This window comes from Aulonocara sp. 'chitande type north' Nkhata Bay, linkage group LG23, assembly GCF_057382095.1.
Source record: "Aulonocara sp. 'chitande type north' Nkhata Bay isolate Kocher_YH1m ecotype deep benthic linkage group LG23, A_spYH_male_GT1.1, whole genome shotgun sequence".
Classification (NCBI taxonomy): Eukaryota; Metazoa; Chordata; class Actinopteri; order Cichliformes; family Cichlidae; genus Aulonocara; species Aulonocara sp. 'chitande type north' Nkhata Bay.
The window spans coordinates 33,505,507-33,571,229 of record NC_141365.1 but is presented as its reverse complement, the minus strand read 5'-3'; the positions used below and the strand labels follow the sequence as shown (position 1 = coordinate 33,571,229).

Below are 65,723 nucleotides of genomic sequence, written 5' to 3'. Positions count from 1 at the left end.
TATTAATATATTAAATATAATTGGCACGCATTGAACAAATGCCTTTTCTTTAACAACACCTCTATTCTTGTGTACTGTATTCATGACATATATGTTTTCTGAGCAATACAATAGGCAACACGCAAATCATTTCATTTCCCCCCAGCTGTCAGATCACAGCAGGCAGCAATTACTGCTCATGGAAGGAAGGCGAGAGCAGGACAAGCAAAGAAACAAACAATCAGGGAAACTCGGTGGGAAAGAAGCAAGCAAAATCATTCTTTTTCAACAGTCTGATTTCTGAAAGCCTCTCAGTATATGACAGTGCCTATGGCATCCTGTAATGCTGTCAGTACGATCTGTTCTCATTATGGATGTCAGGGGATGTGTGAGGTGTCACTTACACATCATAAACACTTGGTTTTCATGAGGCAGGAACTTGCACTCATTAAAATGATTACATTTTGCAAAAAACTACAAACTGTAAATTATTATTTCAGTGTTACATCTCAGCATAAAGGTAACATTCGATTATATAAAAGGTTTTTTACTCACTTCTACTGCCAGTATCCTCACCAGTATGCACTTCAGTCCTTTAGCATCTCGTCTCTATTTTCACTTCCATCCCACAGTCACACCCTCTTTTATTCTTTCCTTTCACTGTTACACACCACAAGTGGGAAAGTCCAGAATATTTTTACTTGAAGTCCTGTGTTGTGTGCTTCAGCTTCAGCTATGTGAAGTGCATACTTCCTGGTATCACGCTTAAGCTGACAAAGCTCAAGGGTCAATTTGTCTATGTAGCTTAGGTTTCAGGTGGTGAGGTGAGGGAATGGAATGTCGGGGATCTAGCAACACAGGAAACAGTCCAGTGTTCATTTACAAGAATGAACTCAAGACTTTCTAATGAGGTCTTTATTATTTCTTGAAACGAGCATGTGAATACCTCAGCATGGCACTACCGAGCTAAATTTAGCACACGGTTTCTGATTAAAGGAACAAGAAGGTTTAGAAGCAGGGAATGAACACTTAATTATAATAGTGTGTTACCATTTTACTTTAACTTTCTACAAATTCGACCATAAGTTTCAATCAAAAGTGTCACACTAAAACTTATATGTTGTGAACTGTGCTTCAGTTGTGCACATCTGTAATCAACAAACTGCTGCTCACAGTAAAATGCAGCATTTTCTAGAAGTCAGATATCAGTAACTAGTAATATAATTAGTTCTGTCCAGCAAATGTAATGTCCAGCAAAAAACGAATATTATATTTTACAGTGGTTCTGAGACTATTTTACTTTTCTAACATGTGTTTTTATTTTTTTGACTACTTGGCTTCTTGTGTTCCTTCTTCCTGATGTTGCTACCACTACTTACCTGAGGATAAAAACAGGAGAAAGGAGCAGCAAAGTGTGAATAAGGACAATTTCCAAAAGCACAACGGCTGAGTTTTCTGCACTTCTATCCTGAGGCAATTAAAGCATTTTGTTCCTAGTCATCTCAAAGAGCTCACAAGTGCTGCTAGAAATAGACAAGATTTAAAACCAAGTGCATTTGACCTATGCAGCTTCTTCTCTGCCTCACGACAGGACCTGGACACGTTCCATCTGTCCATCCATCCATTTTTTTCCACTTATAAAATTCATGGACTCTACTTCACTAGAAAATCCTGAAGGAGAATGTCTGGCCTTCAATTCATACCCAGAAGCTCAATCACACTTGTGTTATGCAGTAGTAAGACAACCTCTGAATGGCTCAAAAAAGGAACTAAATTTAAGCGTTCAGAGTGGCCTAGTCAAATTCAGGGTCAGATCCATTTAAGGTACTTTGGCATGATCTTAAATAGGCTGATAATGCATGAAAACCCTCCAATGTGGTTGAATTAAAACAATTGTGGATAAAGGAATGGGCCAAAATTCCTCTACAGCAACGTGAAAGACTCATTGGCAGTCATTACAAATACTTGGGTGCAGTTTTCGTTGCTAAAGGTAGTACCAAACCAGCAATTACTTTTTCACATATGATTAGGTAGGTCTGGCTACCTGTTTTCTTTTTAATAAATAAAATGTCTATTTAAAAACTGGATTTTGCATTTACTCAGGTTGTGTGTGTGATCTCAAACATGTAAGTCTGAAAAACAAGCAAAAATTTAAAAAAGGAGAGAAATCAGGTAGTGGGAGGGGGGTACTTTTTCATAGCGTTGTAGTTCGGTACTTATAAATAGGTTGCTTGTCTTTGTTAATGATTCACTTCAAGCATTAATGATTGCAGCCGCCTTAACACATCTTCCCACCTCATGTAGTCATCAGCTACAGACCACACTGAAATATTGATTTAAACCTTGTGCAATTTCCTCTTCCTTTTGTGTCAGTCTTTATAATGTAAACATAAAAACATGCACGCTGTTATTTTTCAGTGTGAATATATTTCACTCATTGTCGGGGTAAGCTGCAAAAATACGCCTACAATTCTCACATTATGTTTGACTGCTGCTATCGCTAGAGCATGCAGTGTTGACCGCAGTCATGCTTAATATTTGTCCTGTGTTTAAAGGTTATTACGCTGAGTGTCAAGTCTACACCTGACATTACCTCAAAGCATAACACATCTGCATCTACAAATATATGTCTTTTTTCCCTTGGCTGCCCTGGACATGCTGATGTTCTCTGTAATGTCCCTCACGCACGCACTTAAAAGCAGTAAAAGAAGCTGAAGTTTACAAATGTTTATTTTACAAAAGGGAAGCTAGAAAAGTGAATAGAAATCACTCTAAATTGTGATTCCTATTCACTGTCGGGATGGCGCAGTCCAGAAGCAAGTGTTTTATTGTAGAGATAAAAATCATCTTAGTTCAGAAAAAAATGAATGTCAAAGATCAACTCGACGCACAGAAATCTGAGTAGAGAGGATTAGGAGGCCAGGGGGTAGCTCGCCTAAGGAGGAGAGGGTGACAGAAGGTGTTGATGGTGGGGATGTGTAAGAAAAAGAAACTGCTTCTGTCTACAGTTTAGGCATCTTTGCAGCATTGAGGCGCATAGAAACACAGGAGGATCCAGCAGCATAGCGCATCTCCCTCAGCATGCCGCTCCACTGCTTCTTGTCTTCCTCATACCTAACAAGAGCGAGAATTGGGTCATTTTCCCCAAACGAGCAAAGTAGCAATATAAAAAATAAAAGCCTGTAAATCTGGGTCCCTCAACTTAATAAGACTTACTGCCAGACATCAGTGACCTCTGTGGGAGTCACCTCCTTGTTCTCCATCTGAACCATAGCAAAGCCACCCACAGCGTAAAGCGAGCCACCATTGCTTACTAGGTTGACAGAGCTTCTCTCCTGAGGAAACTCTGTGAAGGGCTCCCACCTGAGGAGACACAACATTAGGAGAAGGTAGGAAATAAGTCTAAGCTATCCCTGTTGTTGTAGTTTGTACCGCAGTCATTTTTTCCAGTTTCAGTATTTCTCTTTTCTTTTGGCAGATAACTGAACTGTAGTTTATCAAAGCCAAATGAGTGCAACATTTTTTTTTAAACGAAAAAATTCTGTTGGTTATAAACAAGTAAATTAACCAGTCCTGTAACTTAAATGTATTTATATTTTGCACTTAATTGCAGAAATTTTAATGTCAGAGTTTAAACTAGCTAGCTTAAATACTGTTAATCTGAGCCAATAGGCTCCAGTTAGTTATAGCAACTACATCGCTAAAGCAAATCTAAATCAACCTGATAGAGGTTCCTGCTGCAAATAAATAAACCACACTAAGATAAATCTATGTTTTATTAGTATTGAGGCTCCTTTTAATCCTATCCAGATGCTGCACTAGCTAGGGCAGATAAATCGCACTGAGAAGCCAGCTAGCTAAAATTATTAGAGAAAGGTTTGACTCAATGAGCATGAAGAACCAGTGAGCGCTGTGATTGTTCTAACCATCTTGGGGGATGTGGGATGATTTTAAATGTGACATGTAATAAAACATCCTGTTCTACCACATCCCAAAGGTGCTCTACTGGCAAAGCTGGACTGGTCATCTGGCATTTTGGGCCAATGGATTGAAAGGCCGCTGCCGTGCAAGCACTGATGGGGGCCCATTGGTTCATTTTTATTACTGACACTGTATTGCCCAATTAAATCTCTTAAATGCGATCAGCCCCTCCCCTCCCCTCTCCTCCCTTCTCTATTCACTGGTGCAGCTTGTGGAAGAAGTTTAGTGTAGAAGAAGTGAGTAAAAGGTGGAGCTGAAAAGCTAAGAGAAAATAATAAAAAGAAACTTAAAAATAGATGCAGCAAAATGGGTCAAATTAACAACATATTTGTTGTTGGCGCTGCTGCACCGTGAACAGCAACTAGTAACCAGACCTCACAGTTACAGGAGGCTGCTGCTGAACCAGCTGTGTAGAAGTGAGTAAGAGATGGAGGAAGATGAAACTCACATGATAAGAAGATAGATGGAGGGACATACACTCAACAAAAATATAAATGCAACACCTTTGTTACTGCTCCCATTCCCCATGGGATGGACGTAGAGACCTAAAATTCATTCCAGATACACAATATAACCATCCCTCCCAAACAGTGGTCACAAATCAGTCCAAATGTGTGGTAGTGGGCACATCTGCTATATTGAGATAATCCATCCCACCTCACAGGTGTGCCACATCAGGATGCTGATCTGACATCATGAGTAGTGCACAGGTGTACCTCAGACTGCCCACAACAAAAGGCCACCCTGGAATGTGCAGTTTTGTCTCACAGCAAAATGCCACAGATGCCACAAGCAATGAGGGAGCGTGCAATTGGCATGCTGACAGCAGGAATGTCAACCAGATCTGTCGCCCGTGCATTGAATGTTCATTTCTCAACCATAAGCCGTCTCCACAGGCGTTTCAGAGAATATGGCAGCACATCCAACCGGCCTCACAATCGCAGACCTCGTGTAACCACACCAGCCCAGGACCTCCACATCCAGCAGGTTCACCTCCAAGATCGTCTGAGACCAGCCACCCAGACAGCTGCTGGAACAATTGGTTTGCACAACCAAACAATTTCTGCACAAACTGTCAGAAACCGTCTCAGGGACGCTCAACTGGATGCCCGTCGTCCTCATCGGGGTCTTGACCTGACTCCAGCTCGTCGCCGTAACAGACTTGTGTGGGCAAATGCTCACATTCGATGGCGTCTGGCACGTTGGAGAGGTGTGCGCTTCACGGATGAATCATGGTTCACATTGTTCAGGGCAGACGGCAGCTGAGAATGTCCCAGTTCTTGCATGGCCAGCATACTCACCGGACATGTCACCCATTGAGCATGTTCGGGATGTGCTTGACCGGCGTATACGACAGCGTGTACCAGTTCCCACGAATATCCAACAACCTCGCACAGCCATTGAAGTGGAGTGGACCAACATTCCACAGGCCACAATTGACAATCTGATAGACTCCATGCGACGATGTGTTGCACTGCATGAGGCAAATGGTGGTCACACCAGATACTGACCGGTTCTGGGTCCCCAGACCTCCAATAGCGCAAAAAACTGCACATTCCAGGGTGGCCTTTTGTTGTGGGCAGTCTGAGGTACACCTGTGCACTACTCATAATGTCAGATCAGCATCCTGATGTGGCACACCTGTGAGGTGGGATGGATTATCTCAATATAGCAGATGTGCCCACTACCACACATTTGGACTGATTTGTGACCACTGTTTGGGAGGGATGGTTATATTGTGTATCTGGAATGAATTTTAGGTCTCTACGTCCATCCCATGGGGAATGGGAGCAGTAACAAAGGTGTTGCGTTTATATTTTTGTTGAGTGTAATTAGGAAAGGAGCAAATGGCTACTTTCATCATGAGCCACTGCTTATATCTAAAATGTAGCAACTAAGAAATAACCCAAAAACAACTGTACCTGATGAGAACCTGTTTCAATATCTATAATCAAACAAAAACATAAAAAATGCATAATATGTGTATGCCTGACAGATATACATATTCTTAAAAAAAATAATAATAAGAAGAAAATGATGGTTGGCCGCCTGGACCAAAAATGCCAGGGCTGATTTTTTTGTCCCAGTCCAGCCCTGTCCACTGGAGTAAGACCTTGGGACTGGTGACTTGAGCAGTCTGTCTATCTCTGACCTCTAACATGAACAAGAGGGCTGCTGCTTACTGGATACTTTTTCAGAACATTCCCGGGAAACCCTAGAGATGATAGTGTGGGAAAACTTCAGTAGAAAATTTCAGTCGTTTCTAAAACCCTTAGACCATGACTTGCTCCCTTAAATGACCCTTCTTACCCATTCCGATGCTCAGTTTGAGCTTGAGCAGACTTCCTTGACCAGGCCTACATGATGCACTGAGTTGCTGCCATGCGATTGGCTCATTAGATATATGCATTAACAAACTGCTGAATAGGTGTACCTAATAAAGTGACCAGTGAGTGTTCTCATTTAACAGGAAAGTTGCAAACATATTCATACTTGTTCGTTGCAAAGTCATAGGCTTCACACGAGGCAGTGAGGCCTTCCTCGTTGACTCCACCAACCACTATGATCTTGCCATTGTGGACAACTGCTCCAAACATGGCTCTGGGTGTCTTCATGGCGGCCTGCTCCCTCCACTCTGACTGTTTGTGGTTATACACAAACATCTTGTTAAGGGCTTTGCTGTGAAGATGAAGGAAAGATGTGGGACTTTCAGCATCAAAAGCTGTCAAACTTTTTTGTTCATTTTTGGTGTTGATTTGGTGATGTCACCTACACAAATAGATGCAATTAATGGGTGCTTTAAGCATCTATAATTAAAGCTCTAAAATTAAAATGATGATAATTTAAATCAATTGCTTTTAAATAAGGAAAGATACATGTTTGTTTACCGACAAAGAAATTTAATCTTAAAGCCAATGTTTAAATGATTGATTATAAAAATGTATCCTCATGTCTTCATTATTATTATTTTTTTTACTAATTGGACTAATGGACTCACAGTGAGAAAAAATCATGATTTCTCTATTTGAAAGGGCACAGCCTCTAAACACCAATCAACAGGAACACATTTGAAGAAAGAAAAGCTTCATGTGGATAAAGAGCAGAACAGGAGTGAGTAAATGGACTAAAAACAGTTCTACAAGAAAAGAAAAGAGAAATGACACAAAAAGCAAGTTAGTAAACGTAATCTATATAACAAACAAAGGTGTCCTGAGAAGGAGCGCTTAAAGACACAGGGACAAAATTAGTAAAGGTTCACAAACCTTTACTAATTGCAGTCAATGTTAGGTTGACATTCATTGTTACTTAATCCAAAGACTGAAAGTCTGAACAGTGATTCCATTTTCCTCATAATTAAACATTTGCTGTGTCCGTTTTGGAAACAGTTAAATGTTGTTAAATGGGCAAACGGAGCAGCTAGACCAAAAAGTATTCTTATGTGGTTACAAAACTAACCGATCTTTTTTTAAAGATCTGAATTTAAAGTTTAAAGTTGTAACTTAAAACTGTAACTTTAGTTACGACAAGCTGTTGGGTGTAGAGAAAAGTGCTGGAGTGAATGGGCTACTGTAGTATGCTGTAGAAAAGTGCCATTTACCCTTACCTCTTGCTCTTATTTTCCTCTTGGTTGAGACCTTCTGGTGATAGTCCCAGCTATATTAAGCCAGGTCGAGCACACCTGTTTACATTTGATAATTAGCAGCCTGTTTTACTGACAGCTGAACTCAAGAGCTGACTGCATGTCTTATTACAGTTTTAAAGCCTAAGGTTCATTTTGTTGTAAAAAGTGTGTCCCTTCCCAACTCTGGCTTCTATCGCAGGCATAGAGAGAGAGGAAAAATAGCATATGCTGGCTGTAACAAGAGATGCACAGGGCTGGTATTTTCCATGATTGCAGCATATATTAGATTACACACTCACATTTATTCAGCTATCTCTGTGGGGACACCCATCTCACATTCTTCACCCAACATTTCAATGGCTCCCCTCTGGGCGACGCCTCCACTGCATTTCCTGCAGGACTGAGAGGAGGAGAGCCACCTTTGTCCCCAAAGCCACTCTGCTTTTTAACTCCAGCCGGTAAGACCATTTCCCACACCGATAAACATAAACTACACTCTTCTTATACTACCGACACTTTATTAATTTTTAGTCACTTACAGTTATTTATTCACCTTTCAGTCACTTTAATTTCAAAACCGTATATATTGTATATTCTGTGTATTTATTATTTCACTCTTATTGCCCGTTCTTATTGTCCTTATCTTCAACGTTATGCTCCTCTGTTGTTTGTTAATTGCTCCTTGGGGATAAATAAAGTCTCCTGATTCTGATTCTCACAATAAACACCCTTGTCTTAAATATCACGACAGAATACAAAACCCATACTAATCTTTACCCTAAGACTATAGGATAATCAGTGAGTGTGGTGGAGGTGTGATCCCTGGCCCAGCTACAGGGGAGGGGTGGTGCCAGGGAGGTTGGAGGGACAGGTGGATGTCATTGATGTCAAGGATTTCCCTTTTTCAGTGATGTTGGAGACCAGAGGGGGAGGGGTGTGCAGCTGACTGGAAGTTGGCTGCCATGTGTGCCGAGCGGAAAAGTATTACTGTGTGCTTGATAAAAAGCTCAAACCGAATGGTGTGTTGGGTCGGAATTCTTTGCAGTGAGCATTCAGATTAAAGTTTCCACTCTAAAGTATAAGAACAAGAAACATACAAACATACAGAAGGTCCTTTTGTCTCGATCCTGGGTCTTATGACCCAGTGTTTTGAGTTTTAGTTCATTTTGATGTTTTAGTTTATGTAAGCCCTTCAGGTTCCTAAGTTCATTTGTTATCATGCTTAAGTGTTTCTAGTTCTTATTATTTCCCCCTCGTGTTTCCAACTATGGTAAATCTCCCCTGCTCTTCATGTGTTTCATGTCTGTGTCTTACATTGTGAAGTTTGGGTTGTCATGTCTACGTCTCATTATGTTTCCTGTTTTATTGTGAAGAGGTCTGGTGTTTCTGTGTTCATCGTGTTCAGTTTTACTCTTCCCCTGTGGCGTTGTTATGTTCATGTTGATCTACTGTGCCTTTCTGTTCCATGTTTCAGATCCCTATGTTCTGTCTCCCCCAGTCTGTTAAGTTCACATGTCTAGAGTTCCGTCAGTGTGTTTCCTGTTTTACTTTCACAGTCTGTTCTATGTTAATGTTTCTAGTTTTGCTTCCCTTGCCTCGTCCTGCTTAATTAATCTCAGCTGTGCTCTCCTCCTGTGGCTCATTCCCCCTCGTTAATCCCTCAGTGTATTTAAGCCCCATGTTTCTCTTTGTCAGTGTTGCGTCCTCCCTCATAGCGGTGTGATTTTTTCCCTGTGGCTCCTTGTGCTTTAGTTTTCCCAGTTTAGTTTATTTTGTATTGTTTTTCGTGTCCCACTCCACGCCAGCAATAAAGCTGTGTTTTTTGAGTTTACCTTTTGACTCTGTGAGTTTGCGTTTGGGTCCTACTCTTGCCTGCACACAGCCGTATTGTGACACCTTTACTCACTTGTCATCCGTCTTTCCTCCAATGCTATAGACCAGCCCTTTGTGGGAGACAACTGCATGGCCGTGGATCTTCAGGGGAAGCTTTTTGGTCTCGCTCCACCTCATCTTCCTGAAGAATGTGACAATTGTAAGCAACTGAACTCATTAAGTGTTATTCTCTTCCCTTGAATTCATTGCTTCTAATTTCTTTGGGATTTAAAAAAAAAAGTTATATATATGAGTAATGTCAATAACTTAAATGGCCCACAAATGAATGCAAGAATGAAAAAAAAAAAATAATAAAAATAAAAACAGCCAGAGCCGATCAACAACTTCAGATTTACCATAATTAATTAATTAAATTCAATACCAGAAAATCCTTAGTTAAAACAAAGAAATGCATTGGTTAATTATCACCTAAAAATGATCAAATGTGAGATGTTTAATGAGAAATGGGGGAAGTAGGGATCAAAACAAAGAAATAGCACTGACTCAGTATCATAGCACATCACACTATCCAATGATTCATTGGACTGGAGGTCTTTTCCAGCCACAGCAAACAGCAGGTTCTCGCTCTCTCCGATGTTAAAGAGACATCTTGGAGAAGGCATTGGGGGCAGCGCGATCCAGTCTGAGCTGAACGGATCCAACTGTGGAGGAGGAAAAAAAAACAAAACTATAACTCACAAGAGTGGAGAAAGCATACTTTTAGCACCCATTAGCTCTTTGTCTTTTTCACCTCATGAATCTGCTTGTTATGCTCCATGATATCCGCATATTGATTATGCTGTAAGATACAGCAGTTCAAGGCCTCTATCACATTCTTAATTGTGTATATTGCTTAGACCTGATGGATAATGTAATTCATCTTTTATTGGAAAGAGAATTCAGATAGAACTATGTTGCAGCCTTTTTGTTATCACATGGTAAAAAAATAACTTTCACTTATATTTTCCTTCTAGTTTATTTATAGTTTGAATAAGGAATTAAAACAAAATCCCACAAGATGGTTTAGGTTAACTGATACTACTGCTTCTTTTATCCACTACACTTGAAAACTAGTGCTAGACCAGCTATCATTTAACTTTTAAAAGTTTCACAACCACCATAACATCTAAAGCTAACTATGTAACACAATATAACCCAGTGATACTGAATCAGATTTATACTGTATTTCTGTACTGTTGATATAAACATTTAATATAAAAAAACGGACTTTTTCCCTGCCTTTAAGCTTCTTGCTTCTTGGAAAAAATGAGACTGTTTGCTGTTTTCAAAGTGTCTTAGTTTCAGGATGAGGAACACATTTTACTTCAAATAAGGAATATCCTCAGTTTCTGGTTCATGTGACATTTTTTCAAGTTTCTCTACCACTTAGTAATTAGCTAGCTTTGGTGCAATACCGTCTTTTTGAGTGATTTCACCCAGCAGCAGCCAGCGACCTCCTGCAACGACTCATGACCAGTCAGGAAATATACATTTTTCCTTACCAAATAGGAGATCGCCTACTACAGAGAAAAGATAATGTCAAATGAAAAGAAAACCTCCTCACCAAATATGCATAACATTGCAGAGGAACATCCTTGTTTTCCTCGTCGACAAAGAGTCCTCCAATGATGTATAGCTGGTTCTTCTTTGTCACCAGGCTAACGTGGTTACGTGGCACCTGCTCGGACATGGCTGCCAGGAAGCACTCGTTCTCACTGACGTCATATCCCACTGCTGCCGTGTCATTGATCATCAGGATGAAGTCACGAGCATACATGCCTTGTCTGCGATTATCATTCAGGAATCCAGGGAATGGACTGTCCTCCTCTTCACCTCCTTCCTTGCTGGCCCCCTCCTCTCCCTCATTCTTCTTGGGTTTCTCTGGCAGTTTGCCCTTGAAAGCATCCCTGATGACCTGAATCATCTTCTGAAGCTCTGGGTCAGCTTTGATAATCTCTTCAGTCTCCACTCTCTCTTTGAAGTATTTCTCAGGCAGGAGGCGGAATCGGATACAGTTGAAAGCATCCTTCAGGACCTTGAGGCGTTTCTCCCTGTCATGGCGGACCCAGGCCATGACGGCTTCGAAAACCAGTTCCTCTCTCTCAACATTCAACGAGTCTCCACCAATAATGGCAAACAGTTCATGGGCTGCGAGTTTTAGGAATTCCTCTTCCTTATAAAGGAGTTCAAAGCGGTCAGCAATGTAGTTGCGTGCTGCGATGGCCAGCCTGGGACAGCTGAGCACCAGGCCCATCCTAAAGATGGCCAAGCAGTTACCCAAGGACAGCTTCTTCTGAAGGTAGTTGACACACACTGTGAAGACAGAAGGGATCTGGAACCTGTTTGCCACAGCAATTATATCCTGAACGTTGTCATCGGTGAGATCAATTTCAGCTGAGTAGAGGTACTGAATAATCATGTCCAGGATGGAAGGGTTAACATCCTCAAGGACCACCTCTTTGGTGTTCTCCACCTCCTTCCCATCTTCAGTAAAGAAAATTTCCCTGAAGTAAGGGCTGCAGGCAGCCATGATCAGCCGATGGCAGGGAAAGCTACGATCGCCTACCTTCAGGTGACAGTCCACAAACTTGTTCTCATTCAAAAGCTCTTTCAGGCCGTCCTGGAGCAGGGTGCTCTGAAACAGGCGCAGCTCCTCCTTGATGGCGTTGGGGTCCATGGTGTCAGGAGGTAAACAGTAGGAGAACAAAGGAGTTGGTGGAGAGAGGAAAGAGACAGTGGCCACAGGTCCTCTTGGCAGTCAGTGCTGGCTGGAAAAGGCAGAGCAAAGAAAAGGTTCCCTGTGTGAAGACCCTGCAATTTAATCCTGTCCCACTCTAAATATAGTTCCCTCTGGCCCCCTGAATGGTTCAGCTTCTATGGAATTTAACTGGGCCAAATCACAGTGCACCACAGGCCAGGGTTGAGCAGCTGCTGCCATAGACTGAAAGAAGCAACTGGCTGGGGATATGCCACCATGATTCAGCTCCCAGAGTGTCACAGGGTAGGTAACAGTGGAGACAATGTGGTCACATCCTACAAATAGCTTTCCTTAAGCTGGAGTCTTAAGAGACATTTACAGCAATCGCTGTCATATTCAAAATAAGTGCACCCTCTTAAAGTTGGACATATTGTTCACTGGCTCATTGAGTTTTTTTGCATTTACATTTTCAGATAATTATAGCCACTGATGTGCTTTTGTACTGAAACATACTCCAATTTCCATTGCTTCGCATTATATTATTGATATCAGATTTTGCAGATAATATAAAGTCAGTTTTAAATTGTGGCACATCTGAACCTAGGACCAAAAGATTCCCCCAACGTTATGATACCATCCTTCTTAAGTTCTTGTTTTATCATAGTAAAAAAGTAGCCTAAATAAGTAAACCTATGATAATAAAAGAAAAGTGCTATCAGTGCTTTTTTTAGGCTTATGAAATGAGATAGTATGATACTCACACAAGAACTTTCAGGTGAACTTCGTTCCAAATGAAAACCACCTGTGTTTAACTGTGAGTAGGTTTTTCTGTTTGATGTATTTTAACATTATAGTATTGCATCAAGTCTTGGTAGCTGGGGATTGGACCGCCAGGGCCTCCACTCCTGGCCACCGCTCACAATGCACCCGACCCCTACAGTGCCTCCTGCGGTGGGCCTGCAGGAAGATGGGCCCATGTCCAGGGGTGCACATAAGTGGTCTGCAGGTGCGCATGCGCTTTCAAAATAAAAGACGCACACCAGATAAGAAGTTGCAGCGCATGTTTGCATACATTAAATTTTCTGGAGGAGGACAAACATTTGTTTAGAACACTTAAAGATGTCGAAGAAGCAAGCTCCTTTAAGCAATTACTTTGGTGTTCCTCCACCTCCAAACAAATGTCAGAAGCGCTTCTTTTGCGGTTCAGACTCCTTCTGACATTGCAACTTCTTATCTGGTGCGCGTTTTTTATTTTGACAGCGCATGCGCACCTGCGGACCACTTATGCGCACCCCTGCCCATGTCCCTTTTTCGGGCTATGCCTGGCAAGCAGCACAAATGGGCTTCCTCTGAAGAGTGGCTGGGAAGTTCAGCCATCTGGGAGGGGCTCAGAGTAGAGTCACTACTCCTCCACATCAAAAGGAGCCAGTTGAGGTGGTTTGGGCATCTGACGAGGATGCCTCCTGGACACCTCCTGGGTGAGGTGTTATGTCCCACCGGGAAGAAGCCCTGGGGCAGAACCAGGACATGCTGGAGAGATTATATACCTCTTGGTGTTCCCCCAGACAACCTGGAGGAGGTAGCTGGGGAGAGGGAGGTCTGGGCTTCTCTACTTAGGCTGCAGCCCCCGCGACCTGGCCCTGGATAAGCAGAAGAAGATGGATGGATGGAGATAGCATCAACAATTTACTTTAACTGACAATATTAACATTTATATTTATGCTAATATCTGAGCTCGAAGTCAAACAGAAAAATATTGACGAGAAATGAAAAGAAATGAAATTCAAAATCAATTCATGGAAATCAAATGCTAATTGATTACAGCAGACTGATAGTCCACCACAAATGGGTCATTTGTAACGTGCATTTGTGCACTTTACAGAGAACACAAAAAATTCAGGATAATAATAAGCTAATGTGGCAAGTTCTTGTAAATTACTCACATGAGCAGGAGTCTATTGATATGAGTGAATTTTGCATAATGACAGCAAAAATTGTCTCTAGAAGAACTTCTTTCCACCAATCAGCATTATTCAGCACTTTCCTTGTTGGCTGTTGGTATGTGTCAGCATGTGTGTGTGGCACTCCGCTATTGAACCTTTTAAAACACTCTTCCATTCACCAAGATGATTTTAAAATGAAAACATTTATTTGATCTCCTTGGTCTTGAATGGATGGATGGTCACACCGCAGAAGTTACTACAAGATGTTAAAATGCCAATTAAAAAAGGTAATTACTGGTGCGTCTGAATCAATATGAGTCTTATTCCTGTTGCCTGATAAAGTGAGGAGTGTGTAGAGTTAGGTAACATTTCTCCCGTGGGCAGCGCTAAAGATAGATCACACTATGCCACTTGTCGAGGAGTGTCTAATGTAATTTAAGGAGAAGGATAGAGCTGACTCTGCCACTTCCCTAAAGCCACAGGAGGTTAATTATGCACACTTACACCATATTGAAATCACATTTAAGTAGCCATTTGTCCAGGGTATTAAGGGACTACTGTTGGGGAAAGTGGATCAAAATTAAATTATATTTTACTCTGACTGGCCCCTTATTCTCGTTGGGTGCTTACTTGTTTTATAAAAGATGGAGTTGTTTCGGTCGGTCACCCACCAGGGCCTTTGTAACCTGGCACACAAAGCATGCCCAGGTTGAAGACATGTACAGGCATTTCAATATATAACCGATTACACAGAGGAGAATGTTGCAACAGAAAGATGTAAAACCCTTAGCGATCACTTAGAAGAAGTTTAAACAGGAAGCTATTTATATTCTGTACCAGCGCCAATGCAGAGGTTTTTTTCCCTATGATCGCGTATCGTCAGAAGAACATTGCCCAGATTCTGGTGTTTTTCAACACAAATATAAATGGTTACAGGGCTGCGGTAATAATAAAGCCAGCAGTGATCACAAACAAAGTTTTACCCTTTTCAAATGGGGCATCCCAACTGTGGAGATGATTTGACTGTGAAACCAATGGACACCACCCACTCTTGGTACATTACCTGATTTACTCTCCTTTCTTACCAATGCTGACCAACATTTACAAAAATAATTTCATGTTGTATTTAATGTGACTTAACATAATTGATGGAGCTCATGAAGTCATCATGAAAATAGTCACAGAGCATTCCATCTTTTATATTCAGTCTATGAAAGCCTATGTTAATGTTCATATCTGAACCATTAACCATCAAGAACCATGAACTGCTACGCTAAAAGCAATTTGGTTTTATTATGAGCCTTGATGAACCGTTGAATCGACGCACTGATAACATGAAACATGTTCCAAACTTTAAACATCCTCAGTCAAAATGTTTCTCCTAATAATATTAATAAATACTACAAATGCCGATGTTAGGACACTTTTTATATGATCAATTTTGGGATTTTTAGGAAGGCTTAAATAAAATATAGACATTGGAAAAGTCAGCTTTATTTTAGAAAAAATACCCCCATACTCCAAATCATGTTTATACAATAACGTTGGTGCATTTTACACATATTACTTTAGAAATGATTAATTAAAAAATGTTTGATATTAAATGATGACCATGTAGCACTTAGTACAGTATGTATGAATGCAGTCAGTATAGCCTTGCAACAAAGATGGGGTGCTCAACAGTAGGTTTTCTGCTCATACAGCAGACGTCAGTTATGACATTAATACTTGTTACCCAGTAGAGGGCAGTGTGTGTGAGTATACATGCATGTATTTCCATTATTGTTACAGCTTGTGAAGTGAAACAGTGTAAACATTTTTCATTCAGTAAATCTAAGAAAAAACACATTCAAATGCTCAAAAAGATTCCATAAAGTTAGGAATCATATATATGAAAAGAAAAAAAAAACTATATTTGATCGATACAAGGGATGAGAAGCTTCATCTCTACTGTGTGTTTTTAGTTTTTTGTGAATATGCACTAATAGACCTCAGAGTGATTGAGTAAGGAAATTAAATCTATATGACAAGTCATGAAGCACTGGAGTTATTAGTTATAGTCCATCTTTTCAACACGTTTGCAGCACTCAGGCTTTGTATGAAAAAAATGATCTGTGGGTATGTCAAGTCCTCTGGAACTCCTAACACGCTACGAGCCAGCCCTCATCTGTATTCCTGAGAGAAGACGGATGATCTCCTGCCCTATCTATCCATGCTACGTTCCTTTTTTTCACTGTAATTACAAGAGATCCTGGAGGAGGAGGCAAAAATGTGGAGATGATACAGAACATCAGTGTACATGTATATGCCTGAGAATTATGCTAAAACTTCACATAACCCTGTGAAAAATGGCTGGTCATAGCTGCCCCTCCTCGAAATGTAGGCAGATGTGTGACGGATGCCCTCACTCAGCCACCTGGAAAAAAAATATATGAGAAAGTCAATACTCCCAAACATTTGGATCGAAGCGGAGTGTCAAAGCCTCAATATTTCAGTCATGAAATAGGCAAATAAAGCAGCAAGGTGTGAAAGACATAAAAGACAAAAATATGGCTGACATAAATCATGAGAGCATACCAGTTGATCTGACTTCCACACATGTCCTCTTGCACTCGTCCTCTGTGTCAAATCGATTTTTGTTGCCATTGCAGCCTCCGTACCAGAACTGGGCGCACGCGTTTGCTTGTTTGTCATAGTACCAGCGGATGCTGTAGTCCCTGCACGTGCCTTGGTCCAGAACCAAGCCACAGCGGGGGTCCAAGGGGACAGTCTCTGCAGGAGAAGATGTCATATGAATGAGAGAACTCGTTTCCACCTAATCTAACCTCAGAGTGGCCCTTTCTGCTCCGTTTCTTCACCATGCTGTCAGAAAAGAGCAGATTGCACAAAATCAGCCACACTGCATCAAAAATAATTGGCTTCCCTGTTCTTCACCTTGCTGCGCACACAGCAGAAAGGCCACATCAACGAAAGCTGCTCCCTTTCTGCTGCCTGTACTCAAAGCACACTGGACTAGAACTCCAAAGGAGCTTCATCTACTCCATCAGGTGTCATCACACCACATTTGCAGCCATCTCAAAACTGAGATTGCTGACTATTCGTTTAATGCCCCAGTGTCACTATCCCTTATCAGCACTATACTATACTGCTATCAGCACTATACGGACAAAAATATAACAGGGTGCAAAACACAGAAAACATTTAAACATGAACGGATTATTATGTACCACCCCCACACTGAAGGCAGAGGTTTGGATTTCAGTAATTATCTGATATCATAAGTAATTTTCTGTGCCATTATTCATTTCGGTTGTTGACATTAACATCTGTTTGCAGGTTCTTACAAAAAATATTCATGTCACAAAAAAATACTGTGGCCATGAGGTGGCGTATCATTTTAGGTCCATTTTAAGTATTTTAAGTAACTCTGAAAGCTGCCATTAGTCCAAAGTTATTAAAAGATAAAGAATTTTCCTATCATGTGATAAATAAAGTATTATCCTCCTCTCGTGTCCTTAATTAAGGATAATGTACATTTAGAAAAAAAATAGTTTAGTTATAGCGTGACATATCATTTTAACATGTCAACTAGCTAGCTAACTTATTGCTAACCTTTAGCTCTATTTAACCTTGTAAATATACTGCATTGATTGTAACACCTTGGGCCACAGTCACACTGAGAGTCGCACTTTATTGGACCTTTCCAGAAGAGTTGAAACAGCTGCAAAGGTTTGGCCAATGTCTTTTATCCTGTCTTCCTTCTCTCACCCCAGTCGGTCGTGGCATCTGGCCGCCCCTCCCTGAGCCTGTTTCTGCTGGAGGCTTCTTCCTGTTAAAAGGGAGTTTTTCCTTCCCACTGTTGCCAAACCACTTGCTCATAGGGGATCATATGATTGTTGGGTTTTTCTCTCCATGTATTATTGTAGGGTCTACCTTGAGGCGACTGTTGTTGTGATTTGGCCTTGTATAAATAAAACTGAATTGAATGTCATATTAAACCCTATTGTTTATGAATGGGACATCAATCGAGTTCATATGTATGTGAGGGCAGATACACATAGTATGTGTATTGTCTTTTAAATATTGAGGTCCTAACTGAATTTTTGCTCATGGTATGTCTTTGCAGTGAGGGAATTTATTTATTTTGGATCTCTGTAATAAAAATAATTTTGCTCATAAGAAAGATAGAAAAGTAGAGCAGAGTATTGGACTTCATATACCTTTGGGAAGAACTGGCCTTGGTACAGGTACATACTGTACAGAAACACCGGAGGATGTTGTACTTATGCTTGTGGATGAAGATGATGATGACGATGAAGAGTGTTCCCTGGATGGAGAGAGATGTTTGTCTGAGGTGCTGTGGGTAAATGTGTCCCCACGCTGCACCCCTCCTTCCTATTGAGGAAAAAAACAGAAACCAGTTGTTAGAATAATAAATGTGTGTAATGTACATATAAAGATGTATTCTTGTTTTCATACATGTACTTTGTTGGATCCTTTAATCTCATGCTGGGTGGTCTCTATCATTCCTCCATGGCTGTGTGTGCTGATACCAGTGTTGATACCAGTCTGACGTCCATTCTCTACTTCCGGTTGGGTCACAGGCCTGTACCCATAGCCACCAGTAGCATACTTTCCATTGATTAAATTTTTGTTCCCATTATAACCATTGTTTCCATAGCCGTTGTAGCCATTAGTTATTCTGTTATATATTAGGGCTCCATTCTCATCTTCACAGAACTGGCTGACCAGCTTGGATTCGAGGGCTGTGACACAAAGACACAGAAGTTAGGAACTAGGAAAAAGGATTTAACTAATTACTGTTTTGTCACTATTCGCTCGCCAGACATAGCCTAAAAGATTTTTTTAGGAATTCTTTTCTGTTAAATTTCTAACTATCAGATGGCTTTGCATTAATTTTGTGCACAAACAAACATACAGGTCATATGCAGAGGTGGAATACTAATATACTTCATTTAGTGCCAGTAACAGATAAAACTTGAGAAATAAACATTCCTATCGCCCATGCCTTTATAAAGCTTTGCCTTCTGCTAATTAGCAGATTCCGGGTCGTGAACACACTACATTCATTATAATAATGCCTACTTTTGCTCCAGTAACGTGCAAAGCTACAGTGAAACCGAACTGGCTAAGTGTGCAAAAGTACAGTAGCTGGCTGGTTTAGGTTAAGCTCTTCAGAAGTGTTATTGAAGATGCATAATCCATTATTTCTTCAAATTGTCACTCACATCAACATAGAATGCTAAATTATGGATTGCCACAGACAGTAGGGCTAACCACAAACTAACCAACTAACAGTGGAAGATCAGAACGCTAATGAGATTTGAAACCACTATGAGGTTATTCTGCCTAGATTAAATAATAATGAGTATATGTGACTTGCATATCTGTAGTTAGACTTGGTGCATTGTTAAAAAAAAAAAAGTAAATGTAACTATAGGGTACATAAACGTGCGCTAAATAGGTGTCTAAAATAGCTTGTATAAGATATAAGTTAAGATATGATTTTTTAATAATATAACACAAAAATTGTAGATTTCAAGTCACACAAGCACTTCACATATAAATGGATCCGTATAAAAATGGAAAAATCTATTTTTAAAAAATTGGTTCACTACAGGCGGGAATCACCAGGCAACTCACAATACGACATCCCTAAGGTAATCCTGGGGACATTTTGTGCCATTACGGGGGTTTTTTCATGCTATTTTGGCTGTGCTGAATGAATACAACTAATTTGCCAGAGGATATTATTTTATTTTAATTTTAGAATTCTTGTCTCAGTTCCTTAGGGATATTATCACAATACTTCAGTCAATTCTTCACATTTTGTGAAGGATGCTGCTGAAGAATGCTTTATTACAGTTAGCTGTAATAAATCACCGAAAATCACATTTATGTTGCTTTTTACAAAGACATCATTCCTGTTCTATAGGAATATAATCAGAATACAATCAGCAAGCAACTCAACTCATTAACAAAGACTCATATTAAGGGTAAGTAAAGAAAATGCCTCTTACCTGGCAGGGTGTTGAAGTCATCAATGAGGAACATGTGCTCCGTGTCTGGATCAGATGCGATTAGATTCAGTTCTTTCAGGAATTCGGCCTGCGTTGGGTCTGAGGTGTTAACGATCCCCAGGGCAAACATCTCAATATTGGCAGCGTGTGCTTCTCGCACAGCTATATCCAGCTTCACTGGTTCTCGCTTGTCGGTTTGCCCATCAGTAATCACGATGGCCACTTTGCTTACTCCCAAACGTGAACTATGGAAGACCTCCTGCGTCGCCTTGCGGATAGCGGTACCAGTGTAGGTGCCCTCTCCCATATATGGGATGTTTCTGATTGCATTCTTGACATCCTGTTTGGTGACATAGCGGGCCAAGTTGAATACAGTTCTCACCTCAAGGCTGTACAGGACCAGGCCAATCCTGGTGGCGTTTCGGCCCACTGTTACCCGGTCCACTAATGCATTCACAAAGTCCTTGATGATTTCAAAGTTCTCAGGCCCCACACTCTCTGAGCTGTCAATGACAAACACCAGCTCCATAGGCCTCTCCTTACACTTGATCCCACATCCTAGAATCACATCACATCAACATATGAGATCATGGCGGAAATGTCACATTGATGAGTTCCAGTCTGTGGAACTGGATCCAGCACTTTACAGATCAGATGACACAGTGGCTTTCATTGAGAAATTAAATCTACTACAATATTTATGCTATCAAAAGATATTTTACCACAGATCTCTTTGATCAATCGAATGACGTCTTCTCTCTGCAATGAATACACAATATAAGCATATGGATAATCACAAAAAGTAAAACGATACAGATATGAACACATGACACTCACAGTGAGGCCAGCTTCACCTTTGGCACCGAGTCGGCCCTAGGATCAAAAATATTAAAAAACGTTTATTCACAAAGTGTCACTGTTTCTGCAAATCTTCCAGTTTCATGGGGCAGACAAATGTCAGTAGCGATAACAAGCAGAATAGGAGCAGGTTCAGGGGTTGGAGCCCTCTCCCCAGCCATCACAAAACAGAACACAACAAAGTGAGACATGAAGGAATCATTAGCGTCACTCACAGGTTGCCCTGGGGTTCCAGGGTCTCCTACATCTCCTTTGATCCCCTTCAGCCCCCTCTCCCCTGTCAAACCTCGATCACCCTGTTGCACACCACATTGCAAAACATCAGCACTCAAAGAATTATAAATGCTCACAACCCCACATTCAGTCCCGGGTAACACAGTAACTGACTTTAGCTCCAGGAAAGCCTTCTCCAGGTATTCCTCTTGGTCCTACCACACCCTGGGCCCCCTGTTCACCCTGAATCAAACACACAAGGCAGTTGTGTTACAGCTTGTGATAGATACTTACAGGTTTAGGTAGTACACAGAGCCCTGGATGTCTTGATATTTTATAGATATGTGAATGTCTATCAAGGACAATAAATTACAGCCTACCTTTGGCCCTTGAACTCCTTGCCCTTGAGGACCTGTTGGCCCAGGTGGACCAGGTCTCCCAGGGTTACCCTGCAAGTCAAAACATGTTGCTTATATAACTACAGCTCAAGGTCAGTTACAAAATAGCTACAATGTGACAAAAAAGCAGATTTGTAATTTATGAAAGAAATATTTGTTGCAGCCATACAAATGGCACAGTTACTGGGGTCAAGGCAGCAGACCTGCTGACTTGCTGTTCACATAAGTATACAGGCTCCACCTGTGGCGAGGTGTAGGCAGGGAGACACCTGTCAGGTGGAATGTTATTAAAAAAGCCAGGAACAATACTCTATTACTTAAGCCTTTTGCTGTAGTCATGACTGAATGTCAACTAGTCATGACTACAGCAAATTCAAGTCACGTGCAGCTACCAGTTATCATCAAACTCCAAAGTGAATTCAGTAATGTGTTTTCTCTTGTCTGTGTTCAGTATTAAAGCTTAAAGTTGGCAAAATATCCTCAATTTTTCTTGAATGGCTTAAAAAAAAGAAAATAAGTAAAATAAGATTACTGATTTTGATTAGAAAACATACACAACTCAATCTTGCACATGCATGTGTGACATCTGTACACTCCTCTACTTTGAATGCTTTGTTGTCTGTATGCTGCTATGACAACTCGATTTCTGGGCTGCAGTGCATCTGTGAAAACAGCTTAATCCAAGAAATTATCTGATGTCATGACCCACAAAAGATTTTGACTGTAATACGTTTCCTGTTTGGGTTGACTTCATAATGTGAGAAAAGGCAATAGCAGCTATATATATCACATGTGCAATTAATAACTCAACCCAACAAAAAATTTACTTTATCTATAAGAGTATGAAACACACTTTGTATTCTTGTAATAAAGAGCAGCAACTTCAAGGTTACCAGTGTTGTTGTGAATGTTTCACATCACCATTTTCTCAGCACGGACAAGAGCTGATAAGTGTCAGTGTGCTCTGCTTTCCCATTTTTTCCTATTATTTGCGTCTTCAATTAAAACCTGCCTACTGCTGCATGACTTTGACAGAGCTCGGACCTGCACAGACAGTGGCCTGAAGCCTGTGGGGAATCTGGATATGATATGTGAGGACATGCGGGGTGCCGGGTGTTCTTTTAGTAAGGCCTGTTAGGCCAAGTGTTTCTCATCAGACACATATGTCTGTGGAGATTCACACCCTGCACCCATGTGTCACAGTGCTGTTGGAAAAATCACGATAAATGCCACCAAAAAATGAACAAGCAGCCCAGTTGTGGGCATGTTTGCACAGAAGACGATGCACTGTGTTTTTTTTTTCAACCTGTTATTCTTCAGAGAATGTAACTCAGTCACAACCATCTGGCAGTACTTAGGAGAAATTTGAAAAAGGCTCCTCTTAAGTAAACATCTTAGAATGTTGTCCTCGGCTCATGTTCCCATAAACCAAATAAAAAACCAAATAAAAATGAATAATATTATAATATTTCTGATTACAAAACAGGTAAAAGGGAGTTGCTTAAAACAGCAGAGGTTAAAGATTTGAAAAATGTAAAGGTTTTAAATTTACCAGAGGTCCTGGGAGGCCTTCACCTGGAAGTCCTGGTAAACCAGGCAACCCTCGAAATCCAATATCGCCCTGCAAAGATGAATGCACAGCAAAGATAGATGAACACTGACAGCACAGCAATTTACAATCTGTCAAACAAACTCGTGCACTGACTAAAATCGTGTTTCCCTTAATTAGCTTCCCTAAACAAAAGACCAAATCTTTCCATGGTGAGATAATCTCACTTATCTTCAGTGCAGATTCAAACACAACTTGGAAATTCATCTTACCAGGACTTGACAATGGCTTTGGCTCTAAATTCTGACCTCACAGAAAGAACCATCTATGTCATATAAGGTTTACATCCTACAAGATTTTTGAAACATGGGACATTTTTGATTGAATTTTGCATTCAAACCAATAATGAATTCCATAATGTTTATAAGCAGTGACTAACTATCATCACAATACTGTATGACAGATCCAGGAGCTTTGCAGACCGCATGTCTACATGTTATAATTGTATACTGAACCTGCGGGAAGCGTCATAAACAGCAACAACTGTTAATGTGGGCTTCTGTTATTCATGTTTGTGCTGTTGCTGGTCCTTTAGCATAGTTCCTATGTTTTTTCCTTCCCAGTGTTGCCAAGTGTGTGCTGATAGGGTATTGTCTTAATGTTGGGGTTTTTCTGCAGTACTGTTTCGTCATTACCTTACAATTTTAAGCACATCAACTGTTGTTGTAATTTGGTGCTATATAAATAAAATTGATTTGAAAATGGAAGTGAATTGATTTCATATAGCTTTAGTGTGTAGACATATTTTTAAAATGACTATGTAGACCTGCAAATTACCAACACATCACTATACTGGGACCTTTGTACAAACCACAAAGTCTGCTGGAAAGTGTGGAAACCTACTGTAACCTTACTATAATTCTCAACTTTTTTAAAACAAAGACCCAACTTTACACTGACATTTGAAAGAAATGCACGCTGGAAAGTTCTATCTTATGGATCCACATTCTCACCTTCGGTCCAGGAACGCCCACTCCCTCCGGCCCAGGTTCTCCTGGAAGTCCAGGCAGCCCAGGAGGACCCTGAAAAAGCAAAAAGCTAACTTAAGTATGGATTTCCAGAAAGAAGAGTAAGTTAATATTGTACTCTGAAACAAGCAGAGTATAATACTTGAAATTGAATAAGAAATTGTCTGGCTTTTATAAAATAATGCAATAAAACAGGATTTAATGTGTAAAAATTGGAACAGTTAGCACCACAGGGGGATTTTGTTACCTTTGGACAGCACCAGGTTAGCGGCTTCTCATTGTTCCCGGACTTTATGCTAAGGTAAGCTAAGCATCTGGTTTACAGACCAAACATTTGGTTTCAATCTTCATATCCAACCCTCAATGAGAAAGTAAAATATAGTAAGTGATTTTTTTTCTTATTTTTTTAAGGCACCACCTTTATTCTTACTGCCCTTAATGAAAGTCATGTTAATTTCATCTCCCTCTGGTTTAAGTTAAAGGAAACATACTCAGGATAAGTGTAAGGGCCACCTACTGTAAAGTTGGGTTATAAATGTCTCACTGATTGATAGAGGGTTGGAACTGAGCGGCAGTACAAGAGAGGCAAATGCTAGATGGATGGAGGACTAGATATAGTATGCAGATGAAAGGTATGGCTGTACAGATTTATGAGGAGACATATGTCATTGTCTAAATCAGCTCCTCACCATGGGGCCAGGATAGCCGTCTCCTTTGGGACCAAATGGGCCTGGAGGGCCTCGATCTCCTCGGTCACCCTACAGGAGGCAGATACATAGGAATCAATAATTCATTCATACAAAGGATACAAAGAGATTTACAGACTTGCAAAACAAACTAAAGTGGAATATGCACATAAATGGACACATATGCTCCTTTGCTTGGTCCCTTATATTAACCCTCTCAAGGCAGGCGTTGCAGATTTGCAACAAGTAAAAGCTAACAACCTGATTACCCCACATACATATTTTATGAGGTTTTTTTTACTTAGAAGTACCACTGCAGGTATTCTTTTGTGCATTAGCAACAAAAACTTAATTTGAGCCTGAGAGGGTTAAGTATTGAGCAAAACATAAAAACAGGTTGTAGCATTTTATTAGCTGAGATTTTCAGCAAATGTTAGCATATGGAAAGCATGACAGGATGTACAGCTGTGCTTCCCATCCTAATTTTTGACATATTCTCTGTTCTTTCTAGATGGACTGTAAATGGCCTTGATGATGAAAGCACAAACACGTGTTTCCTGATCTGCCCCTCATTACTTGTTTGATTATTGATTCTTTTCCAGATTTGGACGCACTCAGCACATGTTTAAATGTGTTTGTTCGAAAATCTGACTCATGCTTGTTTCTACAGGCAGGCACCCAATAGAAATGCAATACATATTTATATGTGTATTTCTTTTTCAACCAGAGAATAATAATATCAGTTTTACCTTAGGACCAGGAAGTCCATAGCCAGTCTCCCCAACTGGACCAGGAGGGCCATTTGGACCAGGATCACCCTACAACACATTTTTAGTAACAAAGCTGCCCCTTAGTACAGAAGGTTGTACATAGATGTGCAACATGGATGTTGTACATCTAAAATAAAAAGGTTAACTTTAATAGACACTGTATATACAATATAAAATGTAGAACATTGTGCAACTGTGCTGTTGCTACTTAGAAGCAAATTAAAGACTTCTACCACTGATAATATTGTTTAATAATGGGTTAATGCTACGAACAAAACATACTAATTCAATTCAATTCAGTTTTATTTATATAGTGCCAAATCACAGCAGAGATTCTACAATAATGTAGTATGTATGTAGTACAATAACAATAATGCCAATAACAAGTTTACGTGCATCAGGAGAATCAATGTTTCTTTCTACAAAGAGTCTTGGAACAACCTAAAATAATAACCACATATTTTGTGAAAATGTGAAGAAAACATGACGAATCTCCGCAGTCTTACACTGATGGCTCAGTAAAACTGAATCTTATACCTTGGGTCCAGTGATGAAGCGTCCTGGAGGACCAGGCAAACCCAGCCTGCCTTGCGCTCCTGGTTCTCCCTGACAAAGTTTATTGTATGAAAACTGGTTAAGACCAAAAACGTACAGAGGATATTTTCTCATTATCTCTTTCCAGGTAAATGTTAATGATGGCCTAATGATTGCTCACCTTTGGTCCTGAGGGTCCAGCAATGCCTGGCGGCCCAGTCAAGCCTCTGATTCCTCTTTGGCCTTGGTCACCCTTGAAGGTCACATCAGGAATATACTCACTGGTCTGACTTACTTACTGACTTGCAGGAAAATGAAATATGGAATATTACTTTTTTACCTTTTCACCTTGGATACCAATTCCAGGAGCGCCATCTGGCCCTCTTAGGCCAATAGCTCCGGGCTCGCCCTAAAGACACACATGCATCCAAGTATTTGGCCCCATCCTGTTTTTGTTTTTTTTAATGTTTTGCCTATTTGTCATACTTACATGTTTTACATCATCAAACAAAATGTAATAATAGATATTGCTAACCTGGTTGTAACACCCTTGTTAGTAAGAACTGCAATTCAGCAACTGGCAGTTGCTGAATTGCAGTTCTTCAGAGTCTTTCATATCAATGCAGAAGAATCTTGGCTCACTCTTTGCACAAACTTTTTAATTGGAGACTTTTCAAAAACCCAAAACCTTCATTTGGTTGTTTTTGAGTGATTCAGAGTAAGCCAAGTGGGCTTGAGCTTCAGGATATGAACTGATGGCTGGACATTCTCTTCAGGATTTTCTCACAGATAGCAGAATTCATGGTTTCATCAATTAAGGCAAGTTGTCCAGCTCCTAAAAGAGCAAATCCCCAGACAATCATACCACCATTGTTCATAATGGAGCTCAATGTGGTTTGATTGAGTCCTAAAGCCTTAGAAATGGATATATAATCCTTCCCAAACTGATAGATGTCAACTATCTTTAGAAAATTTCTATATATCATGGGATGCTGCATTGGTTCTTGAGACCTTTTAGCCTACTTCACTTGATCAGACAGGTTTTACTTAAGGGATTTTTTGATACAACAGAAAATTTAATTACCATGTACAGCGAGATAGATTTGGATAGCTTTTTCCCTTAATAAATAAAATGATCATTTAAAAACTGCATTTTGCGTTTGCTCAGGTTAAAACATCTTCAAACTACCTTCTGTCCAGGGGCTCCATCCTCCCCTGGAAGCCCAGGCAAACCTGGCATTCCTGATGATCCTGGTTCACCCTGAGGACAGATTGGTGGCTCTGTATGAGTTTATGGAGGGAATGTTTAATACTTTAAATAATGTATACTGATAACTGCTGCTGATGTGGGTTTTTACCAAATGGTTTCAACTCACCTTAGCTCCAGGGTCTCCAGCCCCTCTCTCCCCTGGAGCACCAATTTCACCTGGAAACCCTTGGTCTCCCTGTGTTAGGCAATAACATCTTCACATCTTGTCGTAATTACTAAAACACTTACACCAGTATTGTTAATATTTGCTAAGCGGACTATTACCAGAGAGCCACGTATTTTTTAAGAAAATATACTTGCTGGCATTATTTTGTACAGGCCTGGTCACACCAGCGTTTATGCTGAGACACCAGGAAGACTTGCAATGAAAGTTTACATAACAGCTTAAAATACAGGACGGACTGAGTACCTGGTCAGTTTAGCATTCAATTTACTTTGATTTAACATCCTCACCCAGTTGTACACTTGATAATCTATGTGGATATACAGTATCGCTCCAATTGTAGGTTAACCTTTAATTTCTGTCTTCAGTGCTGAGAGCAGAACACGTACAATAGAGATAAATGTGACTAAAAGCATCAGCCTTGCTTGCTTGGCTATCAAATCATTAATCAGCTTGCCAGATCCTGCAGTTTAAGTCATCATTGCTAAGCATTATACCACTTAACTATGTGACGTTTCAGGGTCATATGATCCAGTTCCAACTATAAACTCTGTGGCCTCCACATAGAAATCCTGACCCCTTGTTATTACCACTAAGATTTTGAGCATATGTACAAACCTTGGGCCCAGGCATGCCTTCTCCTGGTGGACCTCTGCTTCCCGGTGGCCCCCTTGGACCCTCTATGCCCTGCAGGTATGAATAAATGCAGTAATTAAAAGAAGCCTGAATGGAATCTGTAAACAGGGAGTGTTTTTGCTGAAGGCAGAGTAATTAGAATTTTTTCTTGGACATCAGAAGGAGGCAAACTTTTCTTCTAACACAAAATTTAAATGATTTCATTGGTTCAGTGCAATATATGTTTCTGGTTTAAACACATATTAAAATTAAAAACAGTTTAGCATGAAAAGTTTTTCTTCTTCCAGTAGGCTGGTTTATTATTTTCTATAATCAGGTGATTAATGGAGACTTTTTCAGTCCCATTATGAAGCCTTTTCTTTAAATAACTTCAGCTGTACACAAAGCCCAGTGTGAGAGCACACCTGTCTCCCTCTCTTCCACAAGTGAGTGAATGGTGAACTGGAACCAGACCTGTTCTGATAGCAATTAGCTGATGTTTTGATGACAGTGAAAAACTCTTTGGCTAAGCTGTCAGCAGCCAACAGTTTCCACTAGCTGTGGTTATTGTGTCAGAGCATGAATTTGTATGCACTTCTGCATCATGTTGGTTAAATTATGATTGTTGATCAAAAGCTTGTATTAATAAAGCAACACCATGTAATCATATTTTCTGTCATTTGTTATCAAAGAATAGGGAAAAAGTAGCTCAAAGCAGATGCTTCTTTATTTATTTATTAGTAGGTCTGCAAAAAACAAATACAGGGAGTGCAGAATTATTAGGCAAATGAGTATTTTGTCCACATCATCCTCTTCATGCATGTTGTCTTACTCCAAGCTGTATAGGCTCGAAAGCCTACTCCCAATTAAGCATATTAGATGATGTGCATCTCTGTAATGAGAAGGGGTGTGGTCTAATGACATCAACACCCTATATTAGGTGTGCATAATTATTAGGCAACGTCCTTTCCTTTGGCAAAATGGGTCAAAAGAAGGACTTGACAGGCTCAGAAAAGTCAAAAATAGTGAGATATCTTGCAGAGGGATGCAGCAGTCTCAAAATTGCAAAGCTTCTGAAGCGTGATCATCGAACAATCAAGCGTTTCATTCAAAATAGTCAACAGGGTCGCAAGAAGCGTGTGGAAAAACCAAGGCGCAAAATAACTGCCCATGAACTGAGAAAAGTCAAGCGTGCAGCTGCCAAGATGCCACTTGCCACCAGTTTGGCCATATTTCAGAGCTGCAACATCACTGGAGTGCCCAAAAGCACAAGGTGTGCAATACTCAGAGACATGGCCAAGGTAAGAAAGGCTGAAAGACGACCACCACTGAACAAGACACACAAGCTGAAACGTCAAGACTGGGCCAAGAAATATCTCAAGACTGGTTTTTCTAAGGTTTTATGGACTGATGAAATGAGAGTGAGTCTTGATGGGCCAGATGGATGGGCCCGTGGCTGGATTGGTAAAGGGCAGAGAGCTCCAGTCTGACTCAGACGCCAGCAAGGTGGAGGTGGAGTACTGGTTTGGGCTGGTATCATCAAAGATGAGCTTGTGGGGCCTTTTCGGGTTGAGGATGGAGTCAAGCTCAACTCCCAGTCCTACTGCCAGTTTCTGGAAGACACCTTCTTCAAGCAGTGGTACAGGAAGAAGTCTGCATCCTTCAAGAAAAACATGATTTTCATGCAGGACAATGCTCCATCACACGCGTCCAAGTACTCCACAGCGTGGCTGGCAAGAAAGGGTATAAAAGAAGAAAAACTAATGACATGGCCTCCTTGTTCACCTGATCTGAACCCCATTGAGAACCTGTGGTCCATCATCAAATGTGAGATTTACAAGGAGGGAAAACAGTACACCTCTCTGAACAGTGTCTGGGAGGCTGTGGTTGCTGCTGCACGCAATGTTGATGGTGAACAGATCAAAAAACTGACAGAATCCATGGATGGCAGGCTTTTGAGTGTCCTTGCAAAGAAAGGTGGCTATATTGGTCGCTGATTTGTTTTTGTTTTGTTTTTGAATGTCAGAAATGTATATTTGTGAATGTGGAGATGTTATATTGGTTTCACTGGTAAAAATAAATAATTGAAATGGGTATATATTTGTTTTTTGTTAAGTTGCCTAATAATTATGCACAGTAATAGTCACCTGCACACACAGATATCCCCCTAAAATAGCTAAAACTAAAAACAAACTAAAAACTACTTCCACAAACATTCAGCTTTGATATTAATGAGTTTTTTGGGTTCATTGAGAACATGGTTGTTGTTCAATAATAAAATTATTCCTCAAAAATACAACTTGCCTAATAATTCTGCACTCCCTGTACTGATGCTAGCAGCTTGAAGGTGTTCTATTTTGGCACGGGCATGATTTAAGCTAAATGCTAATGTCAGATTGACCTGTTCTCAATGAACGTGCTACAATGAAGATCTTGGCAGAATTATTGTTTACTGTGGTCAGTATTGGGGAGTTACAGAATACACGAACAGGCGTTACGTATTTAAAATACAAAATATGAGTAACTGTATTCTGTTACAGTTACCGCTTAAATAGATGATAATTAGAATACAGTTACTTTGGTGGAATAAACACAGCAGTTTTTTCCTGTTTCATATGTTAGGTTATCCCCTCTCTAATTTTGGTAATTCTGCGCATTGCCGGTGTTCTGACAAAACACCCTACCTATCAAGCTCTCCTACTTGTTCTTACTGACAGTTTATTACAGTTGATACTTGTTTTCCTTAAGCTGTTGTCAATTTGTTAACTTTTCAAGCTAACATGCGTTCATTTGTGCAAAAATACTCCAATTTGGAGTCTCAATTGAAGTCATATTTCAAGTCTTGATTTAGTACTTCTAAACTTCTGTAAACTGGCATACAGTGTAAACCTTGTCAATTAATTTTAGTCCTCCTGCAGTTAGTGGACACCACGCTCCGTTGTTATGTCGAAGAAAGTAATATTGCACTACATACTTGTTAATTGAGTGATAACGTTGTTTAATTTCTAAGAACCTTGACATTGGTCATTTTATTTACTGTATAAATCCAAGCAGGAAGCACGTTTTGATAAGTGTGATTTGGCCATCAAAGCGTCCTACCTATAGATATGTACGATGGAGGCATAAACCACGTAAGGCAGTATATTCTGATAAGGTAGCACAGATTGATTGACATGACTATAAATTTACGCTACGGTAAGATGTTTTGACAAAGTAGGACATTTTGTCAGAACACCGGAAACCCAGACAAAGAGGCTGTAAGCGTCCTGTTAATGTTGGTAGCATCAGTTACACATTGGACCCGGAGCCAGCACAACAGAGCCAGTAGTGCACAGGCAGGAATGTTTGCACGCTCCTTAGCACTAAAAAAGGGCTTCGCTTGGATTGAGAATCATTGATAAACTACAAACTTCTGTCATATTGCATATGGTATCTTACTTAAACAATACATTTTCCTCATTATGTTATTGATAATTGTCAGTTCATCACTATTGCCTTACATTAACAAGTCAAAACATGGATGGTGACAGTAACAATTAAAAAAAACTATTAAAAAAAATCAATATAAGCCCACTGTGATTATAAAAACATGAAAAAATCAATGTATTAGAGCCACTGTGGGAATCATATTATGAGTCCAACACTTGCCTTCTCACCCTGTATGCCTAGTCCTGGGAGACCGACAAGCCCTGGAAGACCCGGTGGCCCAAAATCCCCCTACAAGTTCAGATAACAACATGTAAATGTTAATAGGTTGACAGTGCCTCACACTGAAATGTGATTTATTATATGTGGAAAACACCCATCTGTATACAATTCTATAGCGCTGCATTTTAATGAATTAATAATATAGGCCACACTTGATGACATCTGCTCCTTTTGCCTCACTTCCTTTTATCTGTCACATGCTATAATCACATCACAAATATATGATGGTAATGCAGAGAACCCTGCAGGCGGTGTTTGTCATTACTGCATGAAAACTTTGTGATTACCTCCAATAAACTTCACTACAAAGCCCACGGTAAAACTGTCAGCAACATCGGTGTCGAGAACACCCGTGTAAATCACAACGAAAAAGTTTTTTTGGGGGGGAAATGATTTTTCATGTAGCAGAAAGAATTACATAGCTAAAAATCAACTCAGCCTTTCTTTGTCTGTAAGTCTGTGAGCTAAAATGCTGCCAGATGGCTGTGAAGCTCTACAAACACATCCTGAAAGACAAACCTTTACCTTTATGTCTATGTCTGAATGTACCTGACTGCAGGCTAACTTTTCCACATTCATCAGCACAAGCAGTGAAACTGCGCTCCTCCTACACTATCCATGCTTTGACCTTGATTCATCATCTGTGGACTGTGACCTCCTACATAACACTGCACTGAATGCATTCATCCGTGGCTCTGCCAACTTATGGCCTTCTTCACAACAGGACTCCGGCTTTCTCTTCATGGCTGTGTGAAGGCTTTTCAGCAGGCGCCTTAGTTAAGGCCTCTTTAAACTCCACCTTGTCTCCTTTGATTCCAGCACCCGGCTGTCCTCTGGGTCCCCGTGGCCCTTCCAAGCCTCGCTCTCCCTGCCAAGATGGACAAAAAAGTTACTGCAAATTGACTCTTGAAATATCAGTAAGATGTATGAAAATAATGCCAAAATAGGAGCAGAAAAATAAGTATAAAAGTTAGAATAATAAGATATTAGTCAAAATACAGATGTTATTTTCCAAAAGAACTCACACAGTGTAAAACATTACACGACTTTGAAGCCAAACAGGAGTTTTAGTTTAACCAATGTATCATCTTTCAGCTGCTTCCTCATTCCCCGAGGTTTCACCACAGCAGATGGATCCACATACTTGATTTGGCACAGTTTCTGTACCAGATGCCCTTCCTGACACAACATACAGGCCTGGGCCCTGCACTAAGAATACACTGGTTTATAACCCCTCCCACTCACCCACCCAAGGCTGGATTTATGTCTCCTCAGTGTCAGACTGGGGATGTCTTATATGTAAAGCAAATGTGTTAACCACTACAGCATGCTTTTCATTCACAATGAATTATTTCATCTTTTTAATCTGACTTTAAAGAGAATGATGGCTTTGTAACTGAAAAGCTGCCATTGGAGTAATGTGCATTACGAGCTGTTTCTCAGTTAGTTTCATGGCTTCTTGTGATGGTTTAGCAAAAACAAAATGCTTATTGTTATTATAAATGTTCAGTTTGATTTATGTCAGTTACTGATAGAAGAGTGTAACTTGCTCACCAGAAGTGGCCTGAAAGATCCAAACTTGCACACAGTTTCTGTTTCTTCTACGGAAAGCAGAAGTAGCCATACTATATAGTATATAGGAATATTGTGGTATTTCATGTATATCAAAACGTGCCTAGAGGAGATATAAGTATTACACAAAGAGAAAAAGCAGGAGGAGAAATTCACTGAGGGATTAGAAAGATAATACAGGATGACAGTCAGTAAAATGAAAAAAAAATGCTGCATAATGTCCTGCACTTTATAGACTGCAGAAAAATCCGATTTCCCTTAAGGAAATATTTCTGCGTCTTCCAAGGACATCCAAGGACAACAGAAACAATGTCGCATAGAGGAGTACACTGATTAACATGCCGCTCTTGCATGTTAGCCTCAAGAGGTAAAGATTTACTGTCGTAACTCTATGATCCCTCACAAGCTGAGGTGCTAATGATGTGGAAAAAGCTGCAGAGCTCCTGTGAATCTGGAGCCTGTCGAGGCTTGTCATGTGAAGAATGCTGCTTTGGAACAAGAACGCCATTAAAAAAAGTGGGGAAAAAGCACCCTTGAGGCCAATCTTCAGCAGTGGGGGATCCACCTTCTCCTGTGTGTGTGTGTGTGTGTGTGTGTCGGGGGGGGGGGCATGGCTGATACCATCACCAAGGCAAGTCGCCAAGTGATAAATCAAATAGTAGTCTGAAGCAGTCTAAAGTTGAAAATTTCACCTGAATTCCACTTCCTGTGATACAAAACTGCTCTGTTAGTCTTATAACAAAGTCACAGAGTTTTTACAGTAACTATGTTTAATTTAGCTGTGTGCATTTATCAAAACAACAGAGCTGCATGACAAATGCACAGATCTGACACCTGTAATTTGAAAGAAACCACAAACATTTTACAAAGGAACGCTTCCAAAAGTAATAATACATTTTTGCAATTACACTGATGTTGAGCTATGTTGTTTTTAATTGCTTGGGGAATCAATACAACTTTTGTGAGAGATAATTAAAATGATCTTAGGGCTGAGTCTGATAAATATTTTAATATTTTTCAACATTAAAAAGAATGAAATAACTCTGCTGGATGTTTCAAATTGTCTTAAATTTTCCACTTTCACTTCAAAAATGTCTCTGTCTGCATGAAAACACAAAAAAACACGTCACTCAAAATCATGCCAAAAGAACAGGTGGAGGCATAAATCTAAACATACAGAAATGTTGGCCAATCAGAAGCCCATAAACAAAAACACGCTGTGCAATCTGAAAAAGGACGGGAAAACTAAGAATAACAATAGGAAACATTAAAGCATCACAAAAACATGCTGTGTATGTCTTCTGCACAGTATAAGGACACACTCAAATACTGAATGAAAAATTTTTTTGGCCCAAAAATGTCAAAGATATCTCTCATGTGGAAATTGCTTTGGAAAACGAAAACAACATGAGAGAACGTATATATCCACATGTGCTTAAAAGACACTGAGTGTGCATATATGAATGTGTGTGCCTGATGGCCTTGAGAAAACACAGACATACGAAAAGACTCTTTATTTCCTCTCTCAGTGAGTCACTGACATGATGCCCTGGCTTTTTTCTTGAACCATCTCTGAAACTTTTTTATGCTTTATGTGGAGATGTTCTCATGTCCTGTGCTGGATACGATCAACGGACTAGATCACAGCACGAGGTAATGAGAGCCATACCACACTGTTAATTTATGGAACTTTTGTGTTGAGTTATCATGTCTTGTAATCCTACACATCATCAATTTCCTGTCATTACATTCTGGAATCTGGAGCCCAGATGGATCTTTGTGTAGGTCAGTTTGTAGATATGAAAGGTATGAATGCCTTAAACAGGGTCAAAGGGGTTAAAAGAGTTTCCCTGGCTGTTTTTTACACGAAAAAGGTCAGACTTAAAAAGCATGAACGCTAACTCACCTTTGGTCCAGGCAGACCTTCTCCTATCAGCCCTCTCTCTCCTTGGACTCCCTGTGGTCCTTGAGGTCCCTGAGTAAAACAAAGGAAACTGAAAAGATGTCTCACATGAAAACTAGGTTGTCTCTGAAGATAAAATGTAATGTCCCTGCTTGGATGTCAACATTTCGTTCTGTTGCTTCTTTACTTGTCTCTTGTCTAAGGTGTGGTGACAAACTGGATCTAACCCCCGCCAAATGTTTCCATCTGGCCAAGGTATTAGCAATAGATCCTTAAACAGTGAGGGGGGTTCACAGAGGGGAAGGTTTGCCTTCAGGGACTTTTGCCAGAAAGCTTTTTTAAAAGTCAGGTGTAGTAGTTTATAGAGCAGCAAGGCTCACATATATATTAGGTTTTATTGGATGTCTGACAGACAAGAGACAGGAGACTGAGGTTGGTGTTCCATGTGTCTCCAAACATCAAAATTCTGATTTTTATTGTTATTCTTTCATATTTAAATTTTTTAAATTACTTTTAAGTTGCACTTTGATTTTAGATTTAGCCATCATTTACCTGCGGCAGAAGTTTAAAACTTGAATTAGATATTATGTGTAGCTAGCCCTCCTGAGTATTTGTTACATTTAATAAAAACTGTTGATGGCAAAAAAAAAAAAAAGCCCATATATATATAAAAAAAAACACCCAGCACGCCCATGCGGGCGGTTTTATCCTTCAAGCTCGGGTCCTCTACCAGAGGCCTGGGAGCTTGAGGGTCCTGCGCAGTATCTTAGCTGTTCCCAGGACTGCGCTCTTCTGGACAGAGATCTCCGATGTTGTTCCCGGGATCTGCTGGAGCCACTCGCCTAGCTTGGGAGTCACCGCACCTAGTGCTCCGATTACCACGGGGACCACCGTTACCTTCACCCTCCACATCCTCTCGAGCTCTTCTCTGAGCCCTTGGTATTTCTCCAGCTTCTCGTGTTCCTTCTTCCTGATATTGCTGTCATTCGGAACCGCTACATCGATCACTACGGCCGTCTTCTTCTGTTTGTCTACCACCACTATGTCCGGTTGGTTAGCCACCACCATTTTGTCCGTCTGTATCTGGAAGTCCCACAGGATCTTAGCTCGGTCATTCTCCACCACCCTTGGGGGCATCTCCCATTTTGACCTCGGGACTTCCAGGTTATACTCGGCACAGATGTTCCTGTACACTATGCCGGCCACTTGGTTATGGCGTTCCATGTATGCCTTGCCTGCTAGCATCTTGCACCCTGCTGTTATGTGCTGGATTGTCTCTGGGGCATCTTTACACAGCCTGCACCTGGGGTCTTGCCTGGTGTGATAGACCCCAGCCTCTATGGATCTTGTGCTCAGAGCTTGTTCTTGTGCTGCCATGATTAGTGCCTCTGTGCTGTCTTTCAGTCCAGCTTTGTCCAGGATTTCTGGATATCAGCCACCTCCTCTATCTGCCGGTGGTACATACCGTGCAGGGGCCTGTCCTTCCATGATGGTTCCTCGTCTCCCTCCTCTTTCTTGGGTTTCTGCTGCCTGAGGTATTCACTGAGCACTCGGTCAGTTGGGGCCATCTTCCCAATGTATTCTTGGATGTTCGTTGTCTCATCCTGGACTGTGGTGCTGACACTCACCAGTCCCCGGCCCCCTTCCTTCCGCTTAGCGTACAGCCTCAGGGTGCTGGACTTGGGGTGAAACCCTCCATGCATGGTAAGGAGCTTTCTTGTCTTTATGTCAGTGGCTTCTATCTCCTCCTTTGGCCAGCCTATTACCCCAGCAGGGTACCTGATCACGGGCAGGGCGTACGTGTTGATTGCCCGGATCTTGTTCTTACCATTCAGCTGACTCCTCAGGACTTGCCTGACTCTCTGCAGGTACTTGGTGGTTGCAGCTTTTCTAGCGGCCTCTTCATGGTTCCCATTCGCCTGCGGGATCCCCAGGTACTTGTAACTGTCCTCTATGTCTGCAATGTTGCCTTCTGGTAGTTCAATCCCCTCAGTTCTGACTACCTTCCCTCTCTTTGATACCATCCGACTACACTTCTCCAGTCCGAACGACATTCCAATGTCATTGCTGTATAGCCTGGTAGTGTGGATCAGTGAATCGATGTCTCGTTCACTCTTGGCATACAGCTTGATGTCATCCATGTACAGGAGGTGGCTGACAACTGCTCCGTTCCGTAGTCGGTATCCGTAGCCAGTCTTGTTAATGATCTCACTGAGGGGGTTCAGGCCTATGCAGAACAGCAGTGGGGACAGAGCATCTCCCTGGTAGATCCCGCACTTGATGGTGACTTGTGCTATGGGCTTGGAGTTGGCCTCTAGTGTTGTACGCCACATCCCCATTGAGTTCCTGATGAAGGTTCTTAGGGTCCCATTGATCTTGTACAATTCTAGGCATTCCAGTATCCAGCTGTGGGGCATTGAGTCATAGGCCTTCTTGTAATCAATCCAGGCAGTGCACAGGTTGGTCAGTCTGGTCTTGCAGTCTCGGCTGATTGTTCTGTCTACCAGTAGCTGGTGTTTTGCGCCTCTGGTATTCTTGCCAATTCCTTTCTGTGTCCCGCTCATGTATTGACCCATGTGCCTGTTCATCTTAGCCGATATGATGCCTGACAGGAGCTTCCATGTAGTACTGAGGCAGGTTATTGGTCGGTAGTTGGAGGGGACCGGTCCCTTCTTGGGGTCCTTGGGGATCAGGACCGTCCGGCCTTCAGTTAGCCATTCCGGGTGTCTCTCGTTAACTAGCAGCTGGTTCATTTGTGCTGCCAGACGCTCGTGGAGTGCAGTCAGCTTCTTCAGCCAGTAGGCGTGAACCATGTCAGGCCCTGGTGCTGTCCAACTCTTCATACTGGAGACCCTTTCTTGGATATCTGCCACTGTGATGGTTACTGGACCCTGTTCAGGGAGGTCGCTGTGGTCTGCCCTCAGATCCTCTAGCCACTGAGCATTGCCGTTATGGGTTGCATCCTTCTCCCATATGCTCTTCCAGTATTGCTCCGTCTCCAGCCTTGGTGGTGCTGTTCTCTTATTGTTCCCTTGCCACTGAGAGTACACCTTTGCTGGTTCTGTGGAGAACAGCTGGTTTATTCTCCTGCCTTCTATCTCTCTGGTGTACCTCCTCAAGCGGCTGGCCAAGGCTGTGAGTCTTTGCTTGGCAGTTTCCAAGGCCTCAGGTATGGATAGCTTGCTGTATTTCTTAGGCACCTTATTTGTCGCACGTTTCTGCAACTCCGTTAGTTGGCTAACCTCCCTCCGTGCTACTTTGATCTTGCCCTCTAGCCTCCTTCTCCATGGAGGGTACTGCCCCTTGTGGCTGTTCAACTTGTAGCCAAGCATCTCACTGATCACTGCTGCCGTATTGTAGATCAGCTTGTTAGTGTCGGTAATCGTGGTTGTAGGTATTGCCCGTAGTGCTGCATTAACATCATCTAGCAGACCTTCTGAGGGTACTTCACGTAATCTTGGTAACCTGCTACGGGGGATCCAGGTTTCAAGCTTGGCCATGATCCTATTTTTCAGGTCAGTTCCTCTCGCACTCAACGATCCTTCTCCTATCGCACTTGGGGCTATGTACCCAATCTCGGATGGGGGTGATGATATCTCCCCCCTGACCTGGCGTCCTGACTCCTCCTTGCCATAGCATTTGTGTTGTACCTCGTCAATCTCTAGCTGTGAGAGCAGTCCCTTCTTTCGAATGTTGGAACACTGAGCTACTAGTTGTTTCGCCGTCATATATATATATATATATATATATATATATATACATATTGAAAGCCCTGAAATATAAGACTTTTAAAACCAGCTCACAATGTTAGCCTCCAAAATTAATAACATTTGAATCTCAATCACGATTTTGGGTTCCCGTAATTAAATTAACATGACAGATTGATATTACCAGATCAAGTATTCCTCATATCAGCGCCTGACCACATGCCCGCATTCTGTATGGCTGAAGGCATTTGTCCACAAACACAGTAAGTAACAAAATCTATAAGAAAATGGTCAACATATTGCACAAAAGATACATTATTCCCTCAGCAATTATTGTTCTAAAGTTGCAATGCTTATGCAGGGTGCAAAACATTGCAAGGGAAAAAGAGAGGCATATCCCAGCTGTCAAGCACTTTGCTTTGAGTTTTAGTCACACTGATCTCAATGGTACAATTAATGTAAGTTAGATTGTCTCTCCAGGTAAAATATGTCTCTGCATGGCTGTCCATATTTTCTTCTGTCGCTTCTTTACATGTCAAACGATTCTATCATTCACATTTATACAGAAATAGATCACTTTTTAAACTATTTAATACACTGCTGAAGCTGTATGTGTCTAAGAGGTATTTTTCTTCCTAAACATGCTCATAATGGTCTTTATTTAATGTCCACTGGACAAATCTTCACACCTTTCAAGGTTTACTCTTGTTTCTGCCTCCTTTGCCTTGTCCAAAAACAGCACTTTTCCAGTTTAGCAAGCTAGTTGCCATAGTTACTCAGGTTGTTTCACCATTCACTATTTCAGCTGCTTGGAAGAAGGTACCAAGAGCGAAAAATGCTATCTTCTCGCATTTTATTTATTTATTTATGTATGTATCCAGAAGTTTAAGTACCCCCTAGACATCATTACTCCATACCCATTACATTGTACATTTGGCATTTTGACATTACATTGCCATCATCTACAATGCTAATGTGAAGTGTGAGTTGCTAGTTTATCTCACCGGTGGTCCAGGCTCACCAATTCCTAGAGGACCTGGAGGCCCTGGTTGCCCCTGGAAACCAATATCACCCTGCAAGAAAGTGAGAGGAGTGCTCATACAGGGTGAGAGTCAAGTGGATTATTATGCCTTTGTAACTTAATTTTCCAAAAGAATAGGGTAGCAGACTTTACCTTGGGTCCCAGAAGGCCAATCCCTTGTTCCCCTTGGATTCCAGGTGGCCCAGGAAGTCCCCTTTCCCCCTATAAAAAGACAAGCAGGGACAGACTTGTGGATACAAAGGCGCATAAACAGTTGCACGTACAGTTGTAAACAACAGCAAAAAAAATCCGAAATGACTGACTTTCTTTCCCACACCCACATAAACATACATGTTCTGCTTCCTCTCCTTCTCAGCTGTTTTTAAAGGGGATTTAGGACTACGGGGTTCCTTCATTCCTTTAGCTTTATTGTTAAAGAATGCAATTATTCACGCAGAGGTCATAAATCACAGCTTTGCTGTGCAACAGGAGGGCGAGCAAAAGGCGTGAAGAGGCTGTAGAAATGTTAGCAGGCGCATACCAGTAGATTTTTTTTCTTCTGTTGCCCTTTCAAGCAAGTTGGGACAATGTTTAATGCCAGACATTAGTCTGCCATTGAGGTGATATAGGATGACAGCCAGATTATCAACATGAACATTCTTCCAAAATAATTAAGGAGGGAACACTTGGTGGGGGAGTGTGTGCTTATGGCAGAATTGGCAGGTATAACACGGGACTGGGGGCTTAAAAAGTGGAAACAGACAAATAAGCTGACAAGGTAATAACAGATGAGCTACTTCAGAGGGCTTTCCAATGTTCCAGCAGGGACGGATCATAACTCACAATAAAAGCGTTCAAATGTATAGTCATTGAATCAGTGTTATCAGTTAGTAGAGCTACTTGACATTTGTGATGTTATTTATGCCGGTGCTGGATGAAGTTAATCAAATTGCATTTTAAATGTCAATGTTGTGCGTGTGATATTTTGCATCTGACGATCAAACACTTTATTTATGTCACATTCTTCCATAGGCAGCAAAGCGTTTCATGTTTCACCACTACTACTCCACAGGTACCAGAATTATTGGAGGCTCCTTTGATACGGCTATGTAAGACTTAACCCAAAGCAGACTTCAAAGGACTTTATGTGTCCAGCTTAAAAAAAAAGTGTATCCTTTAGATATACATCTGGTTTTTAAGATTTTGGGTCACCTTTGATGAATGATTTTGGGCTGGACAAGGGGAAAGGCCAGTCTCTGGTTCAGAGAGAATTCCATCACATATAAAGGAATGTCTGATTTATGTCTCCTTTAGTTCACTTTTGTACTCTCGGAACAAGTTCTAAAGACATGTAGTGCAGCCTTGTTGAAAATCAAATGAACTTCTAGCCCTTCCACAGGGGCCACAGTGGAAGGTGGAGTGAAAAGGCTGCCACAATCAGATGCATCTATCTTAAATGTAAAAAATGCTTTATTCTCTACACAACAATCAAACAAAAGTAGGGACTGGCTTGATTGCTCAAAAATAAAGTTCCTCTAAAGCCACTTAAGGTGGCTCTGAAAGTGAGTGAGTCCTGATAGACTCACCAGTTAAAATGTCCAACGTTACAACATTAAAAACCTCATTTAGAATCCATCCATCCGTTCGCTTCTGCTTATCCTTCTCAGGGTCCCTGGAGCCTTTCCCAGCTGTCGTAGGGCAAGAGGCAGGGTACACCCTGGACAGGTCGCCAGTCTGTCGCAGAGAGCCATTCAGAACTACAAGTAATTTAGATTTTTCAATTAACCTATCCCCACAAACTACATGTCTTTGGACTGTGGGAGGAAGCCAGTGTACTCACGCAAACACAGGAAGAACATGCAAACTCCACACAGAAAGACTGATAGTGGATTGAACTCAGGACCTTTTTGCTGTGAGGCAACAGTGCTAACCACCGTGCCACCGTGCTGCCCCTTATTTTGAGTATGGCACAAAAACTATTTTGGCTTCAACTGTACTACTGCTTTAATTAAGTATTTGGATACAGGCTTAAAATGATATTGTAGGTGTATCTATGGTTGCTTTAATTGACAGGTACACCTGCATGGGTATAGGTTTACCTACACAGGTGACTTAAGCTTCAACTCAACCAGTGATGCTGGTGCTTTTTGGAGAATTTTTACTCTCATCAGTGTTTTCATTGGGACATCTAACGGTTTTATTTCATTTCTTTTTCTTAAGTAATTTCCCCATTTTTTTAACATAACTTTTAATTTCCCTGTGCCATGTTTTTCAAACATTTGTTTTCTGCTCTTACTTATAAACTGTTTTTCTTTTAGTCAATTTTCTGTCTTCACATTAATTATTACCTTCTGGCTAAACCTGTCAGTTACTGGTTAACTTATTGGACACCTGGAAGAGTAAGAAAATCAACACATTTTTTGTGTGTAACAAGAAAAAAAATTTTTTTTAAAGAAAAGCAATAAATAAAACACATTAACCCTTTATTTCACATGAATTGTGTGACTTTAAATCCAGCCACCTTAAAATGACTTAAATCTACTGTATCCATTTGGAGATGTATTAATCAAAGTGGGGTTGCATCAACACTAACCAGATACTTACTCTGAATAGCCAATCACCTGAAAAACAAGTTAATACATTGAATGTAGGCTGGACTATCAGAATATCCTAACAATTCATTGAAAAGCCCTCAGTTGAACCTAAATGCTGCAGTAAGAGTACTTACAGGGACAAGAAAGCGAGAGCCTATTTCTCCCATATTGGTTTCCCTTCATTGGCTCCCCGTTAAGTCTAGCATCTCTTCTGTGGGCCAAACTCCCACGAGACAGCCTGTTTACCTTTAGAATAAGGCTTAAAATTTTCCTTTGTAATCAAGCTTAGTTAGGGCTGGATAAGGTGAGGTAAATGGTAAATGGACTGATTCTTACATAGCGCTTTTCTACTCTTTCTGAGAACTCAAAGCATTTTATACAACTTACCCACCCATTCAAACTTCTTCATTCAAGTACTCTCATCTACGCTTTTGATAAAGCTTATAGTCAGGGCTGGATCAGATCACACTGAATCCTCCTTTAGTTACGGTGCAATAGTCCTAGACTGCTGGAGGCTTTCTCTGATGCAGTGATCTCTACCCATTATGTGAACCGAGGCTACACTACACTACATACAATCAGTATTTTAGATGGAAGCTTCAAACATGTCAACCACTGCAATTGGCTTCATTGAGACAGAGGAGTACTTACTTTTTTGCCCATCACACCTTCAGGTCCAGTATCACCAGGTGGGCCGGATAAGCCCTAAAAGTTAAATGAGTGTGTGAGTGACACACTTATATATAAGTAAGTAGTAGACAGAAGTAGTACATTAAGTTAATGTAAATTAATTATGGATAACATAGACTGACATCTTTGAAATAAAAATACTGTCCTGATGTCCTACTGACCTGAACAACAACATGCTAAGGCTGTATGGATAGGCTACACCTGTTGATGTGTACCTGCCACTAACAGTCACTATTTAAAAAATATCATAAAATTTAATGACACAAATTTGTCCTCTTTTTTTAATCATTCTTAAGTGCATTGTGGGATGTTTTGACAGTTGATATGATACCAAGAGATATAAAAATTTAAATTTACTTGAAGTCCACGATTTCCTCTTGGTCCAACTGGTCCTTCAGGACCCTGTAATAAATGACATTTGTCAAGCTTCATATTCACAAGCAGTGCTTTAGCAACTTTGTAATATTTGAACACATATAAGATTTGTTTCACAGCATTCAAATTGCAACATACTCTGTCTCCCTTAATTCCAGGTGTGCCACACTCCCCCCTCTCTCCCTGTGATAGAATAAAAAGTGTTAGGTGAGTTCTTTAGTATAGCATCATTATGCATAATTTAGGACTTGTATCCCATGGTTTTTCTGTGACACATTTATGACACAGAGTGTAATGCCCAAGGATAACTTTATCATTGTACAATGGGAAATATGTAAACACAAGATTGGCATCAAAGATAGTTGAACAAAGTTGTAAAACTGAAACAAAACTGAACTGCATCACATTTCCAGTATTACTGTATTATATCATGTACGGAGGATATAATTCTGTAGTTTCCCACAAGCATGGGGAAGTTTGCGTAACCATGAAGACAGAGAGAGAGACATAAAGAGAGACTAGAATCTATACATTACCTTCTCCCCTTTGTATCCTGGTTTTCCCTGTGTGTACAAAACATCACGTCAGGAGGATAAAGACAAAGAGAAAAGCGCTGGAATACAGTTAACAAAAAAATACTTCATTCTTCTCATTCTACAATAATGATTTATGGAAGAGCGATGTTAAGGCTTTCACACTGAATTTGTCAGTCTTGACTTAGCCTTGACCTTACCAACTTGATTTAAGCTCACCTCTGCTCCAATTCGACCTGGAAGTCCACCAAGCCCAATCTCACCCTGTGAAAAAGGGAATTTTAGTTTAAAAAGGAAAGGCAGGCCACGTTGTTTGCATGTGCTTTAACTGTGTGAAATAAATACAAGTCTGCACCTTTTGTCCTTTTGGGCCAGGGCTTCCATCCTCTCCAGGACGACCCTTCTTGCCCTGTAGAGAAAAACATTGTAGCAAGGTTAAAGATACATAATCATCGACAGAGTAACATTTCTGTTTGTTAATACTTTGTATAAAATAAATATATTAAATCTTATTTAATTAACTTTATTCCCAGTACAGATAGTGAATAACTGTATTTTACTGTAACTACCTAGCAATACACCTTTAAGTCTGGCCCATGCCATCTCTTGCAGGAGACCCTTCAGCATGTTGAACAGCTGTCAGTGGAAGCGAAGGCCAATAAAATAGCCTTCCTTCTTCCTATTGCTGTGCTGCAATGCACAGTATAACAGCTCTTTTTGTTTAACAGAAACATGTTTCCAGTTCATCACAGCCGCTGAGTCTGGGAGCAGATGAGACAAAAGAGATGTGGTCTGCATGCGAGTGTAAGTCCGTAGACGAACAACCGTCTGGTTGTTTTTGCTGTTTTTGTGTTGTGAACTATGCATGCTCTTACATTGTAAGTATACGCCTTCTTGTGTGTGTCTGTCTTCATACAGTGTTTCCGTCAGTGTGTGCAGATAGACACAGCTTTGGTTTTGGAGCATTAGGTTTGAGAGGGTAATTACGCTGTTCTCATCCTGTGAAAATACATCAAAGAAAAACTGCAGTGTCTAATTGAAGCTGACCTTCTCGCCACAATAAAAGATATCCTCTTGTCACGACATGGCTTTGGCAGGCAAAGGAGGTCTTTCATTGTAACATTGTATCTGCTGAGATGTGTCCTCACACAATCCAAAGTTCACGGGTTGCTTTAACAGACGTGATTCAGCAGATTTCTCATGTACATTTAGATCATTTCTGAAAAAAATCGCTAGAGGAATGTACTCTAACTGCTTCAGGGTTGTTTAAAACCATAAGATTTACTAAACTCCCTCCAAAAATGTGCAAGTAGTCTTTTGGCATAGACACTGAGTTGTTATCTGTGCTGTGCTTGTTATCAAGCAAGCCAGTTTTGGCGTCACTGTCTTTTCAGCACAGTAGAAAAGTATGGATTATGACTGTAAAATAAATGATAACAATTGAAAATTGATAAATGAATTATTAAATATAATTTCATAACTTTATACTACAGAAATTTTTACATAGTGGCGTTTTTTAAATGTCATTCTAATTTATTATTTTTTGATCTGGAAAAGCAGAAAATACAATTTTCTAATGACTAAAGCTAAAAATGTAACTGAAGAAAGGCTGTTTAGCAGTGTACTCAAACTGTTTAACTTCTTCTAAATTGTATTTCTCTGAAGAAGATATTTAGAATTCAAATGCTGCAGTTATTTGCTTCTGTTAAACAGAGCTCTATAGTGAGTGACAACCCCAACCCTGGTATGTTTGGAGGCTTTCGGTGGGTGAGGCTCAAAACTTAGAACACTGTACCAACTGTCTAGTAGCCTCTAGCCTCTGGGGCTTTTCTGTTGCCAGCGATACTGGTACATTACAAAAAGTAAATAATGAAGAGGACCAACTCCAAATTCTTTAACTTCATCTAAAATCATCAGGTAAACAGTTGAAACGTGGACATATTTGGGTGTTCCAACATGATAATGATCCCAAACCCACATCAAAACTGGTTTTTGAATAGATAACACAAGCAAGATAAAGCAAACTATTAACTTTTTGGAGTGGGCATCTCAAAGCTCTGACCTCAGCCATATTGAAACTATGATTAAAAACAGGGTCTCTATCAGGAAACCAACCAATTTAAATGACCTATGAAAACAAGTTTGGTCAAATATCCATCAGAATGATACAGGAAGCATCTGGTGCAGAGTTGACTTACTAAAGGACATCCAGCCAAATATATACGTATATATATATATGAGCCAGTATATGTAATTTTGATAGCTCAGTCAATTTTTAAACTGTACTGGCAACAACTTTAAAATTAAACATGCTAACTGAAGTCTGTAAAGTCTGAAAAGTAGCTCTTGGGCTTTTTTTTTTAGTAATTTCTTTGAGCACTGCAATATTTGACATTTGGGTGAAGTTTGGGAATTTGTGAATATTTTCTGCTCTCAATAATCTTGCTCACTGTACAATGATGGACTACAAGTTATTTGAAAATGGCCATATAACTCTTTCCAGATTGATGCAGAACAGTGATTGATTTTTTTAAGGTTACTGATGATGAGTCTCCTGCTTTGTGTTAACAAATATCTGAATGCTACAGACTAGTGAACATTCAAGATCCTTGTTTTTATAGAGGTCACACCTCTCACACCTGGTTTTGAGCAACTCTGTAAAATTAAATTAAATATTTATCTTTTATTTATATGTAAAATGCAGTTATTTTCCTTGTGTTGTTACATAAGAAAAAAGGCAATGTTACCCAATTTTATTTATCTAGTTACATATTAAATACTTTATTTAGTAATTATTGATTATTGGACACTTTTCTGCTCCATAGATGTTGGCATACTCACAGCAGGTCCACTGGGTCCCCTCTCACCCTTCTCACATGCACATTTGCTCTGCAGGGGGCACTTCAAAAAACAAGAGAAGAAGAGTGAGATGGACCATACAGGGGCATATATAACAAAATATGTCTGGAAAAACATGAGGCTCAAGACTTACCCCTTCATCAGCCACAGCCGTCTGTGATGGAAGAAGCAGAACAATATCAAGATGTTGTAACCTTCTTTTTTTTTTTACATATATACAATTCAACAGAGTAGCTCAAAATTGAAGGTAAGACAATATTCTCAGTATTCTGGCTTCAAAACACACATCTAAAGACACGTCTGTTATTAGAGGACCTGAGTGTTGCTGTTCAATGGGAACTAAAGATAAAAGACAAGTTCTCAGCTGGGACAGGACTACATGATTATGACATACAGATGCTGACTGTACAAGGCAATGAGATGAAAGTCGTGAGTGTAGATGCTGCTGGGCTGTTGCATGCCATGAGAATTCAGTCTGTCAGATCCAGTGTTCTGGGAACCTCGGTGCAGGTTTTCCATAAAGATTTTCCTTTGTCATGTGTACCACCTGTGTCAACAGTAAAGCTTAAGTTTGAAGCCTGAGTGGCATTTGAGGGGCTTGTTGAATGATGAAGCATGCTTGCATGGGTTTGCTGTGTTGCTGTATTTACTGCACCCAATTTTCCCACAAAGAGTTATAATGTGAAGCACATGTTGCTGCCAGTAGCCTGGAAGCATGTCTGGAGAATGTTTCAGAGCAACACATGCTGCAATTGTCTTGGCAGAAATACTTATAAAAGTTAACTTACCTAACTTAAGTCAACATAAAATGTTTCTTAGTTTCATCACGTTTCTCTACAGAGTTTTATTGCTAATGACAGCAGATCTATTACCATGGCAGCCGGTAGCAGGTGTACATAGGGGATGCAATAAGGCAAGAAATCAAAGCAGTGGGTGGTAACAATGGCAGCAGCAGTGGAAGTGCTTATTCAGTGCCTTGAGATACTAAAGACTTTTGATTTGGAAAGCATCTGTCTGCATAATGGCTTTTTGAAGATTTTATCTGTCATAATTCTTTTCCCCTCTGGAAACAGGCAAATATCAAACATACATGCAATTTCACAAGCAGTGTAAGAGCCGTAGGTATATGGTTTCTAGCCAGTTCAGAATGATAACTTGTAAGTCTGAACGTGCATGAGCGTAGGCTTTTCTTCCAAGGTGCTTAAATGAAAATGTATTTAGAAAACTATAATTGGGCAATTTATATTTTTGTGCCATGAAAAATTAATTGCACCCTGCATGATTTCTTAGCGTTAGTGCGTATTTGTCAAACCCCCAAAAAGCAAAAAATGAAATTTTGCATCAGGTTAAACACATTTTAGCATGAGAAAAAGCAACATGAATAAATACAAAATGTGGTTCTTTAATGATTATTTAAGGGGGGAGGGGGGGGGGATCCAAAGCTTAGTTCATTTTCACTAGGCATGCCCAGGCTTGATTAATGCCATACTCGATAAATCCTGAAATCACTTAAAAAGAACCTGTTTGACAAACCTGTTTGCTAAATGATCTCAGAAACTAACACATCATGACTCTTTCTTTAAAAACAACAACAACAAAAAAAAACTGTTGAAAAACAATGTCAAGAACAGAGTCTGGAAAAACTTTGGACTCTACTGACCCACATGAAGAATTATTCACAAATGGAGAAAACTAGAAACAGTGGTCCAAAAGTGCCTCAATAACTAATACAACAGGTCACAAAAGAACCCAGAACAACATCTAAATGTCTGTAAAGGTTCTCAGTCATCAAGGTCATCGAAGTCTAAGGAGGGTCATGGACCCCCTATTGATCCTCTACCTTATCACACGAGCCAAGGTGTGAAAATGGTGTGGGTCACAATCCAAGCCAAGGTTTCAGGTGAACCCACTGACCCACACCCGTTTTGACACCTTGGCTCGTGTGATTAGGTAGACGATCAGTAGGGGGTGCATGACACTCCCATAGGGCTTAAAATCTGGGACTCTCTACGAACTCAAGAAGCTTCTCGGATGAGAGGTGAAACGTCTTCAAGAAACTTAAGAAATGCAATCTTCACTTTCCTCAGTTAAGGTCAGGGTTCAACAGGAAGAATAAGCCTGGACAAAAATGGCATCCGTGGGAAAAGTCCAAGCCAGAAAAACACATAAAGGCTTGTCTCATAGGAAGGCTTGGGCAGCATTACAGCTTAATAACTTAAATCATCATTTTGTGTTTACTCTGGTTATCTTTTTTAATATTGAAATTTGTTTGATTATCTGAAACATGTAAGTGTGACAAATGCCAAAGACTAAAAAATCAAGAAAGGGGGCAAATATTTTTTTTTATTGCAGTGTACCATAAAAAGCTAATAAGCCAGTCTGTAGCATACAATCCAAAACAAGCAAAAACTAAATGTTGTTTTTACTCACAATTTCTTTAATAACTTTTTCCGCAACGTTTCTGTCCTGCAGGTTGTGAAGGTAGCGGGAAGCTGGAGAGTTAGCAATTAGCTGCAGCTGTGCTTTATTAGCCAGCTCGTTGGCTTCAGGCGTGATTCCTATGGCAAAGAAACGGACACCCTGGTTCTTGGCATCAGCCACAGCTGAAAATATGTCTGGGTTCCTTGGGTGAGAGATGCCATCAAAGAGCAGAATGGCCACCTTTACGCTGCTGGTATCTGACTCTTCTGAGTAGATGCGGGTCAAGTTAGTGATGGCATAGGTGGTGTAGGTGCCGTGGCCAATATACACAATTGGAGAAATTCGGGCCTTAAAGTCTTCTGTGCCTCGCCACTGTTTGAAAGTCTGCTCTATGATGACGTGACTGCTGTACTGAAGGAGGGCTGCACGGGAACTCAACCCCCGTCCAGTCTGCAGCCGCAGGCCCTGCAGCCGGTCCATCAAGTCTAAGGCAAAGCGCTTTTCCTGGGCATGGTTGTCCTTGGCACTCTCTGAGCTATCGATAAGAAAAGCTATCTCCAAACTGCAGTCCTCATCAACAAGCGCTGCAAAGAGAGGAGTTAGGCTTTATGAAACATGCAATAGCAAAAATATCAGCTGCCTTAAACTGAAATCTCTCAGCTTTTAAATATTAATGAAGCTATTAGTGAAGAGGCAGGAGAAAACAAGACAAGAGAGCAGAGACGACACGTAGCAAAGGGCCTCAGGTCAGAATCGAATCGCATTATATTATATTATGTTTAACATATTACATTATGTTATATATATATAACCAATGAGTGATATCAACTAATGTTTAACATTTAAAATGCAGAGCGTAAAGGACCAAGTAAGTATTTAGCAAACAAAGCACATGTTGCATTTCACTGTTACAGGACAGCTGTTAAGCTTCACAGCAAACCTCTGGATACAATGAATTTTCCTGTATTTGTTGGCTGGAAATTTTCATTTTAATGATACCAGCCAAATGCAAAGACCCCACTGATCACAGTCAAACAAATTTCATTACTAGGGGTGACATTTTTATCAGACTGTCCTCTAGAGGGGGGAAAGGTGATTTATTAGGTTTATTGACTGTTATAGGCTGATCGCTTTTCCAGAACAGTGTGATGACTTTGTGAATGTGACATGTCATTTTAAAAAGAAAATAAAAGTAACTCAACTTGCTGCACCAACCTTGGTGGAAGGAGGTCACAGATCTAATACAGGCTGAGGATAAATCACATTAATCTTCACGGGAATATGTCACAGAGAGAATGTGCCTGGGGAAACAGGACTCTGAGCGAATAAAACGTTTGGGTAACAGAGCACTGAATGGTCACGAGGGAGATGGATGATTCTGAGAAGCCTCAGAGATACGATCAATCCAGGTGGATTGCATCCTGCAGCGATGTCCTTGTTGAATATCATGTTCTACTTTTTACACCTGTAGCTGTACTGTTTCCTTACCTGAACAAATTCCACACCACTTCCTCCAAATTAGAGTATTAGTGGAAAAGAAAAAAAGTAGACTCTGGTTTTCTTAGAAATTCTTGAAACAAAAAACTTACATTTGCCATTTGGAGGTATGAAGTTTGAAGAATATACTTTGTTCTTCTTCTTAGGGGTTACCGCTGGTTCTTCATCGCCTTCTTCATAGTCCTGTGCCAACAGACCCTGAAGTCCCCACAGCAGCAGGAGCCAGTGCATGGAGGGGACCATGACTTCTCTAACAGGGGTAAAGGAAAAACGATTAAAAAAGAGATGCATTTGAATACTGCGCACAAAACCCTGTACACACTCACAGAACAAGCTTTAACAAGCATAAATGTTTAAGACTCAGCCATCAAGCATGCATACCTTGCAGTGTTGCTGACTCCTTAAGAACTTGTGCCCTGTACTCCGTAGCTCTCCTGGCAGTGAAATTCAGGAAAAAGTTTAAAATAGGACAAATAAGAATTTCTTCAGTCAGAGTAAGTTTGATTCCATGTCCTGTGCGTCATGTTTATTGGCCTGTTGCAGAAGTTGTTGCAGAGTCTCCAGATGCAGCAGGCAGCATATGGTCACACCAGAAGCTGAAGCAGCAGTGAAAAACCCCAAACCTTTATTCTGGCTCTCATGGGACTCCCATCAATTCAAGCCATCCCCAAGCTTGCATTAAATGAAGAGAAGTCCGGCCCTTTTTCTGATGATCGCTCCCTTTGGGTGAGAGTGTGGGTGGGGTAGAGAGGCAGTTACAGACATTCTAGAAAGACATGATCGAGCAACCAGTAACCTTTCCCTCTAAGCTCATTTTTTTGTAATTGCTGGTTGGGTTCCAAGTGAGTATTTATCCGTGTTTTCAGTGTGTTTTGTGGCAGTAGGGCAATTTAGGACATAAAGATAACGATATTATAATATGTCTGGTGAGAAAATGGGCAATCTATCTAGTTTTTCAATATACAAGATGCCTCACTCATCCAAGCACTTTTTATACACCTAAGTGCTTTTTTGTGTTATCCTTGCCCAAGGATACTTGGTCATCCAGATTCGAGTGCCCAGAGCTTAAACCACCACCCTTCTGATTGGTAGTTGACCTGCTCTACCTCCTGAGCTGTAGCCTCTCCACTGGTGTTACTCTATTATCTAACTGTCAATATGACTGGACCATTGAAGTCCAGGTTAGCTATTTCAGGTAACTATTTTGCCTCTTGGAGCCACTGTGAACTCATTGCAGTTTATAGATGTATGACAGAAGCTCATCTAAAAATGTCCCATTGACCCCCTGCTGTACATGTTATTAGCCTTCCATCTAAGCCAGTAGTATTTATTTTAATATTATTTTAATATTTATTCATATTTGTGTTTACCTGATAATTGTAAGTCCAGCCTTTTAGCTCAGATTTTGGACCCCACCATTAACAGAGGTAAACATTTAGCTCATTGTTTTTTCTGTCTGAATATACCGCTAATGTATATTGGATTTTTAGAATCTATTTGTGGCTAAAAGGAATAGTAAGAGTAAAAGAAAATAAAGCTTGAAGTCTCCATCAAGCCAAGGGAACAATCACTCCATGGTCATTTTCTGTAGGTTAACCAGTGCAAGCAGCCCCGTTGCGAGATCTCGCAAAACAAACTCGGGATCTCGCAAAACAAACTCGGGATCTCGCAAAACTTTTGCAAGATCTTGCAAAACAAACTCGGGAGTTGAAAAGTTGAATTCCAACGATGGCGGCAGCTACTTAGTTGTAATATTATTCTTTCTGGGTCACAAAATACACTTTTAAGATATTTTCAGGCGTGAATGTAGTTGTGTAAACGTCAGATACCTGTTCGGTTTACAAGACATCACATATTTGCAAAAGTGCTCCGACGTTTTCGGAGATAACGGGAAGTCGAGACCTACTACAGCCAGGAGGAACACCGCCTTCCCGGCACATCGTGCCTCGACCTCCCGGTCGGCTTCGAGCTGGTGGCCTGCGAGATCCCGAGTTTGTTTTGCGAGATCTCGCAAAAGTTTTGCGAGATCCCGAGTTTGTTTTGTGAGATCTTGCAAAAGTTTTGCGAGATCCCGAGTTTGTTTTGCGAGATCTCGCAAAACTTTTGCGAGATCTCGCAAAAGTCCGTCTTAATTTTTTTTTCCTCCCATGTCCCCTGCGGGGCTCCGTACTCTTAAGGTAACACACCGTGCAAAAGAAGTTACCAGAATCCACCTATGAAAACACCCAGAGCACTTATCTGTTTTTCCTTTGACTTGATTTCCTGACATTTACAATACTCCGAACTAAGTAAACTAATAAGAATATTTACAGACCAATGTAGTGTCTACAGGTAAATACTAGTGTAATATATTTCTGAGAGTACATCTGGATGGAATTTTCAATATTCATTTATTTATATTGTTCAGAACCAGTAGGTCTAATTTGGACCCACATGAATCCTTTTGAGTTCCAAAGAAAAGTTTCATAGCTCCTGAAATATATTATAATATCTGTGCAGTACTGGATCAGAGGAGTTTTGTATTCCCAGGGTTTAACCATATAACTTGAACCAGACTCCCATAACTCAGAAACTGGAATAACACTTGGACTAAATGAAGAAATGGATAGGCTCAATACAGCAGGAACTCAGCGTAATTGGCAGTCCAAATATAATCAAACAGTATATGAGCGACTTTGGCCTTTGTGATGCATGGCGCTCCCTTCACCCCAACAGTAAGGAATGTACTTTTTTTCTCACATGTTTATCAAAGATGAAGACTTTATTAAATATTTTTAAAAAGAATGGACTCTATATTTAGACTATAAAGACACTCCCGGAACTTCAGCATCTGTTCTATGGGAAGCAGATGGGAAGCAGGGAAAGCTGTGATGAGAGGTAAAATAATTTCTTTCTCATCACATAAAAAGAAAGAAGAAAACAAAAATATTCAGGAATTAGAAAAAAACATCAAATCCCTAGAAGAAGCCTACGTGTCTCACCAAGATCAAGAAACAATGAACAAAATAGGCAAAACAAAACTAGAATTAAATGAGATAATTGATTAAAAAAAATATACATAAATTCTTAGTACAAAGACTACGCTTACTAAATTATGAACATGGTAATAAATCCGGTCAATTTCTAGCAAACCAGTTAAAAATAAAGAAAGAAAAAACAAGATTCTGCTGTTCAAGATTCATCTGGGAACACAGATGAATCTTGTTCAAAACAAAAAAACAACATTTTCAGGGATTTCTATAAAACGTTGTATTGACCACAAATAAACCCATCTAAAAAAGAAATTGATCAGTTTTTGGACAACAACTCTTCCAAAATTATTAGACACTCAAGCAATGGCACTGGATTCACCACTGACGCCAGGTGAACTCCAGGAAGCCCTGATAAGTGTGCCCAATAATAAGGCTTCGGGTCCAGATGGCTTTCCTGCAGAACTCTACAAAGAATTCTGGACGATTCTAGCGCCAGTTTTTTACTGAACGTTGTTGGAAATCAAAGAAAAGGGCAGACTTCCATGAAATATGAATTCTGCAAACATTAATCTCCTGCTAAAACCAGGCAAAGACCCTGTATATCCCTCAAGCTATCGTCCAATATCCCTTATAAATGTAGACCTTAAAATAATCTGCAAAGCTCTCTCAAATAGACTAGAGAAAATAACCCCCCTCTTAATTCTTACGGGTCTCCTCAGCTCTTATATCCCTGGGAGAGCGCTTAGATCAGCAGGCCAAATGCTCCTGGTGCGACCTAGTTCTCGGCTCAAGACCAGAGGTGACCGCGCATTCGCCGCTGTCGCACCCTACCTCTGGAATAACCTCCCCCTAGCTATTCGGGCGTCTGATTCAATTCAATCTTTTAAATCTCAATTAAAAACTTATTTGATTAGCCTTGCTTTTGTAACAGCCGCCGTTTTCTTTGTGAGTATTTATTATTTATGCGGGCAAAAGCCTGTTCTAACGTTTGAGTCTATAAGGTTTATTTTTTAGCACCTGGTGGCTCTTTTTTACGGAGCCCCGCAGGAGACATGGAAGGAAAAAAAATTAAGACGGACCTTTTCGAGATCTCGCAAAAAAACTTGGGATCTCGCAAAAGTTTTGCGAGATCTGAACTGGGCCCCGGTCCAGATGGGCCTGGGCCCCCTTTCGCTGGCGGGTTGCAGAGTATGGGGGCGGTCTGCATCTCCCCACCCCAGGGAAAAGGGTAACACTACCTGGGTCTGGGTGCAGTTTCCCCCTCCAGAGGCAAGGGTACCTAGACCCGGGGCTTAGAGTACGCTTGGGGAGTGTGATTGTGTGTATAGTGTCTCTTTATGTCTGTGTCCACTTTGGGTGAGTGTTGAGTAATTGCATATGAGAGCATGAGGGTGGGAATGGATGTTTGTATCTGTGTGTGCCTGTTTGTCTGTGTCCACCGAGGTATCAGACGCCACCTCTCTGGGGACATCTCAGGCCCTCCAAGGTATGGAGGCCTATCTCCCCCACCACTTCCCCTACCAGTGGCAGACGCCCTCAGACATTGGTGCGTTGGTGGGTCTTTGTGTCCGGGGATGGGCGCCCAGGTACACACCGACTCACTCCTTGGTGGCTGCTTGTCGGGGCTTGGAGCCTGGGGCTCGCTCGGGCCACTTCGGGGGTGGGGTGCCCTCAGCCTCTCGGCCTGGGGCTCGGTCACTCAGGCACGGCTGGCTGCCGGCGGAGCTCACGTGCACGTCACTGAAACCCCCCCTGGCTTCTGCTCCGCGGCTGCTGAGTGAGCCCTCATCTGGGACTCTCCTCAGCTCTTTCTGGGACAGTGGCGCGGCTGCCCCTCTGTTGGTCTTCCTTGGTCTCTTGTGTTCTGAGGACCTCTGGATGTCTGGAGTTTTGATCTCCTCCATACCTGCTTCATGCCCTGGAGGATGGGGCTATGCCCCCACCCACACCTTCTAGCAGATCATTACATGAAGGAACCTTTTAAATACAAGCGCGCTCATGCTCACAGGTGTACACATGGGTGCTCACACACACAAACTACACCCTTTTTGGCTCCTACCTCAAAGCACACTGTGCATCTTGCTATTTAAAAATGTTAAAAAATTAGTAAATAATTGCATTCTGGTGTTGTTTATCAATCAATCAATCAATCAATCAATCAATCAATCAATCAAATTGATTGATTTATATTCTGCTCAGCATCAAAATGTTTTCTGTAAACCATAAAAAATTTTCTGTACACGAAAGTTTTGCTGGTTTGGTCTTCGCACCACCTGAGTAGAAGAAAAAGAAAGAAAGAAAAGAAAACACTTGGTGTTGTTATTGCCTCCTTTGTTACTGAATTTAGGTAAAGGTAAGCGGTCACAAAAAAATGCTCTCTTTCAAAGATAAAGCTGCTTAAATCCCTTTCTTTCAAGTTTCAAGTGCTGATTAAGCAAAGCAAGAAACTCTTGAAGTTACTTTTGTCGTTTCTGCTTCTGCTTTGGATATTTCACATGAATCAAGGGAACGTCTGTTGCACAGACTCTTTTTTTGTTCCATAACACGCACCATATGGTAAAACTAGGATGCAGCATAGCACTGAATTTCAATATGACACGTCTAATAAAAATGAAGGGCCAAAAAATTTAGAAAATCTTCTGTAAAACTAAACAAACAGCTGCAAATCCACAAAACTCTCATGACACTTTTTTGAGCTCTGTTTTCTCACTTTTTTGCATTATTAAAAACGGGTTGCATTTTCCATCTATGAACTTTTATTTGTTGACGGTTTTCTAAACGCAACACCCACCATGACTCTAAATTTCACAACAATTAACTGACATTCATTGAGAGCATGATAATAAATTAATAAAGATGATCCTATCTGAAAGTGTACTGTGATGCTCTGAGCACATGCAGACACCACTAAAGGGCATCAATAAAGAGCAGGGCATGGTATTTTGATGCAGTGACACAGAATTGAATTTTAATGAGCAAATAGCTTCATTGGAAGAAGACGTGTATGGCAGATCGTTCTTTTATGACACTATGGAAGAAACCACTTAGCTCTTTGAAATTCCATAACCCCTCCAGACATCTTTCCGGTGACTTTAGTTTAATCACTGCTTTTACAAGATAATGCATGATCTTTAAACAGATAGTTACAGCACCACAGACGCATGACATGCGAAGCTCTTGATTGTCGCATCAATGCATATCACATATTTTTAAGATTGTTTGGAGCAACAAAACACGCATATGTGTCCCAACAAGCCCTCGCATCAGTGTGGTGTAAAGGAGAGCTGAGGGCTATACCACAGTGGAGTCAATAGCTCAGGCTTTTGGTTGCCATGTAAAAGGTTTTCACAGAACTCTTTGCAGTTCTACATCGACCTAAATATGCCTTTACAGGAACTGAGAGATAAAGCAGCAGCCAGGTCCTGGTAATCAAATGAAACTGATTAACTGATCATCAGTAAGTGTGAGCACTTCCATAAAAGCAGAATTCTGGATGCTAACATAATCGCACAGTCTTTCCAGGACTGAATGTTCCAGCAAATTCACCACAAGGTCAGACCATGCAATGTTTGCAGAAACTGCAAAAATCCAAAACCTAGATCTCAGACTCTGCAGGCCTCAGCTAGCATGTTAAATGTTAAAGTTCAAGACATTTGAAAACGACTGACAAAATAAGCCGGTTCCGCTTTCTTAATTCTTCGATAAGTCAGGGCCAAGCCAGCTCCGATCAGCCAGAACCCTGTTACCATGGTTCCGAATAGGTAGATATCTTCAGCACTCAGGCTCACCCAAGCCCAAACTTCTCGTTGAGAAAGGGGTGTCAATTGCATATGCAAGCACGACTTCCACTGTGAGCATTCTAACTGCTCCCATCATCTCATGATCAAAAATAGGAAATACAGTTTGCCCATAGATAGTGCCCATAGAAGGTCAAAGGTTACTTTTTGTCGATTCAAACAGAGAGTAGATTCTACAGATAACTCCGTAATGATTAACATTAGCACATTAAGCTTATGTGCTTGAATGGTAACCACATCGACCTCTGCTGCATTTGACTGTTTGAATAAACATGTTGATTCTTGTATCACACTCTTGTGAACTCATATAGCAGATCACTGTGGCTACAGTAACAGAAACTCAAAGTCTGTCTAACACTAAGTAAAGGCTGCTAACTGACGTCAGTATTATTCCACCAACAACATTGGAGCTTTTTCAGCAGAATTGTTAAAATAGTTTTTTTCAACGAGCTTCTACCTGTAACAATCCAGCAACACAAACCACAAAGCCTAGCAACTAATCTCAGTCATCAGTCATCAGACATTACTTTGGGGCATGCAAAGGATGCTTAACTCATGTGCTGTTTTTGCAGGCAAATTCAGACTAGTAGAGCTCTATCTGAGCCTGCTGGTTGTCAGATAGTCATCTACAGGCATGGGGAGGGATGCCAATTTTTCACTTAAAGCAATAACCCAAATTATAGGTGTTTAAAAAAATTGTTTAAAAAACTAATAGAATACCACGAGTGCATCAGCAAACACTAAACTTGATTATTTCATGCTGACTGGACTCACCTGCAGTTTTGCCAAAAGTCAAAATCAGACATCACATCTGATTACAAAGCATACTTAAGATTAGAATGGTTCTATACAGAGCATAAGATTAGCACACAGACATTCCTGCTTGTTAAAGTGTTAACTATGTGCTGCTGAAAAGGCAAAGTGTAATAAAACAAAGACAACAGACTTTTCTATACATATTCATACACTAAAAACCCCAAACAACAGTGCTTACACTAGGAAAGAGCATGAGTCACACATTCTATATCTTTTGGTACGGCAGCTCCCTCTACTGTAAATCTAGTGGAATTACAATTCACAATTTCCCAGTTTCATCCTACAGACTAACTCAAAATATGTCACGGTTCTGGGTCAGTTTCGACCCAGTATTTTGAGTTTTGATTGATTAGTTTATTTTTGAATGTTTATTGTGGTTTTGGGCGCTATGAGTATCATTATTATTATTAGAATTCTATGTTTCTGTTTATTCATGTTTAAGGATTTGTTCTCAGTTGTATCTCACGTTTAGTTTAGTTCAGGTTCCATGTGTCATTCTGTCTGTCTGTCTCAGTGTCAGGTCTGCGTCTTGGTGTAGTGTTCTCGTTTCCTGTTTTATTGTGAAGGTCTGTGTCTCATGTGAGTGTGTTCAGTTTTACCTTTGTCTCGTCTTGTTGATTATTCCCAGCTGTGTCCACCACCTGTGTGTAATTCCCCTGTGTTTCTCTGTGTGTATTTAAGTCGTGTCCTCTGTCATTGTAGTTGCTGGTCTGTCTGTGTATTCCACCCTGCTTCATCTGTGTGTTTCCCTGCTGTCAACCGCCAAGTGTTTCTGCTCGCTTTCATTCATGTTCAGGTTCTGTAGTCAGTTTGTTCCCAGTCTAGTTTAGTCCTTGTTCGGTTCACCTTTTGTCCATTTTTATTTTGTGTTTAATAAACCACCATCACACCTTTACAAGTGCCTGCTCATCTCACTCGCCGTGACAAAATATTTCCCATATTTCTCTCTCTCTCTCTCTCTCTCGTGCAGATGCCTTGAGCCATCTGTTATGTCTTTATATTTTGTTATCAAAATGGGAATTAAATGTAGCAATTCATTGAAACATGGGCGAACAAACAGTCTGAATTGTATAAGGCACAAACAGAGATTGTACAATTCGAACACAGATGAAACGCTACCTTTGTTTCATCCTCTGACAAGTTTGGCATGGTGGATCACAATTTAATCAAACTGAATCAAATTAAACACAATTCAATTATATTTATACAGTACCAAATTACAGAGAGACAGAAATAAATATGTGTATAAACAGATAATGAGTGGAAAAAGGTGCATCATGGGAAGCCCCTAGCATCCTAGGCCTATTATAGAAGGATTCAAGGTCATCCGATCCAGCCCTCACTATAAGCTTTGCTAAAAAGGAAAGTTTTAAGCCTAATCTTAAAAGGGTGAGAGGGTGTTTTTCTCCCAAATCCAAGTTGGGAGCTAGTTCCACAGAAGAGGGCTTCTGCTTCCCAATCTACTTTATACTCTAACAACAAGTAATCCTGCTTTCTGAGGGAGGGTTAAACACTATAATGGGCTGATACAGTAATATGAGGTCTTTAAGATCCGATGGGCGCTGATTATTTAAGATCCTGTATTCGTAGAGAAGAAATTTAAATGAGATTCTGTATGTAACAGGGGGCCAATGTTGGAGAAATAGAATCTCTCTTACTAGACTCTGTCAGTAATCTCACTGCACCATTCTGGATAAACTTTTCAGAGAGTTTTTTGGAGAGCCTAATAATAATGCACTACAACAGTCTGCCCTAGAATTAATAAATGCATGAACTAGTTTTTCAGCATCACTCTGAGTCAGGATGTTAGTGATTTTAGAGATACTGTGCAAATGCAAGTCCTACATTTTTTTAATATAAAAATTGAGAGATGCATCCTGGTCAAAAACAAGATTCCAAGATTCCTCAAAGTGTTACTGGAGGACAATGTAATGCCATCCATAGTAAGTATCTTGTTAAACACCATATTTCTAGCATTTATAGGGCACATTACAGATTCAATTATTGTACTCGGCCCCATTCGATTTTGCTTTTTATAATTCCATCAGTTGAGAAGATTTTCAAAACCACTGTCTGAAATATGGCCGCAAAACAGGACCGAGCCTCAGATGGCTGTAGACACTCACTGTGTACAGTCATCTGTGCGTTTTTCTACCCAGGTATGCTTTTACGGCATTGGCAGTGTATATCCTGGTCATGCTAAATGGCTTTGTGACATCCACTGATCATTTCAGAAACAGCGGATTGATTAAATGAAAGGTCAGATGCATTTTTCAGGATGCAAGTCAAGTCTTTGCTGTTTATTTTCCTGTTTCTTAAGGACATGACTTTCAGCAACAACTGCTGCTACTTCACTGATGAACAGTTTATTCACACCTTCAAAATGGAAAACAAATGATCAATAATGAATGTAAAAAATGAGTATTATAGTAAAATATTGAACAATATAAAGGGAATATGGGATATTTTAAATTGCATTGTTAAAAGCAGTTCTGGACAACAAAATTGTCCTCAATATTTTATTGATAATGGCAATAAATGTGCAAAATTTAAAAAAGTGGTTTGACAGGAACAAACTAAATCTAAGTAAAACTAAAATCACAATTCAATTATTGTTGAATTAACCCTAACCCTATTACTGTTATTACTATTATTGCACAGTACTCTCCAATTTATGCTGTGAAACTTTAACATTAGCAAGGTAATTTCGATTTACATGTACAATAAAAATAAAGGGCTATTCTGTTCTGTAAAGTCTACTGGCTGTTGCTATAATGTAAACACGGTAGAAGTGTCTTGAGGCAAACTGAGGCAACTATTTCTCATTTTAATGAGGGCACTGTCAGTGACCTATAATAAAAATAGGTTACATGGATAACACTAGTTATTTAGAGTTTCATCAGGGTTTTTATTTAATTTGGCTACCCCACTGAGAGTCCAAACCATCTACATTAACTAAAACAAAGAATTATAACTGTGATTATAACATTTCGTTTGGGCGGTCATTTGGTTCAAATAAGCCAGCTCTATCGAGGTCACAATGTCAACTGCATGTGCTTAACTACTACGCATGCTCGTTGTGGCGTGTTTTACGTTGTGCGCAGGCGCAGTTCGTCTAAGCGGTCATACGTTATAAAGCCTGAAGTTCCTCTGTCTCTTTCCACCTTCAGCCATTTTGACAATGTTAGGAGCTGTGGGACGCTGCTGCACCGGGGCTTTGCAGGCTCTGAAGCCTGGAGTCCAGCCCTTGAAGGCTCTTGTTGGATCCCCAGCTGTCCTTTCACGTGAGTCCTGCATGCTCGTTGTTTCTGGAAAGAAGATTGTTTAAAGAACAGACGCATTTACGTGGCTGTCAGAAGAGGGCAGGGACCATGCTAAACTTAGCTGGTGCTAGCAACACGCTGGCTTGCCTGCCGGTGGCTTAGCAGGCCTTAATATTAAAATGTACATTTTAAATCAGCCGGAGTGTTTCCAAAACATTAAATGGATACACATGTGTGCAAACAGATCTTTTCATGGTTACTTCGCATTGTGAAATGAGCAGACTGTATTATTCTTGTGTTATTAGAAATGACCTCTGTAATGACATGAGGCGGTCGAAGACTGCTGTTAGCATTCGTAGTTGCAGATTAGCAGGGTTAGACAGTCGGTAACACGGTTCACTTTTGTGATACGTGTGGAGGTAATACGGTGCCAAAATAACAAAACTATAAAGGGAAAAACAAAGTTGTGTCACTGAGTTTGTGGCCAAGTATGCAGCATTAGCAATTCTAGCTCGGAATCGCTATCCATTCATCTGTCACTGTTGGCTCTGACGCTATTTAGTGGGAGAACTCGCTTATTTGCACTTAATAAAATAAACTGAAATTTTACTGAATTCTGCTTAGTACTGCTGTTTCACTTTCCAGTTTAAAAACTTATTCGCAGATTAGCATAAGCCACTTGACATTGAGATGTACCGGCCGGACACACACAAGTATAGAAGCCCTTTTCGGTGCTTCTTCCGGCCATAATGCATAACAAGGTCACAGCTGCAGCACATCTGTATGACACTCAGTGGTTCATGTTCCAGGTAGAGACTATGTCGCACCTGCCGCCGCTGCCAGCACCGCCAACGGACGCATTGTGGCTGTCATTGGTGCCGTTGTCGATGTCCAGTTCGATGAGGGTCTCCCTCCCATTCTCAATGCTCTGGAGGTGGCAGGCCGTGAATCCAGGCTAGTCCTGGAGGTGGCACAGCATCTTGGTGAGCCAGCTGGATTATACTCTTCACCTACCTAGCTACAATACCACTAGCAACTCTTTCTTAGGTTAAACAGACACATCAAAAGCACTTTCTGTTTTTAGGGGAGAACACAGTGCGTACCATTGCTATGGATGGTACTGAGGGTCTGGTCCGTGGACAGAAGGTTCTGGACACTGGTGCCCCCATCAGAATTCCAGTGGGTCCCGAGACCCTGGGCAGGATTATGAATGTCATCGGGGAGCCTATTGATGAGAGGGGTCCCATCTCCACCAAACAGTAAGTACACTTTGAAAATATCCTGCAGTTTTTTGTATGAGGTTTAAACATGCACAGTCTGAAGCAATAATAAAACCTGTTATGATAGGACATATATAGATGCTGTGCTTTTAAATGTTAACTGGTGTGTTCAGTGATTACATTAATCTACTTTTTTTCCCCTTCTTCCCAGGACTGCACCTATCCATGCAGAGGCTCCTGAATTCACTGACATGAGTGTGGAACAGGAGATTCTGGTTACTGGCATTAAGGTTGTGGACCTGCTGGCTCCCTATGCCAAGGGAGGAAAGATCGGTATGAGCCCAAACATGCACGTTTTCTCAGCCTTGACTTTGATGCGTGATAAACTAACTTGGTTTTCTCGACTTGACAGGTCTGTTCGGTGGTGCCGGTGTAGGCAAGACTGTATTGATCATGGAGCTGATCAACAACGTGGCCAAGGCCCATGGTGGTTACTCTGTGTTTGCTGGTGTGGGAGAGCGTACCCGTGAGGGGAATGACTTGTACCATGAAATGATTGAGTCTGGTGTGATCAACCTGAAGGATACCACCTCCAAGGTGAGGACTGTGGAAAGCAACTTTAAAAAGATGCATTTTTATTACAGCACATTCCAAAATGTCTGATTTAACCAAACTCTTGTCCATGCTAGGTGGCGCTGGTGTACGGACAGATGAACGAGCCCCCCGGTGCCCGTGCCAGAGTTGCTCTGACTGGATTGACTGTGGCTGAATATTTCCGTGACCAGGAGGGTCAGGATGTGCTGCTCTTCATTGACAACATCTTCCGCTTCACACAGGCTGGCTCTGAGGTCTGTGCAACTTGATTTAAACCAAAGCTTTCCTTAAAAATAAAGATTTACAACTGCTCTAGCTACACCACACATCCAATGTAAAGATTCTCATTTCAAAAGTTATTTTGTTTCCCCCTCTTCCTCCTTCAAATACACTGATTCTGTCAAACTGCAATCTTGATGACTTCACCTTCTCTCTCAGGTGTCTGCTCTGCTGGGTCGTATTCCCTCTGCTGTGGGTTACCAGCCCACTCTGGCCACTGACATGGGTACCATGCAGGAGAGAATCACCACCACCAAGAAGGGTTCAATCACATCTGTGCAGGTGAGGTTTGAGGAGTGCTGAGTCTGCATTTTAGAAATCAAAAATCTATTTACTTTGACATAAGCTGGAAACTTACTGACAGTAAGGAATAAATCCTAGTTTTATTTGTTGCTTGGCAACCTAAAGGGTAACCTAGGACTTCCAAAAATGCTAACAAGTCCTGTGTTTCCAGGCCATTTACGTGCCTGCTGACGATTTGACTGACCCTGCCCCCGCCACCACCTTCGCTCACTTGGATGCCACCACCGTGTTGTCCCGTGCCATCGCTGAGCTGGGCATCTACCCTGCTGTCGACCCCCTGGACTCAACTTCCCGTATCATGGACCCCAACATTGTCGGAGCCGAGCACTACGATGTTGCTCGTGGCGTGCAGAAAATCCTTCAGGTTTGCAGCTTTATTGGTACCATTAGAATTAATATGACAACTGTAAGTGCTTCAAACAAACTAGGCTACTTTCTTCTTCTGTAGGACTACAAATCACTACAGGATATCATTGCCATCCTGGGTATGGATGAGTTGTCTGAGGAGGATAAACTCACTGTGGCTCGTGCCCGTAAGATCCAGCGTTTCCTGTCTCAGCCATTCCAAGTGGCCGAGGTCTTCACTGGCCACTTGGGCAAGCTGGTGCCCCTCAAGGAAACCATCAAGGGCTTCAAGAGCATCCTTGGTGGTAAGTTTGAATTGTCCATTTTTATTTATTTTTTTTTTATTTTTTTAAATTTATTTATGTTTTAATTTTTATGGCTTGTGATCCTCAACTTCCTCAGCTCTGTTTATAATTTAATTGCCTTTTTTGTTCTCATTTCATTTCAGGTGAGTATGATGCTCTGCCCGAGCAAGCCTTCTACATGGTCGGTCCAATTGAGGAGGTGGTTCAGAAAGCTGAGAAACTGGCTGAGGAGCACTCATAAACATCCAGACAACCTAACTGAAGGGAAGAGAGAAGGGTAGAAGCAGAGAGGCCCTGTGGTTAGGAGCACTTGGTTTGTAAAACATGTCAAAATACAAATGTACCTGTCTTGTCATCCTGAAAAAGTTCTATTTAATGTTTCCAGTGAAAGATGGAATAAAACAGTCTTTACATAAAACTCATCGTTAACTGCATATTTTCTCAATGGTTATACTTGTAGTGGAAAATCTTGTTGCTGGTAAAGGAGTTAAAGAAATGGCTGTCCTTGTCTACTTTGACCAGAAGATGGCATTCTGGAGCTGCTATGTTAAGCTATCAACTGTGCTGCAGCTTGTCACATGCTGAAATAAAACAGTTGAACAATTCTGTCATTCTGCAGTTGTTTACTTGGTCAAAGTAGTCAAGACGATCTGAAATTGTACATTTATATGTACAAATTAAGTCAACATGCGCCAATTTACATGCTTTCCAAAAACATGTACAGCAGAG

At 40.8% G+C, this 65,723-nt stretch overlaps 3 protein-coding genes across 3 annotated transcripts; 1 reads left to right on the top strand and 2 right to left on the bottom strand.

Annotated features, from left to right (window-relative positions):
- Positions 1-2,691: 2,691 nt before the first annotated feature.
- LOC147302260 (kelch-like protein 41b) lies at positions 2,692-12,227 on the bottom strand. Its single transcript, XM_086283115.1, has 6 exons — positions 11,019-12,227; positions 9,959-10,116; positions 9,489-9,596; positions 6,454-6,639; positions 3,196-3,342; positions 2,692-3,093 (listed from the first exon to the last, which is right to left on the bottom strand). Exons 1-6 carry the CDS (start codon positions 12,129-12,131, stop codon positions 2,982-2,984), a joined length of 1,824 nt encoding a protein of 607 aa, XP_086139241.1. The 5' UTR covers positions 12,132-12,227; the 3' UTR covers positions 2,692-2,981.
- A 4,431-nt stretch (positions 12,228-16,658) lies between these two features.
- LOC147302259 (uncharacterized) lies at positions 16,659-51,789 on the bottom strand. Its single transcript, XM_086282983.1, has 35 exons — positions 51,482-51,789; positions 51,193-51,350; positions 49,613-50,187; positions 47,316-47,336; positions 47,165-47,224; positions 44,679-44,732; positions 44,543-44,587; positions 44,327-44,353; positions 43,929-43,973; positions 43,773-43,817; positions 43,377-43,430; positions 40,285-40,353; positions 40,115-40,183; positions 35,407-35,475; positions 32,728-32,796; positions 31,869-31,937; positions 28,224-28,292; positions 27,549-27,617; positions 27,362-27,433; positions 26,513-26,581; positions 26,354-26,425; positions 26,176-26,244; positions 25,618-25,686; positions 24,872-24,940; positions 24,168-24,236; positions 23,158-23,226; positions 21,588-21,656; positions 21,382-21,450; positions 21,210-21,290; positions 20,974-21,009; positions 20,859-20,895; positions 20,137-20,694; positions 18,575-18,861; positions 18,316-18,490; positions 16,659-16,867 (listed from the first exon to the last, which is right to left on the bottom strand). Exons 2-35 carry the CDS (start codon positions 51,341-51,343, stop codon positions 16,659-16,661), a joined length of 3,639 nt encoding a protein of 1,212 aa, XP_086139109.1. The 5' UTR covers positions 51,344-51,350; positions 51,482-51,789.
- Positions 51,790-61,811: 10,022 nt separating this feature from the next.
- LOC147302258 (ATP synthase F(1) complex catalytic subunit beta, mitochondrial) lies at positions 61,812-65,605 on the top strand. Its single transcript, XM_086282049.1, has 10 exons — positions 61,812-61,969; positions 62,758-62,931; positions 63,033-63,207; positions 63,380-63,501; positions 63,581-63,765; positions 63,858-64,016; positions 64,201-64,323; positions 64,496-64,708; positions 64,793-64,994; positions 65,138-65,605. The coding sequence occupies exons 1-10, from the start codon at positions 61,867-61,869 to the stop codon at positions 65,233-65,235; spliced, it is 1,554 nt and encodes a 517-aa protein (XP_086138175.1). The 5' UTR covers positions 61,812-61,866; the 3' UTR covers positions 65,236-65,605.
- Positions 65,606-65,723: the final 118 nt, after the last annotated feature.

Excerpts from the sequence above, each read along its gene's own strand:
- LOC147302260 (XM_086283115.1), bottom strand. The coding sequence starts at position 12,131 with ATGGACCCCAACGCCATCAAGGAGGAGCTGCGCCTGTTTCAGAGCACC. Across the intron at positions 10,117-11,018 it reads TGCAATGTTATGCATATTTG|TTGGATCCGTTCAGCTCAGA; the intron begins GTGAGGAGGTTT and ends CCTCCTCCACAG. Across the intron at positions 9,597-9,958 it reads GTGATGTGCTATGATACTGA|GAAGATGAGGTGGAGCGAGA; the intron begins GTCAGTGCTATT and ends CACATTCTTCAG.
- LOC147302259 (XM_086282983.1), bottom strand. The coding sequence starts at position 51,343 with ATGGTCCCCTCCATGCACTGGCTCCTGCTGCTGTGGGGACTTCAGGGT. Across the intron at positions 43,818-43,928 it reads CTGGAATTAAGGGAGACAGA|GGTCCTGAAGGACCAGTTGG; the intron begins GTATGTTGCAAT and ends CATTTATTACAG. Across the intron at positions 27,618-28,223 it reads AAGGCATGCCTGGGCCCAAG|GGAGACCAAGGGTTTCCAGG; the intron begins GTTTGTACATAT and ends TGCCTAACACAG.
- LOC147302258 (XM_086282049.1), top strand. The coding sequence starts at position 61,867 with ATGTTAGGAGCTGTGGGACGCTGCTGCACCGGGGCTTTGCAGGCTCTG. Across the intron at positions 62,932-63,032 it reads GGAGGTGGCACAGCATCTTG|GGGAGAACACAGTGCGTACC; the intron begins GTGAGCCAGCTG and ends TTCTGTTTTTAG. Across the intron at positions 64,324-64,495 it reads GTTCAATCACATCTGTGCAG|GCCATTTACGTGCCTGCTGA; the intron begins GTGAGGTTTGAG and ends CTGTGTTTCCAG.